The sequence below is a fragment of the Solanum stenotomum genome, chromosome 2 (assembly GCF_019186545.1).
Source record: "Solanum stenotomum isolate F172 chromosome 2, ASM1918654v1, whole genome shotgun sequence".
NCBI lineage: Eukaryota > Viridiplantae > Streptophyta > Magnoliopsida > Solanales > Solanaceae > Solanum > Solanum stenotomum.
In genome coordinates this window covers 34,332,488-34,404,576 of record NC_064283.1, presented here as the reverse complement: position 1 = coordinate 34,404,576, position 72,089 = coordinate 34,332,488, and the positions used below count along the sequence as shown (strand labels likewise).

General features: G+C 33.0%; 3 protein-coding genes, 1 long non-coding RNA gene and 2 pseudogenes across 4 annotated transcripts; 1 reads left to right on the top strand and 5 right to left on the bottom strand.

Annotated features, from left to right (window-relative positions):
- Nucleotides 1-2,026: 2,026 nt before the first annotated feature.
- Nucleotides 2,027-3,081, bottom strand: LOC125855927 (uncharacterized). The gene is made up of 2 exons (XM_049535572.1): nt 2,847-3,081; nt 2,027-2,523 (listed from the first exon to the last, which is right to left on the bottom strand). Exons 1-2 carry the CDS (start codon nt 3,079-3,081, stop codon nt 2,027-2,029), a joined length of 732 nt encoding a protein of 243 aa, XP_049391529.1.
- An 8,971-nt stretch (nt 3,082-12,052) lies between these two features.
- LOC125854251 (uncharacterized) lies at nt 12,053-12,616 on the top strand. Its single transcript, XM_049533746.1, has one exon. It carries the CDS (start codon nt 12,053-12,055, stop codon nt 12,614-12,616), a length of 564 nt encoding a protein of 187 aa, XP_049389703.1.
- Nucleotides 12,617-13,710: 1,094 nt separating this feature from the next.
- Nucleotides 13,711-18,047, bottom strand: LOC125855505 (uncharacterized; annotated as a pseudogene).
- A 23,219-nt stretch (nt 18,048-41,266) lies between these two features.
- LOC125855190 (F-box protein SKIP14-like) lies at nt 41,267-44,962 on the bottom strand. Its single transcript, XM_049534875.1, has 2 exons — nt 43,342-44,962; nt 41,267-42,063 (listed from the first exon to the last, which is right to left on the bottom strand). Exons 1-2 carry the CDS (start codon nt 44,281-44,283, stop codon nt 41,563-41,565), a joined length of 1,443 nt encoding a protein of 480 aa, XP_049390832.1. The 5' UTR covers nt 44,284-44,962; the 3' UTR covers nt 41,267-41,562.
- A 3,059-nt stretch (nt 44,963-48,021) lies between these two features.
- LOC125855926 (putative glycerol-3-phosphate transporter 1) lies at nt 48,022-49,551 on the bottom strand (annotated as a pseudogene).
- A 5,424-nt stretch (nt 49,552-54,975) lies between these two features.
- Nucleotides 54,976-57,646, bottom strand: LOC125855302 (uncharacterized). The gene is made up of 3 exons (XR_007445473.1): nt 57,249-57,646; nt 57,116-57,165; nt 54,976-56,197 (listed from the first exon to the last, which is right to left on the bottom strand). It is a non-coding gene; the product is annotated as an uncharacterized LOC125855302 (long non-coding RNA).
- Nucleotides 57,647-72,089: the final 14,443 nt, after the last annotated feature.

Genomic DNA, 72,089 nt, shown 5'->3' with positions numbered 1-72,089 from the left:
CATAAAATATATGTTTTATGGTGTTTATGAATGTGTGCATAAATTTTTTCTTTCTTTTTGTTTATTTTATCTAAACGGTTCTCGATAGATCTAATGTCCTTTGTAATAACTTGTATTTTTTGTTTAAGTTTCACCACATTGACATTGGATGTCATTTCCATAAAATGTGTTTGATTGTAGAGAACCTACAAAATAACGAAAGTCAAGATATATATATTCTTGTACATTAGCTAAATTATTAGTAACACATCTCTCTCGTTATTTAAGTTTGTTGTTAACTTACATTACTTCAATACTTTTTTTCATCTATATCAACGACATTATATCAAATAATGCACAACAACTAATAAGTCACTCATTCAAATTAGGGTTCAAAATAGAAAGATATCAATTAACTAGAGTGAATTATTTTTTTTATTCAACTTATATTTGTGGAACCTGTAGCAGATCTAACTAAAGGGAATATTTGCAAAGTTTTTGGTACCTTGTTAACCAATTTGGCATCTTTAGCACTTCCAAAGTCTTTTCTTGTTTTTAGTGTTGTTGTTATCTCATGAAAAATCTTCTTCTCATTAGCTAAACAGGTACAATTCCGTGTCTTGTCTTGCAATACAAAATCTTAATCTGTAATTAACAAAATTAATGATCAGTAAAAACATAACAATTAATATTTTAATGGAAGTGTTATATCCTTTGTGTTTGTGAACTTACCAACAACGATTGGGAGTTTGATGGATTTGGCTCCTCTCTGGTGAGTTTTTAAATAATTAACATGGCAATTATGTATTTTATTAGTTAATCAGTCACATAAGTACTTAGACCCTCTTCTCCTCTCCCTTCCAAACTAATCCAATCAATGATAACTGTTAATAAAAAATGATTCTCTACTCGTACATATAATTAATTATTATAAGAGAAAATCATAGTCTAATTCCTTTGGATCATCTACTTTAAAAAATGTACACAATATATAGGTAGTGCATACTTTATATTAATATATACATATACTATATACAAATATACACACACACACATATATATATTCATGTGTATCTACGTACCCTATACACATAACATACAAATGTATTCACAACATATACTTACGGATGGAGGTTCATTCTGTTTTGCTTCACTTCTGGACTCATATGAATATGCCAAGGGTAGTGAACTTGTTATTTTTTTAGCTAATTTGTCTCTGTCCAGCTGCATATAACAGGGAAGAGGGGCCACACCAAAGTGGGAAAAAAAAACTTGTAATTAAAAAACAATAATACAGTTTTAATACACATTACAATGAACAATTTATAAAATAAATATAATATAAATTTTATTCATGAATAATATATTTATCACAACATTAATACACTTATAATACATTGTGTCAATTTCTTAAAAAATAATAAATATCATAAAATTCCAAAACAATTTCTTTATTAATATTAGTCTTTGCATATAAATAGAGTATATTATAAAAAAAAAGTTAAAAGAATAAATTAGCAAAAATATTTTTTTTATTTATGATTCTTTAAGGGACATGTAGAAAAAAAATCAACAATTAATAGGAAATTGAAGGAGTGGTATGTTTTTAAAGAGTAATTTGTGATTTGCATCTCTAATGTATACATTTCTTTTGTGACTGAAGCCTTATTTTATTTTATTTTTCTTTGTCGATTTGCACCTTAATCTCCTTAATTTTTTTAGAAAACTATAAAAAACCAATTTTTTTCAATAATTTGCACAGAACAAACTAGGAAATTAAATATAAAAATACAAACAAAATCATTTGAAAATACCATCAGAAATATCTACACGGATTTTTCTTTTACAACTTTTCTCCATTCAAAAAGTCAAACTTTCTGGAGAGAACTATATTCACACATCTATGGATCATAGGCGAATCCATGATTTCAAGAAAACGGGTTATAATAACAATAACTAAGCGAGCAATACATAAAAATTACATTACCACAAAAAATATCATTAGTTTACAATTGTACTCGACGAGATTTCATATTTTGAAAACGATCTATAGTAGCATATCATTACTTACATTTTCAAATATCTTCCGCTCTATCTTACAAACTAAACAACCATTCAAAAATTCTTCACCAATGCTATTACGTAGATCATTTTTTATGAGCTTCATTGAGGAGAATGCTATTTCCACACTTGCCGTAGCAACAGGCAAAATCAAAGCCAACTTTACAAGCAAATAAACAAGAGACCAAGTTTGATCCAATTTTGTTTGTGCCATCATCGTAGCAAGATCTTTAATCCCCTTCAAGTTGAGAAACTTGCTATCACACTCTCGAGCATAGACAATGAAACTATCAAGCTGATAACTGAGATCTCGAAGTTCATTATCACCAAACTCACTTTTATAATATTCGGCCAACTTCATTATTTTGCTCTTACTAAAATTAGCAAATGAATCAAGTGGATTCAAACTAGCCATACCAAGGAGTAAGTCACTAGTCACAACATCAAAACGATTATTGAGCTCCTGAAGTTGCAAATCAATAACTGCATAAAACATACACTTCCACACGAAAGTGATGTAAATATGAAACTTCGGACTTCTTACGCTTCGATATTGGATAGTCTTCAGTCATTTCGGGAACCAAAATATCATGTTTACCACAAAATGAAGAAACCTCATCCATCCACTCCCTCTCTCATTGTTTGTAATCTTCTCTTTGAAAGATTAAGCAATCCCATAGCATTGACAATATCTTGATCTTTCTTTTTTAAAGCTTTGTTCAATTCATTTGTAAGAAGCAACATCTTGAACATCAAATGCAACACAAAGATAAATTCAAATTCTTGAATTTTATCTAAAAAGTTACCTGCTGCAAGTTTATCAAGATCATGTGGAGAATCTTCTTTCATATCTTTAAGCACATTAGCAATTGAAGAAAATATAATCATGAAATTTTTCAAAGTCTTGAAATGGAATCCCCAACGAGTATCACCCGGTCGTTGGAGGCCATGTTCTTGATTTAATCCTTGTTCGGTAAGAATTTCTCCAAATTTAAGCAATTTTTCCAACTTCCCAACTTGGTGTTGTCGAAGTAAGTCCATGCGTTTAAAAGATGTCCCAATAGTATTCAAAACACTAGTGACAACTTAAAAGAAATATTTCACATCCGGATTTGTCACGCCCTGAGCCTACACCCTGGGCGGAACCGACACTCGTAGACCATTGTTGGCCCCAAGCGAACCCTTGGCCTGGCTTTCTTAACTCAGCGGAAACCTAACTCAACAGAATAATTTAATGCAATGAAAGGTCATAAAACAATCCAACTGATAAAGACTGGCCAAAAGGCAATTCGTATCTCAAAATAGAATATTTATATATATACATAGATGAGAGACTCAATACTAACTGACTGACTGTCTATGAAGCCTCTATAACACTGAGATGGATGTTGGGACAGTCCCCGCAACATTCTAATAAAGCAAAACTAGGAACACAAAATTACAGAGTCTTCTGGAAAGCAAGGAGGCTCACCACTGACTCTGGAGTGCTCAACTGGATCAACGGCGTGCTGGATGCTGATCTGGTGTACCTGTATCTGCATCGTCATAAGATGCAGGCCAACTAACATCAGTACATTGAATGTATGAGTATGCGAGTTGGAAAGCTAAACAACAACTTAAGCTTGAAAAGAGTACAAAGAAACTCTTACCTTAGCTTTGTTCGACTCATGAATAACTGAACTCAAATGTAAAGCAATAAGACACATGCAATACATAAAGCTTGTAAAACATTATAAACAACTTAGTTCATTAAGGACAAAGCAATAACAAACTCAACTTTACTTATATAAAAGTAATATAACTTTAATGGGAGATTCTTTAACCGACAACCACCATTATGAACCTTAGTAATGATACAACGTTTTACCTCACGTTGCCCAAGGACCATCCTATACCTTGCCTTGATATAGGACCTTACTTAACTTAGTGAATCCACTAGCTTAATCTTACGTGATCATCTAAAAAGAATGACCCGTTAATTCCCATGTTTGGCTACATGGTTCTTATGGAGAGTTGAGTTAATATGAACTCACGTCCCCAATTTGGTGCTCAATACTACTCCCAAAATACTTTAGATCATAAGTGTTTTAAACATATCTTTCTTTAGTTTGAGATAATTGCTCAAAAGCTAGCCCAAAGGCTCACTTGGAATCGATGTTCCCTTTTCTTGAAAACTAGCCCAAAGGATCTTTTGGAATCATAGTTCCTTTCTTACTCAAATGTGAAAAACATTTATAAAATTCTTTGGGAATACTTAGTTCCCTAATACTTTTGAGAAATGAACTCAACTCTATACTCTTTACTTAACTTGAAACTCTATACTGTTTACTCAACTTGAAACTTGAGCCTTAAAATGAAGTTAAAAAGTTCAACAAAGACTCTTGAAAAACTTTGAAGACTTGCTTTGACTAGCTTCTTAACTTCTAGACTTGACTCTAACTTCACTTGACTTTGATCCGAACTTTCCTCGAATTAGATTACGGATTCAAGGGTAATGATCTCATGTTTATGGATGAGTTCTTGACGTTTAGACATACCTTAGAGTGTTGAAAACAACTATAAAACATAGGTACATTACCAAGGAACATGCATTAAAAAATGGGGAAAGAATGGGAAAAATTGGCGTCCTTGGCGCTCTGAGAGGCGTGGGGCGCCAGCCTTCAAAATTCAGAGGGGCCTACTGGGCGCTCTGCATGGCGCGCCGCCCCAAGGAGGGAACTTCAAAGTTCCTGTTGGGGGGCGCTGGCTGGCGCGACGCCCCAGCCTTTTTCTCCGAAAAATCTGACTTTTCTCCTTTGTTTTTCCAACTCTAAACCTTCTTAACTTCAAAGGTTCCAGCCCCAAACACTTAGAATCATTAAAGCCCTCAATATACAATCGATTCAACTCAAAATTCCATCCGGAAACATGTACCAAATAAACAAGAAACTTCAACAACACAACCACAAGAATTCCACAACACAACCACAACCAATCTTTTCTCGGAATTAAACGAGTTTGGCGTGTGGGGGAATAAACTAACCCAACACTATGATCTCACATACCTTATTAGGGATCACCACCGTCGAAAACCACGACGATCTTTGACGAATCTGGCTTCTTCTTCTCTTTCTCCTCTTCTTTCTCTCTTCACTCACAAACCCTCACTCTCACTTTTTAAAAGGAAAAACTGATTTAAAATCAGTCTAAAACCTTAATATAACCAAAAGAATTGGTTAGGAAAAAAACCAAAATACCCTTACAAATTCGGGTGAACTTTCCTGAGCCAACAACCTAACTTCCAAAGGGCATAACTCACTCATACGAACTCGGAATCGAGCAAACTTGGCGGTGTTGGAAAGATCATTCCAAGAGCTTTGTAAACATAACTGGAAATACACCTAACTCATCCTGACCTAGGAGTTATGACTGTTTGAAGTTGACCAAAAACTCATTTTTTCCCATACTTTACCAAATTTCCAGATTTTGAATTCTTTCCAAAAATGACTATTTCAAATTTCCAGCTTCTTCATTGTTATTTCAACTTACACGATGTTACAGGATGTTTTTTAGAAAGAGCCACAAGTGTCAATTGCAATTGGTGAGTAAAATAATGAATATAATATGCAGACGGAGCATCTTGCAAAATCAAAGACTTTAGGCCAATTTTTTCTCCTTGCATATTAATAGCTCCATCGATCATAACCTTGTTCACGGAGTCTTGATAGGCATAACGAGTGATCCAAAAGTAAAGAGTAAATTATTTTTTGCAATGATCTTTCCGATATATCACCCACATGAACAATACCCAAAAAGCTTTCTATCAACTCTCCGTTTTTGTTAACATATCGTAAAACTAGTGCCATTTGCTCTTTATGTGAAATGTCCTTTGACTCATCAACTAGTATTCCAAAATAATCACCATCCAAGTCTTTGATGATAGCTTTAATTGTTTCTTTAGTACAAGCATCCACAATCTTTTGAATTGTTGAACAAATCATCATATCATTTTTTGGAGCATGTTGTAATATCACCTTTTCCACATCCGAACGATTAACCCCATGAAATTTCAAAAGTTCAAGAAAAAAACCTTTGTAATCGGAATCTTCACTCTCATCATGACCACAAAATGGCAATCCATTTCTTAGGAGAAACCTTACCACATCGATTGAGGCATTTATAACGAATTCGATAATCACTTTTTGTTTTTTCACTTTGCTTATGAAGAGAAGATTGAATTGATTGACGTTGATTCACAAAATCAAGCATCGTATTCAAACATTTTTTATGAATACTATTCACCTCACCAACATGCAATCGAAGTCTTTTCGGACCATGGTTCCAATTATTAAAACCATCTTGTGTAAATGATTTTCCCGCATTATCACGACTTTCAAATTCATTCTTGAAGAGATAACAACACAAACAAAATATAGCATCATCATCTATGATATATTCCAACCAAGCAGAATTTGGAGCATTAAACCACTCAGGATTAAATTGCCGATTCCTAGTCCCAAATGTTATTTTAGGATATATACGAAATTTTTATTGATAAGGCCCCATCAAAATATAATGTCTCCTCACAACATCTCGAATATTAGAATCATATTCAAAGATGGGTTTTCTTTCTCCGGGATCCCGTTTGAGAGATCCAACCCCAAGAATACAATCAACATTTGAAGAAGAAGGTGTAATTGTCTCTCTTTGAGCTTTTGGAGCTACATGTGAACTAACAGATGGACCGCTACTAGAACGTGGTTGTTTAATAAAAAATTTATCTATTTAGATATTCAAGGATAAATGTTCCTACAAATTCAAATAACTATTCAACTTAGTCACAAATTTAACTAGCAAAGTTAAAATAAAATAAGAGAATCGCATATCTTTCACAATTAAAAATAAGGGAATCACACCAATGCAAGTTCAAATAAAATAGAGGAATCACAATTCTTGCAAATCTAACTAAAATAGAGGAATCACACTCCTTTCACATTTAACAATAAGAAAATCATACATTCATAATAAAAAGAGGACTTATGCCTCTTTTGCATTCAAAATCACATATTCATAGAAAGAAGAGGAATCACACCCCTTTCACATTTCAAAATATAAGGGAATCACACCCCTTTCACATTAAAAAAAGGAAAAATCACTTACCTGTATACTTTTTTTAAAATATTTACTATATTTGTCAACATTATTTTTTTAACCATATATGACAATTTGGCTGAATTAAATTAAATTCACTTCGTCCTTTCCATCTTTCGCTCCCAATTTTCTCTCGCCGCTGCGATTTTCTCTCGTTGGTGCGATTTTCTCTCGCCACTTCTTACTCACAATTTTCTTCACAAATACGGCTATACTACCTTCAGAGATGTGTATTCAGTGATCAGTTTTGAGACGAATCAAGTCGAGCAAAGAGTTGAATTTGAAGTTTTTTGAAGTTTGAAAGGTTAGAAGCTTTAAATTTGATTGCATGTCTTAGTTACTTGTTTAATTCATGCTTAATTTTGTATCTCGGCTATACTAACCTTCAGCGATGTGTATTCAGTGATCAATTTCGAGATGAATCAAGTTCGGGCAGAGAGTTGAGTTTGAATTTTTTTGAAGTTTGAAAGGTTAGAAGGTTTAAATTCGATTGCATGTCACTAGTTACTTTCTTAATTCAAGATTAATTCTCTTTCTCGGCTATATTAACCTTCAACGATGTGTATTCCGTGATCAATTTCGAGATGAATCAAGTTCGAGCAAAGAGTTGAGTTTGAAAAGTTTTGAAGTTTGAAAGGTTAGAAGGTCTAAATTCGATTGCATGTCATTAGTTACTTGCTTAATTCAAGCTTAATTCACTCTTCTAATTCAACTTTAATACACTTTTAATACAAGTTTAATTCATTTTTGCAGTTTGTTGGTTGATTTGTTATGATTTGATGACTTGTTTAAATTCTTTCTTAATTCACACTTCTAATTGATTTTCTTGGTTAATTCATAATAGATTCAAGTTTAATTCAATCAATAGAACACTCTCTCGTCGTTTCCTTAGTTATTTGTTTCAATTTTTTTCTTAATTCACTCTTCTAAATCAACTTTAATACATTGTAATACCCTTTTAGGACAAGTTTAATTCATTTTTGCAGTTTGTTGGTTGATTTGTTATGATTTGATGACTTGTTTAAATTCTTTCTTAATTCACTCTTCTGATTGATTTTCTTGGTTAATTCATAATAGATTCAAGTTTAATTCAATCTATAGAACACTCTCTCGTCGTTTTCTTAGTTATTTGTTTCAATTTTTTTTCTTAATTCACTCTTCTAATTCAACTTTAATACATTGTAATACACTTTTAATACAAGTTTAATTCATTTTTGCAGTTTGTTGGTTGATTTGTTATGATTTGATTATTTGTTTAAATTCTTTCTTAATTCACTCTTTTGATTGATTTTCTTGGTTAATTCATAATAGATTCAAGTTTAATTCAATCTATAGAACACTCTCTCGTTGTTTCCTTAGTTATTTGTTTCAATTTTTTTCTTAATTCACTCTTCTAATTCAACTTTAACACACTGTAATACACTTTTAATACAAGTTTAATTCATTTTTGCAATTTGTTGGTTGATTTGTTATGATTTGACGACTTGTTTAAATTCTTTCTTAATTCACTCTTCTGAATGATTTTCTTGGTTAATTCATAATAGATTCAAGTTTAATTCAATCAATAGAACACTCTCTCGTCGTTTCCTTAGTTATTTGTTTCAATTTTTTTCTTAATTCACTCTTCTAATTCAACTTTAATACATTGTAATACACTTTTAATACAAGTTTAATTCATTTTTGTAATTTGTTGGTTGATTTATTATGATTTGATGACTTGTTTAAATTATTTCTTAATTCACTCTTCTAATTGATTTTCTTGGTTAATTCATAATAGATTCAAGTTTAATTCAATCAATAGAACACTCTCTCGTCGTTTCCTTAGTTATTTGTTTCAATTTTTTTCTTAATTCACTCTTCTAATTCAACTTTAATACATTGTAATACACTTTTAATACAAGTTTAATTCATTTTTGCAGTTTGTTGGTTGATTTGTTATGATTTGATGACTTGTTCAAATTCTTTCTTAATTCACTCTTCTAATTGATTTTCTTGGTTAATTCATAATAGATTCAAGTTTAATTTAATCTATAGAATACTGTCTCGTCGTTTCCTTAGTTATTTGTTTCAATTTTTTTCTTAATTCAACTTTAATACATTGTAATACACTTTTAATACAAGTTTAATTCATTTTTGCAGTTTGTTGATTGATTTGTTATGATTTGACGACTTGTTTAAATTCTTTCTTAATTCACTCTTCTGATTGATTTTCTTGGTTAATTCATAATAGATTCAAGTTTAATTCAATCAATAGAACACTCTCTCGTCGTTTCCTTAGTTATTTGTTTCAAATTTTTTCTTAATTCACTCTTCTAATTCAACTTTAATACATTGTAATACACTTTTAACACAAGTTTAATTCATTTTTGCAATTTGTTGGTTGATTTGTTATGATTTAATGACTTGTTTAAATTCTTTCTTAATTCACTCTTCTAATTGATTTTCTTGGTTAATTCATAATAGATTGAAGTTTAATTCAATCAATAGAACACTCTCTCGTCGTTTCCTTAGTTATTTGTTTCAATTTTTTTCTTAATTCACTCTTCTAATTCAACTTTAATACATTGTAATACACTTTTAATACAAGTTTAATTCATTTTTGCAGTTTGTTGGTTAATTTGTTATGATTTGACGACTTGTTTAAATTCTTTCTTAATTCACTCTTCTGATTGATTTTCTTGGTTAACTCATAATAGATTCAAGTTTAATTCAATCAATAGAACACTCTCTCGTCGTTTCCTTAGTTATTTGTTTAAATTATTTCTTTAATCACTCTTCTAATTCAACTTTAATACAGTGTAATACACTTTTAATACAAGTTTAATCCCTTGTCCTTCCCTTGTGCACACTATTCCTTTGCCATTTTGGTACTTTTGCTTGCACTACAATTTGGATATCACCAGGCACTGGCAGGGGTGTTGTTGAGTCTGGCATTTCTAGTCATCTGTTCTATGTGGTATGAGTTTGGCTTCTGGCACTTTAACTGTTAACTTATTTTTGTGCTTGCCTTCTGGCACTTTAGCTTTTAGTCCAGATTCTTATGTTTTGCAAAGACCCAACTAGTGAGGACTCTTATGGGTGTGGATATCTGGTATGTACTCCCTCGGTTCTGGATCTTTTCACACCCCAATAAAAATGCTCATCTATCTTTTGTTTTCTTGTTGCTCATTTTTTTGGCTTCCATTTTCTTTTTGCTTATCACACCAGTTTGAATTTTGTGTGTTGGAAGGATGTATATACTCCCCATAGACTTTTATATAATAGTATTAATATCTCCCAGAAACATTGACATTGTACATTTGCTGAACTGAACAATAATTGAATTAGATACAGTTGTAAAGGCTAACCTGAGAATTCATTACATAAGCAATGAAAAATAGACTAATCTGCACACTTTTTAACAATGTGCAGAAAAAAAATATGACTAATCTAGCTGTGCTGCTTTACTTCAATGGACGATAGGATCCTAGCAACAAATATATTAATTACTTGGCAGATGGTGTGTTGATAAATACGGAATCAAACTTTGCCACCCTCGTTTCTATAATTGCTACTCAAGTGTCAATAGACACATCAACAAGTAAAGTTGAAATTAGATATAAAATTGATGAAAGGTCTCCTCCAATTCAAATTCATAATGATATGGGGGTAAAAGTATATGTTGAAACCAAAAAGGAATATCGAGATATGGCAAGATGCCCTTTGTGTGTCACAACAACTGAACCAGTCAACTTGGAGACTAATTCTACACTCATTCCACTATTATGTTCAGACACTTCAGAAGATATGAGGGTTATACACAATTCATACTTCTCTAATACATTTAATGGTATTAGTGAAGCAATAGGGTTAATTGGCTTTGGATCATGTGAGGAAGTTGATGAGCTAGAAGAATTAGCACCAGGCATCATTGTTAATCCCAATCACTCTTTATTTGAGAAATATCAAGTGTATAAGAATAAATATGTCCTCACCAGTGCACTGAAAAGACATTCCATTCTTAAGCATTTTCAATTCAAGACAACAAGATCAAGCTCAATCAGGTAAGACCTAAATTCAAGTCACTTTAAATTATTGATTGTATATTAATTTTTTTTCAACAGCTATTCGATACAGTGCTTAGGAGAAAACTGTAGTTGGAGTTTACGAGCTTCAAGCTTGAACAAATCTCAAATGTTCTAGATTAGAGAATCTGTAAGTGAACACACATGTTTGTTGCTACATAATTCATTATCGAAAAGGCAAGCAACTAAGAGTGTTGTTGGGAGTATTATTGTCGGTAAATGTGCTGAACCAGATGTTATTTACACACCAAAAGATATACAACGTGACATGTTAGCTGAATATGGTGTGCGACTCACATATATGCAAGAATGGAGAGCTAAAGAAGCAGCTCTTGAATTAGTCTGGGGTGATCCAATTCAATCATATGCAAAGTTGCCAAGCTACTTTCGCATACTAGAGGCAACTTACCCTGGTTCCCATATAAGATTGCACAAATCAAAGGATGATCGTTTTCTATATGCGTTTGTAGCTTTGTTCATCTCGATAAAGGGATGGGAATATTGTAGACCAATTGTAGTTGTTGATGGAACTTTCTTAAAAGGAGCATACAAAGGGACACTACTAACCACTAATACCTTAGATGCAGCAGGTGAGACTTTCGAATATGATACTAGTCTTTTCTATATTGAATTTTTGAACTATGAATTAAAAATGAATTATAATTGCAGTAAAAATGTATTAAAATTGTATTAAACAAATTGTACATGGTGCAGGGAGTATACTGCCACTTGCTTATGCCATTGTTGATTCAGAGAATGATGCATCTTAGAGGTGGTTTTTTGAGCAATTCAGAGACGCATTCGGTCAAAGATTAGAGATGTGTATCGTTTTCGATAGGCATGCAAGCATTATTAAGGCAGCTTCAAGAGTCTATGATGAAGTACCTTATTTTGAGTGTATGTGGCACTTACTGCAAAACATAATGAAAAACTTCAGAAAAAGTCAGCAAAGGGTAACTGAGTTGTTCTACTCTATGGCAAAAACATACACCATGACAGAATTTAATCAATGTATGACAATAGTTGAGAAAATAGATAAGAGGATCAAAGATTACTTACTGAACATTGGATACAACAAATGGTCGCGTGTGCATGCTGAAGTAAACAAAACTTGGATGACGACGTCAAATATAGCAGAATCAGCCAATTCAAGAACAAGACATGCCAAAATTCTTATAGTCTTACACCTCTTGAAATTCATGAGACAGCTTGTCCAGAAATGGAATAACAATAATAGATCAAAGGCGACATTTTCAGGTTTTCACCTTGGGAAAAAGTATGAAAATATATTGCGGCGCAATAAAACTACATCAGAGAAATTAAGGGTATGCTTGATCTGTAAATTATTTTTGCTAATATTTTTTCTTCTGATTCATATCTAACATCTCTCTTGATTATATTTTTTTCTTTCCATAGGTTGTAGAGACAAATAAATATGTGTATACGCTACTTGATGGTATTACACAATTCACAGTTTGTCTTCACCAACATACATGCACATCTGGGAGATTTCAATTGGATGAGTTGTCATGTCCACATGCTTTGGCTGTTTTAACAATAAAGCACACTGGTTATGAGAAATATTGCTCTTATTACTATACAAGAAAAAATTTATTGCTGACATATCAGTTTCAAATGGATCCCCTGCCAGATGAAAGCACATGGAACACACCAACACATGTTCTTGAAGAGGTTGTACTTCCACCTCATGGAAAGAGACCACCGGGAAGACCAAAAAATAAAAGACATACACAACTGAGAGATGATGGATTCAAGAAGGCGAAAATTACATGCAGCAACTGTGGACAACAAGATCACAACAGGAAGACTTGCAAAAATGTTAGGCCTTATGATCAAGAATAAGAATAAGAAATAAAATTTGTTTTACCATGATTTTCTTGGTTAATTCATAATAGATTCAAGTTTAATTCAATCTATAAAACACTCTCTCGTCGTTTCCTTACTTATTTGTTTAAATTTTTTTCTTAATTCACTCTTCTAATTCAACTTTAATACATTGTAATACACTTTTAATACAAGTTTATATGGTTGATTTCCTTAGTTCCGCAATCTCGTGTTATTCAGTTTAGTGGAATGCTTTCTTAGTTGTACAATCTCATGTTATTCAGTTTAGTCAAATATTTCCATGTTTATAGTTAGATGTGATATGAAATAGTTGAAATGATATTCGATAAAATGCAACTTAGTAATTGCTTAAAATTCCCATTGAATATTTAGTTGGAACTGCATCTCTTATTTTAACTATTGATTACCTCAATGCTTAGTTTCCTTATTGTTGTTAAATCTTTATTGAAACACCCAAATACGAATTGGTACAATCTACACCTAATTACGAGATCCGCAAATACCCAAATACGAAAAATAGAAATATCTTTCGTGCAAGCAAGTACCATTGTATGCCAGCACATATTTGTTCAATAAAAGCTAAGCAATCAGAAAGTGAAGAATAGACCAATATAGTTTTTCATAGCCATACTAACTACAAACTGTTTTTACACCATATAGTTTACACAGTCATACTAACTAATATAACTATATTTCTTTATCTTTCCGGTCTTTCGTCTTCACTTTGAAGGTCACTCACTTGCTTCCTTCTTGCATATTCCCATAATATAGCTCCAAATCTCTTTCGGAGAATGTCTGCCTTTACTTGTTGATTTAGAATATGTTGGCCATTACTTACAAACTCCGCAAATGCAGCAACGAAAACTCCACAGTCCCTAAAAAATTTAATATAAAATTATTATCAAAATATCTACTTAATACAAAAAAGAATACCTATTTGATAATACTTACATCGAGTCATCTTGTTGTCTGGGAACACCTTTAGTTATGAAATGAAACTCAATTTTCTCGAACTCATCTATCCCACTGTATTTCGGTGTTGCCTTCAATTCAGGACGCTTATCATAGAACTTGACCACGCTCAAGTAATATGGTAAAACAATTAAAAGCATCTCAACAATATTTTTAACCTCAAAATTCACCCCATCCCTTGCCGGAAATGAATCATATACCTCCAAAGACCTTTGCACAATATCAAACACGACAAGAATCCAATGACAACCCTCTTTAATGTTTAGTGGAAAAAGAATATAATCCACTTTATCCCACGAAGTACTTGCCAACAAACGACATCCACATATATACCGGGAAATATCATCAGAATCTTTTACTTTATAGTTCTTCTTATTCTCATGAGCATCACAAAGTTGAAAGAAAGAAGTAGTAATTTTCGTCTTGAACACACAATCAGTAGTCGTAAATCGAACATTACTGTTGACTTCATATTTTCCTTTCTTTCTTAGATAATAGAAAATGACATCAATATGCTGCAAAAAATTAGAATTGAAATGTAAAAAAGAAATAGTCTCAAGAAACAAACATTCAATTAACCTCAAGAAACTCAGTAGGTGATATTGCAACACACAAGATTCACAAAATTCTCACAAGATTCAATTAGTCTCCAAGAAGTTGTCAGTTAGTCAGTGTTAACCACTTATATACAAAATGTTGGGAAAGATAAACACGTAGATAGTAAGACATTATCTTACACAAGGAGACTACAGTTGGTGTAATGTGTTCTAACCTCTATCCAAGCATTCTGGTCACAAATATTTCTCTTAATTACCTAAAGAAGTGTTGAAAAACAAGGACAGGTCGGAACAATAGGGAATTCATAGTGATTCAATTTGCTCACTATATAATACAGAATCTGAAACACATCAGCAGCTATTCAATCTAATGTGATTTGGCATAAATTATTGAACTAGCTATCCATCAATAGGAGCAGCTAGCACAGGATACACTGAATAGCTGGAGTGGGCTACAATGCATGCTACAAGTAAAGCAATAGAAACTTAAGTGTATAAAATGATACGAGCAGTAGCAATAATCTACTTCATATGGCAAGAGAGAAATTACAGAATTTTTCAACCCAAGGAAAGGAAAACAAAGGTGTTCACTAGACAAATCATTCAGGAAATTCAACAGCAGAGGTAGTATGACTCCTAGAATGGCAAGCGTTATGAATAACAAATATTGACGTCCAATTAAACTTTATACAACTAACCTCATCACACCATTCTTGTCCAGAATGTGCCAATTTGAAAAACCAGTGTCTTTCTGCTACATTACAACTACCTAATTCAAATGTTGGACTGATAACATTAAGAGCATCTGTATAAGGTGTCTTTCCCCTATCAAAACATAAAAAAATTAAAACATAAATACTCGGAAACAGGACAGCAACAAATAAAAAAGAGGTAACTAAGGAAACTAAAGAAGAGTGAATTAAGAAACTTGTATCTATTGTGAATTAGAGGTAACGAGAGAGTTCTATAGATTGAATTAAACCTGTATCTATTATGAATTATGTAAGTTATTCAATAGTAACAAATTAACCAACAAACTTCAAAATGAATTACCTCTTCTTTGTACCCATATAAAGCCACTTAATGAATGAATCGATCAAATTCGATTCATTATCTCCACCAGTTGCATATGAAAAAGGATGTTTTGTCTCAAAAAACTGACGTGTTACACATAAAGTTCCTCCAGATTCGAAATGTTGTGTGTAGGGAGATGCTATTAACTTTCCTGGATTTTTCTTTTTGCCACGTTTCTTCGGTGTCACTTTTTTTTTGTTTTGATCAACAGGGGCTCTTTTCTTTAGATAAGATTCTTCAGTCCTATTGATCTAAGAAAGATCTTCATCAAGAAAAATAAAATCATCAAGAGTATGCAAAGGTTTTTGACAATCATTTGTTGCATCTGCATACAATAGACATATTGATTAATTTACAGTCAACAGATGCAACACTTATTTATGTTGGCTTTGTTGACTACATTACCACAAGGTTGCGCCCCAACTGTATTCACATCAGCAACCTCTTGGACTGTAAGCAAAGTAAATATTTTAATAATGTTATTAAAATAAAATGAAAGAAGTTTATTTGAAGTGAAGAAAATTAATACCATTTATATCAGCAACAACCTCTGACAAAACTTTTTCAATAGCAATTCCTGCAACATCTTCCTCTGTACATAACAAAAACATTTAAAATAAGAGAGTTGAATTAACATATATGAAATATGTAATATATTTGTATAAAACCCTTCATTACCTATTTTACTTGACACTCTTTCAAAATTTTCAACGTCAGCAAATCTAACTGAAGTTTTAAGCACTTGAGATTCTTCATTTTGATTTGATCTCATAACATGAGCATCGTGCCCTCTTGATTCATTTACAGATGCATTAACATAGGGAGAGAATGTTATATATGTAATTAACACATATTATAAGAAAAGCGTATTAAAAGTATATTATGACTATAACAGAAATGTATTGAAAATATAAAGAAACCTCCATTGAAATATAATCCACCCGAAAACATCTCGCCAGCCTGCTTCTTAGATGGTTCCCTGACTTCTCTGATAACAGAGCTGTAACCGCCACTCTTAGCAAACAACAAAGAAATATCCTCCAATAATTGTTTGTTAGAATTCACCACAAATTCTTTGATTTGATTAAATCCTAAATCAATCTTCTCTTCAAGTGCTTTGTTATTTTCATTCACCTAGTAGATATTAAACCATAACACAAAAATTAAAATATAAAAGTTCTGGAAAAAAATAGCCTAAAGTCAAGTTTGTATATACCTTTACAAGTTCTTTTCTCAATTCAATAACTTCATTAGTCAACATGTCTAGACCATGACTTGATCCTTTAGGCTCCAATTTCAAAATTTCAGCATTGTAATCACGAGGTTCAGGAAGCCTGAATTTAGATACTTCATCTTCACTAGCCACTATGTTCTCAAACTGAAAAACCAAATAAACAAAATAAAAATAGATATAGTAACTTGAGTTGAATTAAACAATGCCATAAAATGTATTAACTTTGTACAAATACCATATTTTTTGTAGGCATGAAGAGACATTTCTCAATATATTTTTTCCATGGACTTTCGGCAATTGTCTTCCAATTCAAGATTCTTGGAATTGAGTCAGCAACCCGAATAGTTATATCTTCATCAACTTTTGAACAACACTCAAATATCCAAATTTGAAGAGCAAGAGGCAAGCCACCCAATCTATAGTATTTATGGGTTGACTTAAGCTCATGTCTCACAGAATCAGACAACTTTTTGTAGACATCTAAACCCCACGGATATGAATTGAATTGTCCACTTTCCACAAGGTAAAAATCTCTATTACTAATTTGGTATTCGTTGTCCTCATATGAAAATAAAAAATCATTAATGAAGAAGAGAACAGCCAATGAAACAGCTGAGTCATCATCTAGGAATTTTTTTAGCTAGAAACAACGCACATAGATGACTCTTTGCAACAGTGATTTTTTTCGGAAAATAACTACTCAACAAACTACATTTAGAATCAGGAACATTGATAGAAGTGCCATCACTAACACAATTTAAGCCGGTAACTATTCCAAATTCTCTAAGATCAAAAAACAACTTTTTGTTATTTATTTCAATAGCAAACACATCATCCAGTGTGTGTTTTAACTCTCTATTTATAAGGCAATGAATAACTTGTAGTTGTGTGCTTGCTTTTGGAAGGTCAAGAAAGTAACCAAAACATGTATTCCTGAACAACTCAAGTTGTTTATCAAATAAAGATAGTTTGATTTGGTCAATGACACTATGATTAGTGTAAGATGACCACCTACTCGAAATATACACAACATCCGGATGTTTCCAGAATTTACGATCCTGCATATGTATTAAACATGAATTAAAAATGTGTTACTACATACTAAAGTTGAATTAAAGATGAATTTCACATACTATGTATCAAAGCAAGGTAGTAATCGGTTGAATTAAAGATGAATTACACCGATGACCACTTCTGGTTCCAAAATCCAGACCCAGAACTTATCAACTTCAACACAAGCAGCCTAAACAATGATCTAGTTGTCATACACTTAAAGCTCTATTTTATATCAAAAAAACCAACTTCCAAAGCAATTTAAACCTACATTTCCACTTTATCCATTGGAACAAAACATTCGAGTGTGGGAGAAAAGATCAGATAGAACATGAAACAATGTTACACTCCAAAATATATGATGTGTCCTCTCATTTACACATCATTTCCATTTGTTTTCCAAATTAACACGAACAAGTGCTACCAGCTATTTCACAAGCTCCCACTAATTCTAGACAAAACAATGGACAAAAAGGAGATATTTTGCAATTAAGTAAAACATAAATGTCATATTCAAAGTGACTGCTAGCTTCCTGCTATAACACTGCTCTTCATTGGAAGAGTATTGAAATAGTCATGTACATGATTCCCACACACCCCACCTCCTTCAAATATATGATGAAGCATTTGGTCATATTACTTCCTGCCACTTTTTAAGAAGAACATTATGAGCCCGATATATAACCTCCTAATATATTCAAGACACTAGGACACTCAATCCCAAACTAGTTAGGGTTAGCACTCAGAATCCTATTTATCCCTCCCCTTTATTTAGGTGACCCTATTAATCAAACAAATGCAAAACCTGCTCTATTCACTTCCTGCCATTTCTTCAGATGACAATCCCTTAAACCTGAGATATAAAGCTACTAATAGATTCAAGACAGCAGGACTCAATCTCAAACTAGCAAGCACTGCAACACTATGCATCCTAACTTGATATCTCACATTCATATTTGACTGTTTAAAAAAAATTGTATTACTACATACTAAAGTTGAATTAAAGGTGAATTCCACATACTAGATCTCAAAATAAAGGCAGTAATCAGTATACAATCATTCCTAAAACAACAACTAACTAGGAAAAATACTATCACATACCGGATATCTACTCTCTGGTAGAATGACATTTTTGGGCAATCGATTTCGTGTTTTTGCATCCTTCACTGGCTTCTTCTTCTCCGGTCCATTTTTATTTTTCAATTTTTTTGACTGAAATTGAGGAGGTAAATCCTCAAAATCGTCATCACAGTCCACGATTTTCTTCGACGTAGATGCTAAATCAACGCATCTTTTTTTTTATTTCTTCACATTGTTCACCTCTTTAACTCATTTTTTACCTTTGTTCTGCTTCTTGTTCTACTCCTTGTTCTACTCACCCTTGTTTTGCTCACCCGATTCTTGTGAGATTCCCAAACTAAAATTGGGACAGTCATTAACTTCATCAGTAGGAGATGAAACTTGACCCCATATTCGACTCCTTCTATAAACTTTCTGATTCGAAGTACCAACATCACTAAGTATCTGCGGACTTCTTCTAGGCGATTTTGGTGCTCCTCCTTCTTCTTCCATTAGAATTTTGTGCTGAAAGATGGGGAAGAAAGAACAACAAAACCCTAAAATTTTCGGACAGAAGAGTAGAAAGAAAAGAGAGAGAGGATATGAGCGAATGGGCAACACTTTTCTTGCTTTAGTTTAAAAATTACATGAAAAGGAACAAAATTGTTTTTAAATTGTTTTAAGTAACTATTGCTAAAAGTTGACAAAAATGGTAATAAATTAAAAGTATACTTAAAAACGGTAATTATTAAATAAAAGACCTTTACTTATGTAATTTTCCCTTAAAAAAATAAGGGAATCACACCCCTTTCACATTAAAAAAAAAAAGAATCACACCCTTCAAAATTTATAATATAATATGAAACACATTCCTTACAAGTTACATCCGCAAAATATGTAAGTTTGAGCTATTCAATTCTTTAGTTATTGATGATTTCCTATTATAAGTAATGACAAGATTTTTTTTATATGAAACCCTAAAATTAAAGTGATATATATATATATATATATATATTATTTTAATCTTGTTAGTTTGTTTATTAAAAAGAGAAATCATAAACTAAAATTACCTTAAACTTTGACAATGATGATTTCTCTAAATTCTTGACTTGAAGTTGGAGACTTGAAGCTTCTTCTTTGTGTGGAAAATAGAAAACAAATTTGAAGAGAGAAGAAAAATATTGTTGGAACTTGGAACTTGAAAAGTGGGTGAGAAGGAAACTTTTGAAGTCTTTGACTTTTAGAACTTTCAGAATTTAGCTTCTTCTTTTTTTTAAATGAAAAACGTGTTTTTAGTTAATAAAAATAAATTGAAGCGAATTGGGTTTGCCTGAGTCGAACCTGCGACCTCTGTGTTGAAATCTTGCAGTTGTACCAGTGAACCATCCTGCCATCTTGAGAATGGGTTCCACAAGTTTTAATTTAATATATGATTTAATAATTGTAGAAGTAATATATCGAGTTTAGTCGGATGACCACGAGTTCCGGTGACCCAAAATTTATACATAAATCCGCCCCTGCTATGGAGTATAAATAGATAAGTATTTCACTTACATTGTCAGATTGGATGTGTATTTAAATTCAATTAGTCAAGTGAAGGAGTATTTTTAAGGTTGTCAATAGTTCATGAAACTAATAATTCATGTCGACTTTAAGAGTGTTTTCAATACTTACGGTGATTTTATTTATTTATGTTGTTGTAAACAAACAATTTTGGTAGCTTTCTCGTTACATATATAGATGAATATTAGTCTAAAATAACATGATGATGACAACAAAATAGTGGGGGGCGTTGTTTACTATGGTTGCAAATACATGAAAAAGATCACTAACCTTTCAGTTTCTCCCTATGCATGATTGATTCAAGTGAAGTTTGAGCTTTGTTTTTTAAATATGAAATATGCTATTGTTGCGCAAAGAAGGCAGAAAAAATACCCACCCAATTTTCTTGTGGATAGAATAATTTTTTTAGAGAAATATTAATTATGTTTTCTTATTTTGCCCTTCAAAAGTTATTGAAAAAAGGATTGACTTTTTATATTTTTTTTAAGGAATTAAGGTGCAAATCGCTAAAAAGGATAGAATAATGTATAAATTACAAAAGAGTGTACATGTTACGAGCAAAATTAATTACTCTCCCTGTTCAATAATAGTCGCCCACTATTGACTTGACATAGAGATTAAACAGTAAATGATGGGGGTAACATTACCAAATAACCCTTACTAAATATAAATCATCTAAACATTGAAAAATAAATAGTAGCATAGGTAAAATAGACATAACATGAAAAATTAATCATTAATTTTATAATGTTGATAAATATTGTTGGACATCCCAAAATAATATAATGAATAAGTAAAGATGGACGGGAAGTATTTTAAAAATAACGAAAGAGCGTATATGATATTGGACATGTCAAAATAATATAATAAATAAGTAAAGATGGACGGAAAGTATTTTTAAAATAACGAAAGAGCGTATATGACGGGAGCAACAAGCTAAAATTGAAACTCATTGTTACCTTTCTCTTTTGTAACTTGTCAAAAATCTTATCTCGAGCTTGATTTTCCTTGCGTATCAAATTTATTGCTCTTTCAACTTCACTGTTTTTGCTTGATGCCATCTCAAACCACACATCAAATATCTAATTCTTGATAACCATGAGTTGTTCTTTCTTCAACATATATTGTATAACTAGAGAGCACGGGCCAATATTTTACAATTTAAAGCCCAACATTTTATAGTAGTAGATGCATAAAGATACACAACAATAACCATACAATTACATTGATGCAAAGTACTAAGATAGAGAACTATAAACATTTATAACTATTTTGATGCAAATGTATGTTGAATAAGTATTTAAATTTTGCATAAAAAACACCATTCTTTTTTCTTTCTACTTTTATCTAAATTACTACACTTGACTTGAGTTTTCAATAAATCAAAATTAATTTCAAGATAATGACAACGAATGTAGGAGATTAAAACAATTTTTGATCTAAATCATAGACCAACAAAATCGAGAACTGCAATAAGGACATAATAGTATTGTGGATATCCAACATACAACTATTATGTTTTATAAAAAGGGGACATAAATGAAATAGACAACGATACATGTTGCTAATGTTGAGCAATTTTACATCATGGGTTCTTCAAAGATGGATGATCTTCATAAAAAAATTAATGTTCACTGTGAGGAGCTTAATTCAATCAGTTCATCTAGAGTGAACAATTGTAATCAAAATAAAAAGAAGGACTACCATTTCTATTGTCCGAATGGTAGAAGCAACAAAAAACACGATCCTTGTCAACTTTAGAATGCCCTTGGCTGGAAAATAAGCATACCCTCTGCTCAATTCTAGTGTAGATCAGTACCTTGTAGTTGCCTTGTTGTTATTCTTGGACGTATTGTAGGGGATGAGGAACTCAAGGCATAGGTTGGCATGACGATTTGGTCTATTTCACACATTTAGCTAAGAATAAGAAGAAAGAATTTTGAAATTTGAAAATAAAAATAAAAATCAAGTCATTAAAGAGAAGAGAGGAATTTGATTTCCGATGAAATCTGAAAAGATGGTTGGCAAAGGGTACCTTGTTTGGGATGGGGTTGTCAAGCTTACCCCAGGAACAAAAGAGCAACATCTATCTCATGCTCAAAAAATAAATTGAAGAGCTTGGGATTGAGTAACGCCTCTGGATGATATGAAAATGCAATAAGGAATCCCCGTCTGCTTGTCTACAAGCGTAGTTGTAATAGACATATATAATACACCAAAAATGTAACAAATGTTTTGAGTCTTCATTTAGATCATAAGCATATCCTATTTTCATAATGGTAGGGAGTTTCAGTTGGAGTCCGAATCTTTGTAGCCAATCTTTCGTATTTCAAGAAATCATGGCATAGAAATAGGTTGAGGTACCTGAGAAAAACATATAAATATCAGTCAATCTAGGAAGTTGGAGATGCATGTATTCAAAGCTTCAAACATTATACATATATAATAAAAGAGACAAATGCAGAAAAAAATAATCAAAAATCAGTAAGTAAGGTAAATGCAAGTACAGATACTTACCAGTGTACATCTGCAATTTTGTGACTCCTAGATATACACAGTGTTATCATTCTCACTGCATTTACTAAGTAATCTCCCTCCCCACAAAGGAATTTTAATGAGAGAGTTTATACAATGCACACATGCAAGAAAGGTGTGTAATAAAAATAATGATATGAAAAAATATAATGACCATCTACAGTGCGATTGTTGACATTATAAAATCTATAATTGTGTCTTCATGTAAATTTTCCTTCACAAGGGAAAAAAAGAGTGAATTAGTAATCAAATATACATGAATGCTCTGATGTTTTTCAATCATGCCTAAAAAAATTTGAACTTCTTATTAGCTTCTCTCATCTCTCATCATAGCATCTATAATCCGATTTCATATTCTTTTACTCATAATTTTTGCTTGGTATATGCATACGTAACAATCAATATAATAGTAATAAGTCAAAGCCATTGAGGGTGTTCTCCAGATTGTGGCTTTTACTCTTAATTTTGTCAACTTCTTCATAAAATTTTCACATAGTAAATGAAGATATATAAGAAATTAATTCGTACAATGACATAGAATAAAAGGAATTCATCAAGAAATGAGAGTAAGAACGTGTTCTAACTTAAGAAGAGAATGAAGAGGAAAAAGAGTTGAACAGAAGTCTAGCAGGAGAAAATTTGTCTATGATATTTGTGCATGATCTATACCTTAATACAATCGAATATCCCTGTTAGCAGGGGCGGCTCTACAGCTTTGCAAAAAAACAATTGCCTTACGCCCCAAAATTTGAGGGGCCTCATTTTAAAAGAAAATAATAGGTTATAAGTATTTTTTTAAAAAAATATAAAGTATTATTTGTAGAAAATAAAAACGTTTTATAAAAGAGCAAAGAAGTAATAGACGTTTGACAAATTATGAATGCTATGCCTCAAGAAAGATTAAATAATTGTCTATAATAAACTTCATAAAAAATATATATTCAAATTTAAGGTCTCCATTCAAATTTGGCTTTAAACCACCGATTTATTAGAGTCGCCCCTGCCTGTTAGTCACTTGAAGGTAGCCGACCTCGAAATTAATTAGTTGTGGACAAATTTCATGACCTCCAGCAATATAGCCTCTATGAGTAACGTGATTCTGCACTATGGGCTATACAAGTCAATTAATATTGATTATTGTGATATTACAACTCATCAATAAAAAAACTCTCAGAAGCTAAGATTAATCAGTTTCATTAACTCGTTAACCTTCTGAAATAATTTCTTAATTTTTCTTGAAGCAGCAGGGAAAAAGTAGTAAAGCACTTGAACAAGTGTTCAAATTCAAATAGATGGTGGATAGCTATTTTGTGTGTTTACATCCCACTTTATTCAAATAGGGCGAAATGTCGCGGTGACTCAATAAATAAACAATTGAATCAATTTTAAAAGAATTTTAAGAATAAACGAATTTTAAAAGATTCACCACCTAATTTTAGGAAAAATTAGAAAATCAATTAAATGATCTGCGAAACCAAAAGATTCTAGGTAAGGGTTCAAGTTATTTCGTAGGGAAGGTGTTAGGCATCCTTCGAAATCCACAATTATGGGTCCCGACAGAATTCATGTTTTCAAATTGAGGAGGAGATAACATAATATATAATTATAAAAAACATGCAATGTACACAAGTAATAAAGTAAACAAGTAATATGAGAAACGACCTAGTTTTCAACAATATACATAACAATATATAATAATGAATATAGTTTTCAAACTTTATTCGAATGGCTTCAATGGGAAGCGACTCCGGGGTACCTATAAAGACACTTAGTAAAAGTGTAAGTAATAAATAAATGAAATAACTAACAACTTAAAATAAACATCCGTCTTATATACATGAGAGACCTTGGAAATCGACGATAATTTCTTCATCGGCCATTTTGAACAAACAAAATATATGAACTTAAACTAAATTTTCGTCTTTTACAATATAAAGGTCTCCAAAACCGACAGAGAGATTTTCTCATTAACCAATTTTAACATACAACATATATAAACTTAAACTAAATTTCCATCTTTTACAATATGGAGGCCTCCAAAACCGACAGAGAATTTTTTTCATTGACCAATTTTAACATGTAATGTATGTAAACCACTTGAGCAATACAACCAAAATAAAATAAACCAAATTTAAGAATACAATATCCAACAAACTATTAATAAAATTTTGGTTAAATTAGTAAAGCACAAACAGTGGCCAAATAATCAAGTGAGCAACACGAAATAATAACAAAAATAAATAGTACTATAAACTACCAACAATAGCTAAAACAAGGAAATAACAAAATTACTTTTCCAATTATAACACTTCTTCAGTCATAACATAAATATACCCCAAAGTCATAAAATAATAAAAGAAAAATACTAACAATCATAGACTATCCTAAATATCAAAATAATAAAACAACTATCAACTCATGATACAAATTTTCAACTAAAAGCTAAAATTAAATAAAATAATGAACAACCAATAAAGCCAAAATAATGTATGACTAGTTTTAAGAATAAACAATAATAAAAATAAAGAAAAGGCAATCCAAAAATTAAAAAAAAAAACACTAATAACAATAGCTTACCAAAATCACTAAAAATAGTATAAAGAGACGGTAAAAAAATATATATATATAGCACCAAACAGAACATCTAATAAAGAATATAAATCCAAAAAAATGCAAATAAAATATAGATATAATTCAACATAACAATACAACAACAATAAACAAGTAATATCTAAAATCAATTCAAATCCACACAAAAAATATATCAACTAAGCATTTGAGAATACCTCACCGGAGTTAGGAGTCTGGAGTTCGCTGCTTGTCGGAATTTGCCGAAAACATCAACCGTTGCCTTCGTGGTGGTCACTGTTGGTTGTTGTTGGTTCTTCGCCGGATTTGGAGTTAAAGTGGTGTCAAAATCGTGGATCCGATCGTGGTGTCGTACATGGATGGAGAAGAGGTAGTAACAATGGTGTTTAGTTCCATGGATGGAGAAGAGGTAGTAACAATGGTGTTTAGTTCCATCAACTTGATCCGCCATAGCCAACTCGTGGGAGCTTTTTGCTCGTTGGTTCGTCCTACAAGCTCAATAATCGATGTTTGCCGGAGCTACTAGTTTGAAGGAGTTGTTTGTCAAAGAAGGCCTACAATTATTTTCCAAACCAAACAATACTTAGGATTTCGCCTCGAAAAACATTCAGGCCAAGTTCTAGATCAACAGTGCAATGCAATTGAATTTCGATTTAAAAGTTCATCACACAATGCACATGAAACCATGAGGTTGGTTTTATTCTTATCTTGAATGCCTGCAAGAGAATTTCAAACATCACAAAAGTACAAATGAGAGGTATCAAAAGAGTCTATAGTTTACCACAAAGTCAGTCCTCTTCATCATATCATATATTTTTACATGCTCTTAACTGCATTGGTCTCTTTTGAGCTGAAGACCTAACTCTTATAATATGTACACAATTTTATTTTATTTTTTAAAGAATGAATATCGAACTCGAGAAGGGCTGCCTATGTATTTCATCAAGATGAGAATCAGGTGTGCGTAGTTCATGCCAATATACCTTTGAAAACATGCACATACTATTTTACATTATTCTTTTTTGAAATTTGAAAGAATAAATATCGAACCCAAGAAGGGTTGCCTACGTATCTCATCGAAATGAGAATCAGGTGTGTGTAGTTCATGCAGATATGTCCTTGAAAACATGCACAAACTATTTGATTATTTTTTTTTTGAATTTAAAAGAATGAATACCGAATCCAAGAAGAACTGCCTATGTATCTCATCGAGATGAGAATCAGGTTCGCGTAGTTCGTGCAAATATGTCCTTGAAAATATGCAAAAAAAAAAATTTAAAATTTTATTTTCAAAATTTTTGAAGAATGAATACCGAACCCGAAAAGGATTGCATATGCATCTCACCGAGATGAGAATCAGATTCACATAGTTCGTGAAGATATGACATAAAATAATTTCAAAATTTAGACAAACTCGGAGTGATTCATTGTATCCTCTTAATTGTCGATCTTTGTGTTTTCTGTTATTGAATGTGATTTCTCATTTTCTTACAATAACCACTTGTTGTATTTTTTTTTTAATGTCTCTTGGAACTGTGTCTACTCCCAATTATCCACGAAAATCAGACATTGTTATGACCATTCACGACTGTCGTCGGGGATGGTTCTCCTACAAAAATATGATAAATGTGTGAAAGCAGGGTTAACATGCAAAAATAATTTTAAAAAATGAATGAGTGCGACCTCATACTCAAAGACTCCCCTTTTATCTTTTTGACTTGACATTAATGTCTTGTGAAATACAAAGACTCGAATTTCGTGAATCCTCTTGTCCCTAGAAACTTCATATGAATAATGACTTTCAAATTTTTACATAAATCAATCTCCCGCAGAAGAAAAACTCAAAAGATAAAAATGTTAGTTCATGTTCATAATGGATAATGAAAAATATCACACAAAGAATTAATTAAACACATAATCATTGCTTTAATTGAAGACAAACTCAATTGTATCACATAACATACAGATAGTTATTGCGCGTCCTATACAAATATGTGATCATTTTGTGTCAAGGGTAGGCCTATCGATTTGAAGGATGTATAACGTCATTTGACAACATTTCATTGTCCCCCAAAATACTTAGTACAAATTTTATGAATAAATCAAATAACATTACAAAATAAGGAAAAAACTAAAAAATGATACGAATAATCAATCCCGCGTAGGAGTACTATCTTAAACTAAGTCTTTGTGGAAGGTAATTCCTCTTGAACTTTTTGTTATCTCTGAATACCAACACCTTTGGATGAAATAATAACTTGATCCTTCTTCGACTCGAACAAACTCTTAAGTTTCCTACCCCAAAAGACATTGTTTTACCAAATGACGTATACATCCTTCAAATTTAAATACATACACATGATTGTCTTTTATTGACCAATGGGTCAAATAGACACAATATGGGCTTCTAATGGGCCCAACACGCCTTGGGTGTTGAGTTGATTTAGTTCAAAATACGCTAAATTTGAAATTTGATTTCGCTCTACGCTAGGTGACTAAGAGTGATTTTTAAAAGACCAGAAACTCAAGTGGACAACTTAGGCTGAAACTCATGACAACCATTGGACGCATGACATACCAATAAATTGTCGATCAATCCGAAAAAGGGTAAAGTATAAAAAGTCTGGCTGCGATTATGCGAAAACCGTTCTTAATATACTATACATACGAATTGAAAAATGACATAAATGCAATGATAGTATACATACGATTAAATAAATAATGAATAAATCACAAGTGCAATATACAAATAGTCAACAAAATATACAACATGTAAGATATAACACAATAAAAGTATAACCTCCTCAATTTGAAAAATGAATTCATTATGGTCAGAACTTCTATATTCCCAGCAGAGTCGTCATTCTATTTATACCCCACTTTAATCAAATAAGGACAAACGGCGCGGTGACTCAATAAATGAACAATTGAATCAATTTTAAAAGAATTTTAAGAATAAACGAATTTTAAAAAAGTCATCACCTAATTTTAGAAAAAACTAGAAAATCAATTAAATGATCTGTGAAACCAAGAGATTCTAGGTAAGGGTTCAAGTTATTTAGAATGGAAAGTGTTAGAATCCTTCGAAATCAACAATCGTGGATTCCGACTGAATTCATTTTTCAAATTGAGAAGGAGACAACATAATATACAACTATAATAAATATGCAATGTACACAAGCAATAAAGTAAACAAATAATATGAGAAACGATCTAATATTTGTCTATCACTAACAATATACATAACAATATTTATAATAATGAATATAGTTTTCAAACTTTATTCGAATGACTTCAATGGGAAGCGACTCCGGAGTACCTATAAAGACACATAATAAAAGTGTTAATTAGTAATAAATAAATACGAGTAAAAATAAATGAAATAACTAACAACTTAAAATAAACATTCGTCTTATATAAATGGGAGACCTTGGAAATCGACGATAATTTCTTCATCGGCCATTTTGAACAAACAAAATATATGAACTTAAATTAAATTTCCGTCTTTTACAATATAAAGGTCTCCAAAATCGACAGAGAGATTTTCTCATTAACCAATTTTAACATACAACATATATAAACTTAAACTAAATTTTCATCTTTTACAATATGAAGGCCTCCAAAATCGACAGAGAGATTTTTTCATTGATCAATTTTAACATGTAATGTATGTAAATCACTTGAGCAATACAACCAAAACAAAATAAACCAAATTTAAGAATACAATATCCAACAAACTATTAATAAATTTTTGGTTAAATTAGTAAAGCACAAACAGTAGCCAAATAATCAAGTGAGCAACACGAAATAATAACAAAAATAAATAGTACTATAAACTACCAACAATAGCTTAAACAAAGAAATAACAAAATTACTTTTCCAATTATAACACTTCTTCAGTCATAACATAAATATACCCCAAAGTCATAAAATAATAAAAGAAAAATACTAACAATCATAGACTAGACTAAATATCAAAATAATAAAACAACTATCAACTCATGATACAAATTTTCAACTAAAAGCTAAAATTAAATAAAATAATGAACAACCAATAAAGCCAAAATAATGTATGACCAGTTTTAAGAATAAACAATAATAAAAATAAGGAAAAGGCAATCCAAAAATTAAAAAAAAAAACACTAATAACAATAGCTTACCAAAATCACTAAAAATAGTATAAAGATACGGTATAAAAAATGAAATATAGCACCAAGCAGAACATCTAATAAAGAATATAAATCAAAAAATGCAAATAAAATATAGATATAATTCAACATAACACTACAACAACAATAAACAAGTAATATCAAAAATCAATTCAAATCCAGACAAAAAATATATCAACCAAGCATTTGAGAATACGTCACCGGAGTTAGGAGTTTGGAGTTCGCTGCTTGCCGGAATCTGCCGAAAACATCAATTGTTGCCTTCGTGGTGGTCACTGTTGGTTGTTGTTGGTTCTTCGCCGGATTTGGAGTTAAAGTGATGTCAAAATCGTGGATCCGGTCGTGGTGTCGTACATGGATGGAGAAGAGGTGGTAACAATGGTTTTTAGTTCCATCGACTTGGTCCGCCATAGCCAGCTCATGGGAGCTTTTTGCTCGTTGGTTTGTCCTACAAGCTCAATAATCGATGTTTGCCGGAGCTACTAGTTTGAAGGAGTAGGGGAAGGGAAAGGGAAGGCATTCGCCGGTTTCCGGTTGTTTGCGATGGGGTTTTTTGGTTGCATTTGCTGGAAAACGGAGGGGGTTTTGGGTTGGATTCGCCGGAAAAAGGGGAAGGGAGTTTGGGACTTAGCGGTGGTTTTGGTGGTGATTTTGGCTGAAAGGTGATGGCGTTTGGGTGGGTTGGAGAGCTCCTGGTTGCAGCAGAGAAAACAGAAGGGGTTTTGTAGTTCTTGTTGAGTCGTTGGAAACGATGAAGGGTGAAATGGGTGGTTTGGATGAAGGAAAATGGAGCGGTTTCTGGCTATTTTCAGGTGGATTTTTGGTAGAGTGAGGTTGGATCTGGTAGGGTTTGAGGTGGTGGAGGCTAAGGGAGGAAAATGGGAGAAAAAAAAAATAAAATAAAATTAGAATTTTGCCATTTAGAAAATTTTTACCTCCTAAAAGGTAATTTATTCTCATTGACCTAATGAATAAATCATTGTTTATATAGAAAAATAAAAAATTACCTATAGTACAGTATCATTTTTTTAAAATCGTGCGTCAAAATCACCAGCCTTTAAAAATATATGTGTATGAAATTCTATCCATATTCGAATGAATTTCTAGACTGTACAAAATAAAATAAAAAATATAATAAACGTAACTAATGACATGTAAAAAATGCAATTTTAAAATTAACTGATAAAAAAATCCTAATTTTTGATAAATAAGGATAGTTATCGATAAATTTATTTTAAAATTATAAAAAAATTATTTTGAACTATTAAATAAATAAAACTTAAAAGTTACAAATTTTTAAAAATGTTAGGCTAACATTGAGTGTCAGTGTTCCTACTTGTGTGTTGATACTTCAACACCCTGCAGTCAAAAGTGACATATTGTGTTAAGGATATTTGGATCAATTTGGTGCATGCAAAACATATAACTTCTTAACAAGTAACTTCAACACATATAAGATGCACTTTTGTCTTCTCTTTACAAATTTCAGGAAATAGCTTCATGACATGGATAAACATAAAAGATTAACGAAAAACCAATTGTATGAGCCCAGATCTTTCAGATCATAACGAATTTGTGACACCTATTTCTCTATCACTCCTTTGTGACACCATTGTAAGACGATATGTGTATTCCTAAAAAACTTCAAGAAATGATAATTAACACATAAAGATGGTATGAAAATGAGAGAACTTTACCCAATATGATCAAACCAAAATTATTTGGATAATCTCAACGCCACCAGATTCCTAAACCAACATACGGTACCAATTCAAATATGCACTCTTCATCCTTTCTTTTATTATGTACGCAACAAATATCAGCTATGAAATCTGTTTTTAGAAATCTACGACCAACAGGTTCCTATTATCATTAGAAAAAGAAAATCGATATTAGCAAAATCATAAAAGTGACCGCAACATCTGTCACATATGTAACTGATCATTTACTAATAGATTAAGATCAATATTTTGTTCATAAACAAGATATCATACAAGTAATGAGGACTTCGTTTAGATGATTTTGGTCAAATCAAAATAGATATTTTTTAGGTGTGAGCATTGGAATTCATTTTCTTCTTTGGGCTTTCTCGCTGTCAACTCATGTTCGCGATTTAGAATTTGCAAGTCCAATCAAGAGTCTATTATTACTTCATCAATGTTGAATCTTAGTCCATGTGTCTACGAAAGATATGTTGAGTTGTTAATAATAACATGGGTAGAAGGAGTTGGAAAATCATAACAATTAGAGTTCTCTCCAATTTATGGTATCTTAAACTCAGATGCATCTAATCTTTTGTTAATGTCCAAGCTCTTACAATGAGAAATAAAGGAGGATAAAAGAAGAGTTCAGTCTGAGCAATGATAAAAGCCATTGAAACGAGAACACACCAAGAACTTTGCACAAAAGATTACTTGAAAAGTCAGTAGAAGTGAGAAATCGATTAAAAATTCTGAAAGATTCACATGTAAATATAGAGTATATTATACATTCAGATTGAGTTACTCCGAGTTTTGCCAGATTCAAAATCCTTCCTTAATATTCTTTAGATATCGCAGAAATGTGTTGCATCAATTTTTATCTCTATATTTCTCCAAATCAGTGAAATAAACAAAAAATGGAGAAAGAACTCACCAATAATAAGGAAAATCAAATCATAGGAATGACGAAGAGGATTCAACATAGGAATTAACAAAACAACAAAAATTGAAAGCAATATCCAAAAAACATAACAGGATGACAATCCAAAAAGGAAAAAGTGAAAGGTTACGACTTACGGCCGTCCGGTAGATCATCCGCAACAAAGTTTAACCAAAACTCTTTACAAAATGGAGCAAAAAAGTGGAGTGAAAGAGGGAAAAGAGGACAGAAAGTTGTAGAGGAGAAATAAAGAAAGTTCAAGAAAACCCATTCAAGTGCTTCAGTCAATCGGCGTACACGTTTGCAGGGACAAAGCACACACGTGTTAAAAAAATAGCCAATAAAATAGAGACACATCTATAGTACCATTTAGATAACTTTCAGTACATCACATTAAAGTTGTGTTCGTCCTAGCCGTTATTGGCTTATAAAATAGGTTAATGTAATATATATTCTTGGGCCTCACGCCAAAAAGTTAACTTTATTTTCATTTTTCTAATTTCCTTAGGATTAGAGCTGTCAAAATGCACTAGCCAACTCAATCCAGCCCTAACGGGCTAGAGATTTAAATGGGTTGGGATGGGATGACCCTTTTTAATTAAAGGGCCTCTAAAATAGCAATCCAACCCAACCCTAAGCGGGCCACGGGTTGGGATGGTTGATCCTTCAACCAAAAAATGGACAACATTGCCCTCTTAAAAAGAGTACAAACGTTGATATCTGATGAACACGACATCAATACATACAAAAATTTATTCATGAATTACACATACTTCAGTGAATATTTACAAAACAAAAACATAATAGTCAAGATACAACATTCATAAGATTCATCTGAGAAAAAAATATTACATGATCATTATTCTCATAAACAAGACAATAAAGGAGAAGTAAAAACTTAGGCATAAAAATAAAAGTAGAAGAGGTCAAAGTGAAATGACCCAAAAGGTTCTTAAAAATGTGCTTCGGAAGTTACCGGAAACTTGTTTAGCTATATCAAAAAAAAAATCCGTTTCATTTTTTGAAAATCCGACTTCATATTCTTGTTTAGGGGGTCAAATTGAGTGAGAAATGGGTCTAACCCAAATTTTAGAGCAACCGTATCAAAATCCGAAATTTCCAAGTGAAGCCTTTTTCGAGGGTCTACTTTGGAGGGTCATATCTCCTATCACACAAATAATTGGGTGGCCCATAACATATCCATGGAAAGCCCTTTGAGTTATCTACCTAACGCACTTCGTTTCACCTCATTCGGAGTTCGGACGAAGAAGTTATGCCCATTTTCGTAAAATCTGTCCGGCAGGAAATGCAATTTCCAGTGAGCGTTTTTACTGTTCACCCGCCTCATTTTTTTTTCTAAGTGTTGGACCATTTTTCCAAAGGGCATATGTTATTTCCTATATACCATTAGTTCAATTCCCATCTCTAAAACATTTCCCAAAACACCTCTCCCATACTTAGACACATTTTCTCTCAAGTTCTCTCAAGAACCCTAATCCAAAACCTTCCTCAAGATTGAAGAGACTCTTGCTCCAAGTTCCAAGCTTCCATTGAAGACACTCTCAAGACCTTCATAAGAACTCAAGGTATGTGGTGTTGAACTCATGGGTCCTTCCACCCATAGTGCCTAGACTCTATTCTACTCACTAATTCATGGTTTAAGTTAAGATTCATAAATTAGTCTTGTTCTTTGTAATAATTTCCTGCACATTGAATTTTAAACATGAAAAGTGATTGTTTTGAGCATGTTGTGACTCTAGAACTTGAATCTAAATTTGGAATGGATGTGGAGATTTTCATGTGGTATTGTGGGTGTTAAAAGGTGTTGTTGTAGGTTGTTCACTGGTTTGGCTGCATAATTACTACCCTATTTTCCATGCTCTTTGATTCCATTACATGCCTTCAAGGTGTTTGACAAAATGTCCAACTATGGAGAATTGATGAATCGATGCTTTAAAGCTTGAGTTATGAGATGTATGGCAATCCAGAGATGTGTTGATGACAAACTAAGCTTGTGTATATGTTCATTCCATACGTGAGATTGCATTAGAGCCTAATGGGAATTTCCTATATAAAGTGTTGCATGACCATGCCCGGTCCGGGGGAAAAGAACCGGACAACCATGTGAGAGGTTTATATCTCACCACCTAGGATGCTTGGGGTGTGACCAACATCAACCATGTGAGAGGTTTATATCTCACCACCTAGGATGCTTGGGGTGTGACCAACATCAACCATGTGAGAGGTTTATATCTCACCACCTAGGATGCTTGGGGTGTGACCAACATCAACCATGTGAGGGGTTTATACCTTGCCACCAGGGTGTCCGGGTGTGAACGGCATCCCCCATCCTAAGTTGGGGTTATAGATTGGTTGGATCATGCATACACATATGATATCTACTATTAGTATAGATTTACTTAAACATGTTTTGACTTCACTTTGATCATGCATCCTCATATTGTTATTCATAATGCCTATGAAACTATTTCTTGTATTTCGATTGTGTCCTTGTCTATTGTTGTGTTGCACCCCGCATACTTAGTACATTCCAAGTACTAACGCATATTTTGCCTACATGATGTCACCATGTAGGGACCGGAGCTACTCTTGATCCTTCTCTCCATTCACGTGGCTAGTACGGTGCTTATCCGAGTTTGTTGGTGAGTCCTCAATGATTCGAGGGCTATGTTATGTTTCCTACTCCTATGTTTTGAGACTTTAGCTTGCAATTGTATTTTGACTATGAGGGGAGCCGGTAGTATGTCATGGCCCCCGTCCTATCTATGTATGTAGAGGTGTGCGTTGGACAAGTATTTTGTAAATGAGCTTGACTCTTGTTCTATGATGTCATTTTGAAATGGTTTGCCCTTAGTCCCTATTTCCCGTTAATTAATGTTGATTGTACTTCCGCGACCGATGAAGTGTGATGACAAGTTTGAGAGGCTTGTTTGGGGTTCCTTCGGGTTCCTCATTCGCCATGTCACGTCTAGGCCCTAGGCTTGGGTCGTGACACAAAGATTCATGGTTATAATGGAGTATTAATAAGCTTGGGCTAATAAAAAAAATTTAGTGGACTAATGGCCCTAAAATGTAAAAGATACGTAAAGAAGTTAGACTTGATTTTATATTGATATTTTAAAAATATTTATTGACAAAATCTTAACAAATAAAACACTACTTAAAATATATATAATAAATATTTTTAAAATTCACAGCCCACGAGCTGGCCTCTGAGGCTTGCGGGTTGGGCCTACGAGGCTAGCGGGCCAAATGAGGTTGGGCTAAAAAGCCTCGTTCCTAAATGGGCTGAAAAAACTTAGCCCAACCCCATCTAATTCAAGGACTGGATTGGACTGGTCTAGCGGGCCAAGCCCATTTTGACAACTCTACTTGGGATGGACACTTTTAGTCTTAGGGCTCCTTTGACAAAGTTATCCCAAATTATAGTTTTAGTTTGGGATTAATTTACTTACCTCAAAGGTGGAATAAAATAACACCCAACTCCTGAAATCAGTTATATCTTCGATCAAACAAAGTATAAACTTAATTTCAAATTTACTTCTAGGATATTACACTATATCTTATAAACCAAACAACCTTATTTTTTTCAAAATATTATTTTTATCTCTACTAAATATGGATTCAAAATAAAGGAAAAAATCCCTTACATGGAAAAAACTTATATAGTACTCATTTAACTATGGCAATACAAATATTTATCTTTTACTCTTACGCCTCATTTGTTTGCACTTAATGAAGATCTTAAGAGTGTGTTGTTATGAAGGAATGTTTTCCAACTTTGTCATGTTTGGTGGCTTAAATGTTTTAAAAAATATTATTTTCTAAATCAATTTATTTTCCTCAAATTTATGGAAATCGACTTACTTCCAAAAATTAAAGAAAATATTTTTCAAAACTCTTTTTCAACCTCACACCTCAACTTTTCACCCTAACCAAGGTTCGGGTACCGATTTCCAATATTAATTTGAGATCCGACTCCAGATTTGACTCAACTCTCAACCTCGATTTGAGACCCAACTCCCAAGTCCCTATTCGATTCGGGGTCGAATCTCAATTTGGGGTCAGGATTTCGGTCAAGGTTCTAGGTCAGATCCTGAATCGGATGTTGGGTTCGATCCCGAGTCTGGGGCCAGAGTTGGGTTTTGGTTCAAGAGTTGAGGTCTAGTCTCAACTCAGGTGTTGAATTTGGGTCACGGGTTGAATCCCAGTTCGAAAGTCGGATCCCAGATCAGGTCGGTTGCAAAATAGATTTAGAATAGAAGTAGTCTACCTTGTATCCTAACCTTAATCATATTCCAGCTCTAATGTATCTCCTTAAATTTGCAGTTGTCCTCTCGAACTCTACTTGTGGTCGTATGTAATTGTATAAATAACATACATATTGTACATAATTATTATCAAGAAATAATATCCCCCATTCTCTCTAGTTGTGTGCATCTACATGGTATCAGAGTATTAAAACACACAAACATGTGTTGCATTAAACTTGCTAAAGAACCAATGACTTCCTCTTTACTGTCAGTTTCTATGTCCCTCTCAGCTTCTTCATTGCACTATCTTATGATTGTGTGTCCTATCAAACTTAAACCTACTAATTACCTTATCTTTATATGGTGTAATGATATTTCTCAAATAGCAATTGTAATACTTTTTTTCTTCATTGTTGGTTATTAATACCTTTCTCAAGTAAAAATCATAATATTTTTTTTCTATATATATAGGTTATTTACTAAAATTTATTTGTAAAATAATTGAAAGTTTTACTTTTGCTTATTTTCTTAGTAATAAAATTATAAAATTGAATATATATGGGATTACGCCCAATAGATCCATAACACTTACGCCCCGTATAGTCATTTATACGCCCCATAGGTAATTTATCACTTTAGTTTCTAATATATTCTTGCTATTAGTTATAGTCATTTTCCAATGTATTTTTTCAAAGCAAAACTATCATCTATGAATTATTTAAATGTGTGTCAAGTCAATATTCGACAACTGAAAATATACTAAGGAGTCATCATTTCTGTTTGGTGTTTTTTCTCTTTTTCTTAGTTAGAGATTAAACTGGATAGTCAGCTAATCAGCTTCATAATTTGAACTTTGACTTGGGCGTTGTGGACTCTGAGTTATTGAGTTGTCCATTGGGAAAACATATTATGTTGTTTCCTTTTGTACTTCTTTTTATAAGGTAAAATAAAATACTTCCACGAATATTCCTCAAATTTTGAAGTCTAAAATTGTTTTGGAATTTGATATTGTAGCTTACACAAATTGATAAATAAATTCAATTATATAATCTTTGCATTTTTTGGCTCCATGTTCACTTTTATTTTATTTTTAATTAGTTGAACCATTGCAAATAGAACAAAGATTCTGCCACTGAGTTAGAAAAATAGTTATCTTATTAGTTTTATTTTACACTTCATTGTTGGGATTTTGAAGGCATGATAAACAATTCATCTTTGTATCTAAACAATTAGTCCCAATTTGTGTTAACAATTTATTTTATCATTTGATTGTTCTGGGGGATTTTGAAGCAAAGAAGACCTCAAATTGCTTTCTTTCGGCCACATTGTTGTCGTTTTGAAAATCTAGATTAAAGAAAATTAAGAATATACGCTACATGCCTGGCACCTTAAAAGGTATATCACAAACCTAACTCAACTCTACTGCTAATTACTACCCTCTCTACATTCATTATTTTAACAAATCTACTTTAATTAACAAGCAACCCATCATTAATGTCTCTACAAGGGTGTCACCGGACTATACAATGATAATTGTGAATAACTAAATGATGGTCAACAACAGAGTCAACATGTATTTTGTCAAGCACGGCATTGTAACAGTATCTATGAAGTTTCAAATGGCTACCAACGACATAGTAGTCATATGCTAGCCAATTTCGAAGAACAAAGTGACTGTGACATAGTATTTGGTTGCGTTGCTATTTTTGCATTATTGCATATATAAATTGTGTGTATCCACGGACGGTTGTGCAATCATCAATGTGTACATACCAACAGCTCAAACAAAATGCTTCAATACTTTTGACAATGTATGTGTGTGTGTATTAACAATTTAACGACATGATATTACTAACCAATAAATAAGTTTCCAAAACTTTCAAATTTTCATTCAAACATATAATTTTATACAAAATATAAATAGATAAATATTGGGTCCGTGAGTGTGATACACCCATCATCTAGTACAACAAATAATAGTAACTGAATTAAACAAAGAAGGCGAAATGGTCTGATGGACCCTTATACTTGTATCAGTTTGTATTCTGAACTCTTCTACTTACCCCTTTGTCATTTAGACCCTTAAACTCAATTAAAATGAGACTTATAAGCCCCTCTGACTATTGATCAGGCTTATGTGGCAACTTGATTAATGAGCTGGAATAAATACGTGATTCCACGCGCAAAAGGAGCGTAGAGACATAAGAATTTAAATTAAAAATAATTAAAAGAAAAAAAAATTTAGAATAAAAAGAGAAAACAAAATTAAAAATAAATGTTTCACTTCTTTCTTCTTCCCCCACCCATCCACGTTTCTTTTTTCCTCTTCAACCATCACTTTGTTCTTCCCCACCTAGACCTCCATTTTTCTCTTTCTCCCTTTCCTCGCTCCTTTACAATTTCTTTTTCTCTTTTTCCTTTTTCTCTTTTTTCTTTTTCGTTTTCTCTTCCCCCAAATTAAAAATGAAATTGTGCAAAAAAATTGAACATAATCAGCAAAGGAAAATTCAGAAAATTGATGGGATAAACATAGTTGTCGAAAGAAATATGTCTAATGAGAATCTTGACCTCTTTTGTTGTCAACATTGTTCTTGATTTGTCGTTTTTTTTCATTTTTCTAGGGTAAAGTGTCAAATATGGTAGTTTTGAATGGTGAAAAGTAATTGTTGAATATTTTTATGAAATTAGATGAAGACTTCCTATTCTTCCCCATCTTCAATCTTTCACAGCAATCGTCTCCTTCTAATCCCTTAAACTTGTCTTTTTCAACTGGTTTCGATAACCCAAGAAAATCTCAGGCGAATTTTGGGTGGATTTCGACGTGTTTCACGGTAGAGGTTGGTGTGAAATTGTATTTGTAAGCAATTTGGGGTGTGAAAATAGTAGTCGGCGTTGGATTACGAAAATTTTGGCCAGATCTGGTTGTGCGGTGGCCAGATTTGGTTGTGGGGGGCTTAGGTTGTTGTTACTGTGGAGGTTGGAGGAGGAAAGAAAATTAGTGATGGTGTGTGGCGGAGATGAAGACGGGTGAGGGAGAAAGTATATGTGATTTCGCCGGCAAAAATGGCGACAACGCCGGCGATGGCTTTCTTTTGGTCGTGAAATAGTGAAAATAGGGAGAATTAGAAATGCCAATAATAAATTAAAATGTTATTATTTTACATTTGATTAAATAATTTTGGTTAATAATTTTTAAAAATAGTTATGAAATAATTATGATGTGGCATTAATATATCTGACGTGGATATGACCCTCCGGAGGTCGGTATTTCTAGGTCGGTATTCACAGTTTTTTTAGTAGTGAAAGTCTCATTTTAATTGAGTTTAAGGGTCCAGGTGACAAAGGGGTAAGTAGAAGGGTTCAGAATACAAACTGATACAAGTATAAGGGTCCACCAGACCATTTCGCCAACAAAGAATAATAGCTAATTAAACAAGTATACTGGTAGGATCATCAGTCATTGCATTGCATATTATCATGTTGCATTGCTTTGCACTTTCCTTATTTTCTTTTTCACTTGAAATTATTTTATCCGGGATGTTTTGGTTAGCTACCTTCTCCCTTTTTCCAGAGTTAGTGAATCCAAAGTATATTGACTTAGTATATACGTAAGATTTATTTTATACTTTTTATGATATAGTTATTTAATTTTTACTTGATTGACCTATAGTGTCTATTGAGTATGTGTGTTATCATACTCATACACCCATATTAAATCTTTTGATGCATACCCTAGCACTAGCGAGCACTATTGATTCTCTGTCTGAGGTGAGGTGGTGTCCTTCGGAGGCCTCGGTGAGCTCTTTGTCTTTAAGGATGGACATTCAATTCTTTGAATCAACTCTTTCAAACTCTGGTTCATTTTGAGTTTTGATTTTTTAATAGTGTGTGTCGAATACCAATCGAACTACTTCAATTCGGTTGGATTCGATTCATTCTAGTTTCGTTTTTCAATATACCATATAAATACATCATTATTGATGCTGAAAAAAGATAAATATTTTCTACCATATATAACATGACGACTAAAGTTTACAAAGAAAGTGTTTTGCTCTTTCAGAGAATATTTAGGTTGTGCAAAAAGAAGAAAAAAAAATCATCTATTTTGACGGACGCATTACGAATCGTTTTTACCAAGTGATATGGGTTGCAAAACACTTCCGCTAAAGAGAAAATCCATAAATCTCCTAGATTAACATTTCAATTAAATGTTTCATAACTATTCAAGGTAATATTTCATTTGAGATGCAATTACCGCGTCATTTTTACCAAAATTATAAGACAATTTTTACATTGAAATGAATGATAACAAAAAGGCCGTGTCAGTGCATCGCACTGGTCAAGAACTAATACAGAAGTTCGTTTTCATGCTCAAATCACTCCATGTGCTAAATTTAATGAACGTTCATTAAGAAAAATTAACGTTCCAACACATCGCCAGAACATGTTTCTTTAAAGCACAACTCTTTACTTTCATTCAAAGCACTAAACATTCAAGTGAAATTTGAACAATGAGTAGAGTACTTTATTTTGCTGACAGCAGTTAAACAAACAAAACAAATTCAACTGTTTTCGGCAAGTCTGGCACAAACTGATAACTGTCAATTGGCTGCTTAAATTTTTTTATCCAATTAAACAAGTAGATAGCACATAGATTTACTCCTCGGCAGTCACACTTCGATCTCCTTCACAGGAACCAGCCCCTCACTCCCTCCCTCCCTCCCTCCTGCTCATCTTGGCACTTCAAAGGCTGCACTTCTGCTCATCTTTGCACTCCAAAGGCTGCTTAGAGCAATCAGAACAAAGCAATTCCAAACAAAAAGTCTCCACATATTCAGTGTTATTTATACATCTCCCACATTCACTACACCGTAAGATGCAAAGTGAGCAGGCCCTACATTCTTTAGTAGCTTCATCTTTCACTTGGCAACCCTCTGCAGGACAATCATAGACCAACCTTACTTTTTTACATATAGGGCAAAGTTGAACATCAATAGCCCGACTGTCATCAACCAAACGATAAATATTCCTTCGAGAAAAGAAATGGGGTTTGTAAACATTTTGCCTCATCTGGCTATCTGCACCTAGAAGAAACTCCAGCTCTTCAAAATGTTCATGCATCACTCCATAAAGACCGCCAATCCACAGGTTCTTTATACCCATTTTACCTCTTTGACAGTTAAAAGACTTCAACATATTTACAATGCCTTCAATACTGAGTCTTGTACATGCAGGAACAAATAACTGCATGAAATAAAAATAAGATTAATAAGCACAACATTGTACATTAACGCCCACACTACAAGTAGCAAAAGGGACCTTGTACCGAAGAAACTATTAGGGATCGTTTGGTAGAGCGTATTAGAAAATATAATGCAAGCATAAATTCTGTGTATTAGTAATACTTTGTTAGGTACACTTGTTCATGCTATGTATAACTACAATCTATTGTGTATTACCAATACCATGGGTTTCTAGGTATTAGTAATGCAAGGGATTTTAATGCATGCATTAGCATGGTTAAAGACTCCATTGCCCCTCAAAACCTTTTACACCTTTTCCACTATAAAAGTGAAGGGTATCTTTGTAAATAAATGTTTGTATGCAATGCATGCTATTTTTGATACACAAAACCAAACAATGCATAAGAAATAATCTATGTATAATTAATGCAAGCATTACTAATACACTCTATTTAGCATTATTCTTATACACTCTACCAAATGACCCCTTAATAGCAAAAGGGTATTGATCCTGCACTAAACAGTCTGTCTAGCAAGAGTACTTAGCACCATCACACGAGAACAAAAATGAGGAAATGACAGAACCAAACAGAGCATGCAACCTGTGAGCAACCAACATGAAAATCGAGGGCATCAATCTAACAGACTTATGTTTCCATCCACAATTCAAACTTCTGTAAGTAAAAGCTAAAAACCGTAAAACATGGCTTTAGTCTCCTCAGTTAGGTAATGCAAAGAATACAATGACCATCAGAAGTTCAGATTCTGCTTACAATTTAAAACAAGGGAATGATGGTGATAGAATCATAGAACTACATCCAGATTGATATCGGAGTCATTAGACAAAATATGTATGAATCATGTTCTAAATCACATAACTTCCATGAATAAGAGTGCATTTAGGAAGTTCAAGTTAGTCCAAAAGATATTCAAGCTGCACTGTGACAGACATCAGTAAGCAATTTATGTCATTCGTTTTTTTTTTTCATAACCGAGAAATCCATCAGTGACCCGCCCCCTTTGGACCAATCAGACCAACATTTCAGTCTTTCACATAATATTCAGGAATAAATGGCTAAAATGCAACATGTATTTACTCCAGAAACAAAGCAGGTCATTAGAATGTTTTTAAGTGCATCATGTTAACATCATCAAGCATACAACAACCATGCCATCATAATTAGAACCACAAACACCACAAATATATTAAGAAACATAGCCTAAAATGAACATGAACAACAAAGTTACCAAGATAAAAAAATGAAGATGAACAACTAACCTTTGTCAAATGTGGATTAGAGTCAAGTACCCGCCTCAAACCGTCATCTGTGATGCGGGTGCACTCTAACAAACTCAAGCATTGTAAGTTACCTTGAGCCCTGCTAGTCAATTGCAAGAGGATATCATCACTGATCTCAGTCAATGGATTTTCAATGTGAATGCTTTTCCATAATAAAGGATCATTTTTTACAGTAAGCCGCAAGGACCTGCAAACACTTTCTACCGTCAAAAGATCCTTCACTCCAAGGTAACCAAGAGCAAAAGATAAAGCCTCATGAGGGGCTCCTTCATCTTCACCAGAGCAAGACATCGCCCCAGACCCTGTTTCCATGGTCTGGGGAAGAAAACTGACTGAACCTACATTATTGAAGCCTGCAGTGTCCCCCACATTACAAGCTGAGCCAAGACCAACATGGGCCAAGGCGTCCCTCATATCTCTCTCCCCAATAAGCCAATTCACTGGATCACCTCTATTCAGTTTGTCATCAGACCGAACGTGATTAATAGGGAATGATTGGAACCTCATAGAATCGTTCCAAATAAAATCAAAACCGGCAAATAAACCATAGTCCTCATTACTTGGACCGGCATGGTTTCTCCTACATCCTCCATAATCAACTTCCAAATCCTCAAGCCAACCTGTAATGGCTGTGATAGTGGTGCTTATATCCATCCCAAATGGATCAGCAGGGAGAAGATCAATGATATCCTCCGATACCGACTCCGAATAATCACACTTGTCTACTCTTTTCCCCCCATAACCATATTCAAACCCGTCATGCGGTTCTCGACAAACACGCCACGACCAAGGAAAATTCTCCACATTATTCTCCGGAACACCCTCGACTAAACACCCATTCACAATTCTCATGGGTGATACCAAATTATCCTCAGATATATGTGCCGGAAATATGGGCCGATGTGAAAAATTTAACGCCATTTATGGTTTAGATCAACTCTAACAACAGCTAAAAAGGAATACTCTAAACACCTAAAAGTAGGATTTTTTTTTTCTTTTTCTTCTTTTTGGTTTTTTCTTTTTTCTCTCTTTTTTGGTGACGCGAAGCTTATTAGATTCAACAAGGAAACCCTCAATTTCGGATGGTAAACTAAAAGACAACGCACCTAAAATCTCACAGAGCTTCTTGTAACAAAAAATCTGAATAATAGAATAGAATCAATCAGCGAAACAACACCTGACTTCTTTTTTATTTTTCAAAATTTTTACTATACAAATCAAATAATAAGGAATCAATGAATATTTGACAGAATAGGAAAACTTAACAAGCTAGGGTTTTGCAAAAGAATGTGTAAAGAGAATAAATCGAAAAAAGTGATAGACAAAAGAACCTGATTCAGCGTAAAAATACAAACCCTAATTTGCTCAGCGAAGAACACAATCGACAGACAGAAAGGCTGAAATCGTCGATTAGAGCAGATGAAAAATCGGGAAATTGAAATTCCTCCGAAATCAAATCAGATTCAAAATAAGTAACAAGGATAAAGAAGAAATCTGCCGATCGAGCTCAAAGAGAGCGAAATAGGAAAATACAAAGAAATATAGGGATAGAAAATTTGAGGGTAGCTGTTTGGGGGGTAGGGGTGGGGGATTTGAGAGTAAGGGTAAGTTTTAGGAGAAATTGTGTATTGAAATGAGAGAGTCAAAAATTATACCGACACGTGTCCGGTGACTATCTCTTACTTGTATTACGCTAAAAGTCGTGGCGGGAATGGATTTCCCTCCTTTACGACTCTATTTTCTCGCTTCAACACATTTTTACATTTTTCTTCTCCATTCAATTAATATTTGTATTTTTCTATCTCATAAAAACTTCCTACCAATGCTTTCATTTCATCAATATTTAATTGTTTTACATAATTATAATAGCATGGTGTTTGATTGGATGTATTAAAAAAATAATAGCCCCTATATATGTAATCTTTGGTTGAACGTATTTAATAATTTATCTGAATATTATTTTATGTGAAAAATAATTTATTTATTTTTATAATATTGAATATAATTGACTAAATACAAAATATAATATGAAAATCTTTTATAATATTATAAAAGTATTCTTAAAATAGAGATGAATCAGACAATGATTTTGAAGTGGATATCAATGAAAAGAGAATAACTATTGATCTTCCTGAAGAGCATAGGAATTTCAAGACTTCAAGAAGACATTTCAATAGGTCAAACAAGCGAACTAAAAGCACAATTACTGAATAGGTTTATACTGACAAAAAAAAGCCATATATATAGGATATGATAAGAATAAATGTTGGTAGTAAGGATAGCTTATTAAGTAAGCTAAGCGAAGATGAACCTTACTATCCAAGTGATGAAGGTCCTAGCTTTTAATTAGAGTAACAAATAGGTTGAGGTAATGGTAAGGAGGTTGATCAAGTTATGAATAAATCTATTAGAAAGAAGACCAAAAACAAAGTTGTGTTTGATCCAACTTTTAAGAAGATTGTTACAAAAACAGATTTGGTGTTTGCAAGTGTATGAGAATTTAGGAAAGCAATAACCAATATGTGTTATCTCTTGTATTAAAAACAGAAACAGAAACACAAAAGATGAAATAGAAAGACAGAAAACAAACAATCTCAATCCACAGAACTCACTGTGTATCTTTAAGAAATTTCATTCCCTCAAGTACCTAAGGTTATAGATTAATTATTCCCAAGATAAAACGGATTAACTATTAAAGAAGTAGTACTGGTACCTCAAACTTAAATAATTTCAGCGAATTCAATAATCAGCAACGAGAGTACACACAGAGACTCAATCGAACGACAATTATATTTGTAAAATGTATGCAGAAGAGAGAAAAATTTCGGTGTTCGAAAATGAGAGAAGTCTCTCTATTTATAGTCAACAACAAGTGTGAACGCACCTGTTAAGACAAGATATGTCTGTTCAAAACGTTTGTGTCTTTTGGGAAAAGAAATGTCTGTTCGAAAGAAAAATGTCCCTTCTGAGCGACTATACTATTACGAGAAATCAATTTCGTTAATTAATTAATTAACGTTCTAAATTAATTTTAAGAAAAAGGAAATTAATTGATGAGATTGATTAAAAAAATTGCCTAAAAAATTATCAATCAATCAAATTATTTGCCAAAGCCAAAGCCGAAGTCAAAGCCGAGCGACGACGACGACTATAGACTCAGTCGATCGATAATTTTATTTGTAAGAAAATGTATGTAGAAGAGAGAAAATTTTTCGGTGTTCGAAAATGAGAGAAGTCTCTCAATTTATAGTCAACAGCAAGTGTGAACGCACCTGTTAAGACAATACATGTCTGTTCAGAACGTTTGTGTCTTTTGGAAAAAGAAGTTTTTATCCGAAAGAAAAATATCCCTTTTGAGTGACTTTACCGTTACACGAAATCAATTCTGTTAATTAATTAATTAATGTTCTAAATTAATTTTAAGAAAAATGAAATTAATTGATGAGATTGATTAAAAAAATTGCCTAAAAATTATCAATCAATTACATCATTTGCCAAAGCCGAGCGACAATGACGGCGCGAGGGGGCACTTTCTACTTAACCCTTTAACAACTAAAGGAAGTGTTTCCTAATATAAAGACAAACTTTTTCCTTTGTTCTTCCAATATGGGATAAATGACTTTTCATTTTCCCTCCAAATTGGTTCCCCCATATTTCTCAGTTTCTCATTCATTCGTATTTCACATTCACACCTTGCTTAAACTCAATAAACCCCCATATGAATGGGGAATGACTATTGTGAAAACATAAGCATGAAAAACTTGTGTGTCTCGTACGTAAGGATTATTTGCATCTGGATAAGTAGGTTTCCCTTTGAACTTTCCGTAGTGAATATATATCAAACATACTCGGTCAATCGGTAGATTTGATATCTTTGAACTGTTGAGCTTTGGTGTATATATAAACAACATAAGTCACTCAATCAACCATTGAAATATTTTTGGTTCTCATTGTTTTGTTCATTTCAACCGTGAACACGTCTTGGTTAATAAGTGCTTAGAGAAGTGGCCTTACCAGATTCTCCTTGAAGCGGCTTACACTTCACACTTACATAGGTGATTTCTATATGTGTTATTCCGTAAATACAATATTTGATATACCCTGTATCAAACTTAGAAACCATTAAAAAGTCCTAATGTATTTATCTTAGTTACTGAGCATTGTCTCATCATGAGAATAGATCATAAAATAATTTTTGACAATGTTGAACTGTCATCTATGACTGTGTTTGATCTCTTTAAACCTAGATCTTGGGATCTCCAGTCTTCTAGGTAGAGTTACCTCCATAAGGACTTGTCCTCGGCCATAGTCCCATTCCCGTCGATGCTCTCTCAACTCACTCTCTAGTTAGGCCTTTTATAAGTGGATCCGACACATTATCCTTTGACTTCACATAGTCAATTGTGATCATTCCACTAGAGAGTAGTTGTCTAACAGAGTTGTTTTTTGGGTTCTTGTCTTTTTGTTTCTTTTGTTTTTATTAATATTTCGTTGATGATTTGATTTTTTAAAAAATGAAATATGGTATTAAAGACTTGATCTTGATACATTAATGTTGATAGACAAGAACCTTTGTTTTTGTAGTCAATTACTAGTTGTTTAAGAATATGTTTGCCTTCTAATTTTTTAATCTCACCTCTTTGTCAAATACTTTGTAACTTATTGATTCCCATATTGCTGTAGTAGTATATAGAAGGAATTATGTAGCTTAAAATTTATGTACAACCGTCATAACTCGCATTAGTAGTTTGTTATATTGTGGTATGTATGATGAACGTTATAGAAGAGATTTATTGTATGCGCACAACTAATGTTTATGAAATATTAATGTTATATGGTCATTGGGCCAAGTGGGAGAATGTAAGAATAATTCTTACTCATGGCCTAAGTTTACTTGTGGCCCAAGTTTATTTGTGACCCAAGTTATATCATAAATAATATTTAATGAAGAATAGATCTCATTCGTACATCGATTACTTAATGGACGTATTGGATTAAGTCATAACCTCTATAAATTGGTCCTCCCTCCACCCATTATGATTACCACATGTTTTCTACATTAATTTCATTGCTAGCGGCTGTGGTAACATAAGGTTAGGGCAAGGAGGTGGATCCAATTTACGACTAAAACTTTCCCTTTTCTTTGTGATGATATCTGCATCAAGGTATATGTCGCTAACGATCTCTATGTAAGATTATCGTGTTCAAGATCCTGATGTGCATTAAAATATTTAATCTTACATCAAACTGATCAGATATATAACGTGCGAGGATTCCACCTACTACCCCTTTGACATCAAACAACGTTGATAAGTTACGAGATTCCTCATTGGACAAGTATCGTCACAAAAGGATCAAGATACACTTGCATAATAGAGTAAGAAAACAACAACACACCATATCTAACATGAAAAACATAGAACAGTTAGCATGCTTGTGTGGCTAATGTAGTAGTAGAGAAATGTGTAAGACACCAAAAAAATGCAAAAAGCAAATGGTGCAAATCCTGGAATCCTCCATGCTTCTCTAAAACCCTCAGTTGATTCCTCTTCTCTTCTTCTCTGTTTGATCTCGAGAGAGGTTTATTCAATTACTCGTCTTCTTTTCCTGGAGATAACAGTTCATCGTTATTACCTAAAATAGATTTCGGATGAACGGGTAATAATACGAATACTATCATGCTACTAAAAGTAATAAGGATACTAGAAACAATCATTGGCCGATCCCATTTGTTGTATTTCAATAATATTGATGCAACGAAGTAAGTACCCGGTAAGGTTCCCAATAGAAGTATGAGCATTCTAAATACCCATTATAAGCCACCTTTTCTTTGCAAAATCAATTCTCGGTCATTTCAACCACTGAAGGGCATCCATCAACCATTTGGATAGTCAGATAGTAATAGGAACTATGGACGTTTGCCCAATATCCAAGTCTAAAAAGAGTTGTGAATAAACCTATTTGTTCCCAATGTAAAAAAATATCGAATCCATTTTATAGCCTATATGCCCTGAGATATACATTTTGATGGCAGACAAAAATAGGAAAGCCACATCAAGATTACCATTTCCATCAGGGCTATTAAATGGAAACCAACCATCTCTAAATGATACTATTACCTTGCCACGGTAAATTAGGACCAATCCCACGGAATTGGGGATCAAGTGCTTGTGGTTTTTCAATTAGCATGGTAACCAAAATCTAGAAGAAGTGGATACATTAATCAATTACCATAAGAATTTTCTGTATCAAATATGTAACTGTTAGCTTGGAAGAGAGGTTTTATGTGAAGGTCCAAATATGGTTTTGGCATATAGAAGTGCACACCACTCGACATAGGATAAATAAAATACCACTAAAGAATATAAAGGCAGGCATTTTTATTAGCTAGAGAGACACCTCGTCAAATAGATACTATAGCATGACATTCCCTCTATCGAGCCTGCACGATATAAGGATCTTCGATCCTTTCCGATAGTAATGTTTAAAAATGCACAAATTAAGTTCTAGTGTGATGAGGAGGCAATCATGTAAGCATATTCTCACAAAAAGAAATATGGTAAGTGCAGTAAGTGAGAGAGCTTCTCAGCAACTTAACTAAATTTCACCGCGAGCTGACAATGAAGAGATCATCATGAAAAGTAAAATCTGGTACTTGATGTAATTATATTTATTTGCTGAATGGTAGCTCTTTTGCTCCACTATCTACAACCTCAAAAAAATAGCTTATTGTAAGACACTGGCAGGTTTCAAATATTGGTGCCATTGAGCATGCAATCCTGCTGGCCAAGCACAAGTCATATGTCTTCATTTAAAACATGTATACAATTTTACAGAGAAGAGGGAAAAATGTTAGAACATATTTTTCATTTTGATTACCTCTTTATTATATTTATAAATGGAAAGTTCTTTGCAGCATTATCCTTACTGAAGAAGCAGAAATTTAGTAACATCTTTTACAGAATGTGAAATTTTATTTGTTATTTTTGGCAAAATTGTATTTCATATGATCATGCTCAAAATTATGTGGTTCATACGGATTCCTTGCAGACCAGATGCAGGAGTCAAGAACTTTACCAAGCTGAAATAAAAATAAAAGTTAAATTATAAGTATGTAGACCTTCATATACATACATAATTTTCATGGTCTAATTCATCTCTATTTTAAGAATACTTTTATAATATTATAAAATATTTTCATATTATGTCTATTAAAATAAATCTGTTTGTATAGACATGAATATTGGTGAAAAGTGATATGTTATGGTTGTGTTGTAAAACAAACATTTGGGTCATATTGCCCTTATTGGACCGATGAGACTATGGTCATGGGTAATTCTATAACAAATTGAGTGTTATGGAAATGTCCTTCTTAAAAGGACATCTGGCAAGGTGCTGACTCTAAAACTGTGTTTGTATTTGACAAAGTTATAAAAAGTAAAGAACAAAATATATTATTTGTAGAAAAAGGTTACCTCACGGAAGGTCTTTTCAACCAAATATTTCTATTTGTACTTATTTGCTTGAATCAAATTGTTTGTGACATGAACATTTGGAACATGTCAATTACAAAACCTTGCAAAAACTAATCAACTTAGAAGTTTTGCCTAACTTCTAGTGCAATAAATCATAATGTCAAGTATGTGTTGTTGAAAGGAATTTAAATCCCTTAGAATTGATTTACACTGACATTTGTGATATGAAGTCAACACCATCTCGTGGTGGAAAAAGTGTTTCATAAATTTTATTGACAATTGCACTAGATACTGTTATGTCTATTTACTGAATAATAAATAGAAACATATAGACAATATAAAACTAAAGTTGAAAATCAGTTGGATAAAAAGATTGTCATGATTAGAAGTGGTAGATGTGGAGAATATAAATCTTCTTTTGTAGAAATATATTTGAAAATGGATTAATCCATCAAATTACTGCACATACTCACCTCAATCTAATGAATTTGTTGACAGAAAAAATCAAACTTTAAAGGAAATGTTGAATGTCCTACTTATAAGTTCAGGTTTACCACAAAGTTTGTGGGGTTGCTATCATTATAGCAAAAGAGAACAACAAAAAGTTTGTCTGTTCAAAAAGAGAGAAACAAAAAGTTTTGTTTGTTAGTAAAGGGAGTAACAAATAAAAAACTTTGTTTGTTAAGAAAAGGAGCAACAAAAAGTTGTGTTTGTTCAGGCTTTGTTGTATCCTGATAGAGAATTGTTTGTCGTCCCTTAAAGTATATACAAACAATAACTCTTGAAAGATAGTGATCTAACAATTTCCAATACAGTCTATTCCATATGAGAAACGAAAATGAGGGAACTATTCCCAAACAGGTCAAAATAGGACCTAAGACTGTGGATTGTATGTTCATTGGATATGCTACAAATAGTAAAGCATGTCAATTTATGATTCATATGTCTGAACCGTCGGATAGTTAAGTGAAGGGTCTAAACGACCTTGGAACAAAACAAAGGAGAATGTACTTGATAAAAAGATTCAGAGGCGTAGTAAATGTCAATGGACAAATTACTTCCTTCGAGTTTGATTTTGTAACATTTTTTCTTGAAAATGAGTCTCATAAATTCGAAGATGCCCTATGTGGACTCATTCTTTTTGGAAAGAGGATGTCAATAGTAAGATAGATTCAATCTTGAGCAACCGTACTTGAGAGATGGTTGATCATCCTCCAGGAAATAAATCTTTGGGTTCAAAGTGGATCTACAAAAGGAAAAGAAAATTGATGAAACTATTGACAAATACAAAGCAAAACTTGTTGTCATATGCTTTAGACAATAAGAAAACCTTGATTATTTTGACACATAATAGCCACTAACTAGGATTACATCAATTTAGATGTTAATTGCACTAGTTGCGATATATGACCTTCAAATTCATCAAAATGGATGTGAAAATATTTTTTAAAAAATAAAAAATTGGAGGAAGAAATTTACATGAAACAACCCGAGGGCTTTGTGGTTCCTGGTAAAGAAAAGAAAGTTTGTAAACTTGTTAAGTCACTTTGTGGACTAAAACACAAGCGCCTAAATAATGACATGCGAAGTTTGACCAAACTATGTTGGCAAATGAATTCAAGATTAATGAATGTGATAAATGTTTTTACATTAAAGACACTTCAAATCACAAGTTCATTGTTTGTTTTTATGTTGATGACATGTTGATCATCAAAAGAGACATTTTTGACATAAATGCTACTAAGCATATGCTAGAAAGTAACTTCGATATGAAAGACATTGAAGTTACTGATGTGATTGAAAAAATACTTGATAAGTTCAAGCATTTGGATTTCAATATTGTCAAGACTCCAATAAATTTGAGATTTGTACTTCAAAAGAATGAAGGCAAAAGTGACTCACAATTGGATTGTGCTAGAGTATTGAGAAGTATGATATGTATCATGAAGTGTACGCGATCAGATATAGCATGTGCTATTAGTAAACTGAGTCGGTTCACGAGTAATCTCAATCAAACTCTTTGGATGACAATGAAAAGAGTTTTGGAGTATTTAAATCATACTTAAAAAATTATTGCTTTGCATTATAACTAATATTCAACATTATTGGAAGAATATAGTGATGCAAATTGAATCACCAGGTCAAATGAAGTAAAACATGGGTCACTAAATGTATACAGTGATAATTTAGTGTTTCGTCACTAAATAAGATTGTATTAACTACAAGAATATTTTTTGTCCCTAAATGCATAGTATTTATGACGAACTTTTTCGTCATAAAAATTATAAAATTTTGTAGGTAATAGTATATTTTCATCACTAAAGAGGTTATTAAAGCCGACGAAATTAATTTGTCACTAAATATTAAAGTTTAATTTGTGACGACGTCATTTGTCTCTAATTTTATATGTATTTCATAGTTGAAAAAAGTATTAGTTCGTCACTAAAAACAATCTTTTATTTACAAATTCTTTTTTGTCACTAAATATATAAATTAGAGACAATTTTATATTTTTATAATTTTGTAGTTGAAAACGATCATATCGTCATTAAACATATGCTTTTACCGACAAAACAAAATTGTCCCTAAAAATGTCATAATTAGCGACAATGAAAATTGTCATAAAAAACAAAGTTAATTTGTAGGTAATAAATAGGCAACTTTGGGACAAAGATCATTCTTGTCTCTAAATGTCATACTTTTATGATGAAAATATAATTATCTTAAAAAATATAATGTAATCATCACCAAAGTTATATTTTTTAGAATAAAATATTTTGTCACTCATCTCAAGCATCTAATTGCATTTATTCGTAACGATACTATTTACAATTGTAGTTAACTAGGTCTCCATTAGTTGAAAAATTTATAAGAAATTTACAATTATTAAATAATACTAAATACCTTAAAGTATTTTATTTTATAGTGAGCAATTATATAAAGTAAAAACAACAATATACTAAAGGAGCAAGATAACTAAAAAAAGTTACACTTTCATATAATAATTAAGAACAATACAAATGACATTAATGAGATGATATAAATAATATTAGGTAAAATTTATCCAACTTAAAAGTCTAAGAGAGATATACTAAACATTAACAAAACTAAGACAATAAATTAGAGGTTGCTTCTCAAAATACCATTGTAGATGCATTACTTGGGCAGCTAATCTTGACTTCCTCAACCTGTGTAATAGAAAAAAATATAAGATTTGATTACATACATCATCATATTATGAATTCATCATATATTATTAAAAGTGGGAAGCTATCATATATTATTAAAAGTGGGAAGCTATAAGGAGGAAACTAATAATGAAAAGGATGAGGAGCACATTGAGAAACAAAATGCAAGTGGGAACAATATTGAAGCAGAATCAAGTAACTCTTCATCAGAGTATATAAGTGACAGCACAAAAAAAAGAAGATGAGAAATCTACTGTGACTGCTAGAATCGGCAAAAAGAAGAAGAAAAATAAGAAAGAGAAAAATTGCCTAAAAAGAAAGGCGAGGTCACTTTCAAACCTCCTATGCCAATAGAAACTGCCAACAAAAACTCCAAAAGGAAAAATCCTGAGAGAGCTACTCCAGCAGAAGAAACGAGCATAAACCAACATATTGAATATGAACAAAGACGTAATAACAGGTTGAAGGATGACACTGTAGACTATGCACAACAAGACAATGCCATTCTGAATGAGGCCAACTCTAAGGATGTTGATCAACAAGCCAGCAAGATAAATGAAGATCAAGAACATTATGATGATGTAGAGGAGAGAACATTCTATCTGACCAGGAAGTTTCTAAAATCTTGCCTACAGAGATCAAAAACCAAAAAGGTATCCAATTATATGTTGAGCTGAATGAAGATATACTATAACATATGAAGATGAGAAAAACATACAATCTGATGAGGAAACCACTGGACAAAGTCATAGGAAAAATAGGCTTATCACATCAGATGTAGACGAAGAAAATGTACATGCACAATCTTACCTTAGGAAGTAATTAACCGATATGGTATTTCTCCCAATAGTGGTAGAAGCAAATTGAGAAAAAAGTGCCAGAAACAAAGAGGAAAAAAAGCCCCTGCCTATACTGACCAAACAACTAATATGATGAGGAACCGCATGGGAAAAAGAGAGGATAACGTCAACATTCATTTAAGTGTCTCCAAAAATGTTTGTGCTGAAGCTAAAATCCAAGAAGGAGGGCCACTGATAGATGAGTTGACAGAAGATATGATTTTACTTCTCAAGGTGAACAACATATACTACAATCAGAAAAAAACAGTGGCGTGGTACTTACCAAATCAAAGTTGAACAATGAGGAAGAAAATGCACAAACTTACAGTAAGAAAGCATTTGATAACAATAATAACCAGACTCTTCTCCGGATGATTTCATGCTACACATGGTGAAAAACAGAAGCTGCAATCAGATGATGACGCTGCTGAACAGAGTCACAGTCACATGGAGCTCACCGACTCTAACTTGAACAATGAAGAAGACTGTACTCAACCTCATCTCAAAGATACGTTTGATTACGACGGTACATCTACTATCAAAAGAGGCAGAAGTAGACAACAAAGACTTGGAAAGAAACTGAGAGATAAGACATTTCCTTCCTCCAAAGGGAGACACTCCAAACAACCAACTTCCTCTAGTGACATGCAATAACATAGCTAATATAATTTCACAAGTGAGATCTTCTTTTAGTTTTATTTTGTGGAAGTAAATAATAGAGCAACGATATGCGCAGGCTCCACATTTTTAGATAGAGATCACACAACAAATAGGTATACTATGGAGTATTCTTTTCGTTACTGAAGCTATATCAGTAATACTAATCAAAAATACTAATTGAAGAATTCTGTTGTTTGGCACCTACCTTCATTAGGCACAAATTTCCAACCAAGTTCATGCCAAACAAGTTAATTATTAGAAGTTAGCATTTTGTAATTTTTACTCTTACTTCATTTGTGCCCCAAGTTATGCAATATAGAACTTTAGGATAATGAATTAAACAGAACACATTGGAGGTATAACGTGAACTTTATCATTGTCGACTAGGTGAAATCAGTAGAAAAATGACAAGCAAATCAGCCAAGCACACCCTTTCTATATCCAGAAATATTATGCTCGTCAGTTTCTGAATATAGGAATTTCTTACTTATATGTTGTGAGATGTAATTAAAAGTAGAGCTCAAGCACACCATATATTCCTTGTTAATGTCCTGTTATTACCAAAAACATACTCAAGTCCTTAATGTCTCTCCACTGATTCACTCTTGATGTTTGGTTATGTGAGTCTTCAAGACCATCCATCATTTCAGGGTTCTTGATGTATTCGTTTCATCTGCAATTGTGAAAGATATTAAATGTTTGCTGATAAATCACAACAAATTTAGATAATTATTTGTTAAGAGTATTCCAACTACGCTTAGCCTTTTCCCTTAAACATATTTCCTGATCAAAATCCAACAAGAAGAGTAAGCATATGAGCACCAGATATTCAATATACTGGAGGGGGAACAATTGAAAAAGACAAGAGCTAAGTTGTTTTTTTTTTGAAACTTGAGACAAGAGCTAAGTTGTTGTTTCTGAATATATCTCTATTTCTTGTAATACTTATCCAATAAACCTTTATTTCTAGAGTTGACATGATAAACTTTCTTGATTTTAATGAGAAGTATTCTCGAGTAATTGAAACACATTGCAGTAACACACCTTGAGCCAATGTTCGAATACCAGGCGCTACGGCGCTGAAGTAACCCACACCATACTCCCAGGAAAAGCTCGAACAGTTTTTTGAAGGTAGTATATGATTACATGACATTAGAGAGAAGTATGCTTTGACCAAAAAAAGGGGGAAAACTCGAGAAATTGTTTACAATTTTACTGCTTGTTATATAATTATGTCCTTTCCCGTAGTATTTGGACCAGAGACAGGTGTAGCATGTCGCTACTAGATTAAGATAAATCCAATGCTTTCCATACATAACATAAGCTTATATGTAAAATTTACGTAATTACAATAAATAGTATATATGAACTCATAACTTCAAAAATATATGGGTTCAATGATAAGAGTTTTAAGATTGAACCCATAAAACATAAATTCTGAATCCGCCTCTTAATTGAATCACATACAAGAATAATACAAACAATATTATTTTCACAAACACATAAAGATAAAGCATATAAAAAAAATGTATCATGTAGTACCCTTAAAATACCTCTCCAGGAAATTTAAAGTAAAACATACAATATTTACCTTTACAAGATTTTGTTTGCATACTTCATCAGCGGGGTCTTTAACCTCATCTGTTTTACAAAATAGAAATAAGAAACTAAAAATAAATAAATTAGTAGCAGGCAATAGTAGATTCACTACCACATATCTTTACCTTTGCACAAACTTCCTTTTATTTTTAGTCAATCTTATTTGTGCCTGCATCTGATACCTATGAAATAAACCTTTCATTGATAGCACATATCGAACACTCCCAATAATTTTGAGAAGAATCCGTAGTTTTAGGGTAGATCTGATCCTTTTTACCGAATGTCTCCTAATATTGTTTTTCTAAAAGCTCTTTTGTGTCTTTCATTTCCATAGTTCTTCTTGCTTATACAAGCATCTTCACTGGTTTGCACGGAAAATGCATGAAGTTTTGCAGAGAGAAAAAGAACCTGATGGATTGTTAAAGATACAGAGGTGGGAAGAGAGACTACGGTAACACTCCATCTTATGCAAGGATAGAGGAGGGGTTTTTGACTTTTGAGAGAGGGAACAGAGGATTTGGGGGAAATTATTTGATATTTATGTTTTTAATATATATGTGTGTAGGGGTGTTCATGGTTTGGATAAAAACCGATCCAAACCGAAAAATCAAACCAAACCGATAAAATAAAACTGATTTTATTTGGGTTTGGTTTGGTTTGGTTTTAGATTTTTGAAAATCGATAGTATTTGGTTTGGTTATGGTTTTATTAAAAAAAAGCCGAAGAAATAATCGAACCAAATCGATGAATTATATACATATATTTTATTAATATACATACTTAATATATTATTTTTATAAACAATTTTAAAGATCTTATACATATTTTCATTAAAATTTCTTTATAATTTACTTATTGAAAGCAAAAATGCCCAAGAAGAAACATTTATCTTATTGATTTAATGTATATGAGTGTCTATGACAATTCTTTGTGGGACTGAAAATGTTATTGTCTCTTCCTTCTAGGCCAATATAGTGAATTTTAAATCTTTATTGATAGTAAATTTAGTGATCAAAAGTTCAGTAATTTAAGTCATTCTAACTATTTTTCGTTTTGAATGGATTGTTGTCACTTTTTTCACATTTTAAATGAATTGTTTCTTTTATTTTTGTATATGGTTAATAACCGAATAGCCAAACCAAACCAAACCGAAACCGATAATCACCAAATCGATAAATGTATATTATATTTGGTTTGGTTTGGTTTTGATAATTTAAAACCGATTAAGTTGGTTTGGTTTTGATTTTGACCAATAACCGATCCAAACCAACCCGTGAACACCCCTATGTGTGTGTAAGTGTGTGTGATACGGATATAATTTGAAGAGTCATTCAAATTTATATTTAGTATAATTTTTTTAGATATTTAAGTTCTTAATTATTGTTTCACATAATACTTTTTACGTAAATTTCAAATATTATATGTTACTCCCTCGATCTCAGTTAGGGGACACTAAAAGAATTCACAGAGTCAACAAAAGAATTTCTTTTATATCTTTTATAATCACATATATATAAAAGAGAACCTAGGCCCGCCTACGTGACGTCACCACAAATTATGATTTCCTTTCAATTTATTTATTTCCAAAATTAGTTTTTTCTTTCATGAAAAGTTGTGACTTTTATGAAAAATGATGACTTTTATGAAAAAATGTGACTTTTACGAAGAGTTGTAACTTTTATGAAGAGTTGCGATTTTTATGAAAAGTTGTGACTTTTATGACAAATTGTGACTTTTCCAAAGAGTTGTGACCTTTCCAATAAGACGCAATAAACACTTATTCACACTACCCTTTGTTGTCTATATGTAGAGGAATTTTCTCTCATTTTAAACAACGAAAATTCTGAACTTCTTCTTCTTCTTCTGCACAATTAAATATTCGTGTACTTTGCTCCTGTTGAGTGACTCACTGACACCAATACACTGGTGAATAGAATCGTTCTATCCTGAAAGGATTTATTCCTGTAAATAAGGTTATTATTATTATTAGTATAATAATAATAATAATAATAGTATTTTTTAATTATATAAAACAAAACAATTTCAACGAAATGTTTTTAAAAAATTATGTAGAAAGAAGATGGAATACCAAAAATATGAATACTAAATATATTTACATAATAACGAAATGTCTCTTTTTAATCAACACTAAATTAAATAAATGATGAGACATACATTTTAATTAACGAGAACACATAAAAGAAGGAAAGGATTGAACTGGGACCTACTAAAAAGCTACAAATTAGTAAATGGGCCGAATGGATAAAGAAATAAAAAAAAATGATGTTGCTAAAATTTGATCCCAAGACCATGCACATGAAATACCAGGCTTTAACCAATAAGCCAAATAGCTAAGTACGAGGGAAAAAACACAGTTGAAGCTCACATTTTGATAGTCTGTTGTGTGCTTATTCTATTCTTAGATAGAAATACAAGCGTAGCGAAAAAAGTATATTTTATATTTAGGTATGAATTATTTTTTGTAGCAAATAGTTAAATTCTACAGCTACAAATTTAAATTCGTCACTATTTAAACATTGCATGTTTTGTGACAAATTTTCTTGTCACTAAATCACAAGTTGATTAGAGACAGTAAAATGATCGTCATTAATTATTTATATTATTAGCGACGAAAATTAAAGTCACATTTAAATATGAAATTTTGTGGTTAAAACTTGTAACATTTTACTACAAACTCTAATTTGTCACTATTGCAACAATTTATTTTTTTTTGTGACAATCTTTTCGTGCTCAAAATTGTAACTAACTTTAAAACAAATAACAGTTTTTCACAAATTGAATACATTATGAGCGATAAAATAATATGTCATTAATAACTTAAAATTCGTCACTAATGATACTTAGTAAATGGCGCCAAAATATTTTTTGGAGGAAAATTTTAGTGGACAAAACTTTGCCACAAAATTATATGTTTCATCACTAAAATGTATTGTTCATGAATTCAGCTGATAAATTTGATTTTTGTCACAAAATGTGAATAATCAGTAACAAATTTTGTATCGTCCCTAATAATTTTATAGCTAAATATCACATGCATTTGTTGTAGTGACAGGCTCATTATAGTTTAAACTCTTAAGAATAATATAAGAAACAAGATAGTTATACACACTAATTAAAACTAAAAAAAATATAAGTTGCCCAAGATTACAAAAAGATTAAATACTACAAATGTTTATATATATATATATATATATATATGCAATTATAATCTTTAATTTTGTATTTATATAGGTGATTTGGTTCATTTTTTTTTATTACTACTTACTTAAATCACGATTAAACTAAATATTATTGGATTTCAAAATTAAAATCCAAATCAAACTAATAAAATGATATTTTTTATTAGATTTTAATTTAAGTTTGATAATTTACAATTTTTCGTGAACATCCTTAGAAGTGGGTGAAGAAAACCTGATGCGAATTAACCACTTTTTAACTATACCATGAAAAATAGAACTTTTAACCTTGTAAATTCTTTGTAAATGATTTTCTTTTTATTTCTTTTTAAAGCAATAGTGAATCTGTCACTTCATAGAGTTTTCACACAATTAAGAAGCTCAATTATTTTAAAAAATGATATCATCAATAAATGATCAAACTATTTTCATGAATTTAAGTCACAATCTTTAATAGAGAAGAGTTCATTTTATTAAAATACCCTAAGAGAGAAGAGAAAATACATCATAAAATGACTACAAATTAAAGGACAACAATCTACCCATAAAAAGACTTACATATCGAAACAAATGGACTTACCCGACAAATCAAAATTAAATAAAACAAAATTTGATAAACTCTTCTCCAATGACTCAATGACCTAGCCTTCACATCATCTTTTAGCAACAACAACCTTCTTCACTTTTTGAATTAGAGACCTATCTATTTTATGAGAATTTTTAGAGGAATCATAAAAAAAATTGTTTGCCATTTGGGGAATAAGCAAGAATGACAACATGTTCTCGTGTTACAAATGAATGTTTATGTGATTTCTTGACAAGATTTGCCATTTTCATTTTGAAAGTTTTTTCTGTCATCATTGTTTCAGTATCTTGTTGGCGTATAATCATATTGTTTGTTGTTACAAAACTTAAGGGAAACAAAGGTGGTTTGAGTGCATAAGCTTGAGAAACATTAAGAAGAAAGTCGCGTAATTTATAGGCGATAAATGAATTGCATATTATGTAACTTTTTAAAGAGATTTACAATCTTTAAAATACATCTTGACTCCAATTTCGACGGTACATGAGTTACATTTTTTCCATTCAAGTGTGTCAAAAGATTTACAATCCTTAAAATATATTTTGACTCCAATTTTGACGGTACATGAGTTACATTTTTTTCCATTTAAGTATCTCAAGAGATTTACAATCCGTAAAATACATTTTGACTCCAATTTTGACGGTACATGAGTTACATTTTTTCTATTCAAGTGTTTCAATAAATCTACAATCCTTAAAATACATTTTGACTTCAATTTTGACGGTACATGAGTTACATTTTTTTCCATTCAAGCGTTTCTAGGAATTTACAATCCTTAAAATATATTTTGACTCCAATTTGGACGGTACCTGACTTACATTTTTTTTTTTCAATTCAAGTGTTTTAAGAAATTTACAATCCTTAAAATTGACTCCAATTTTACGGTACATGAGTGACTTTTTTTTTCCATTCAAGTGTTTTAAGAGATTTACAATCCATAAAATATATTCTGACTCCAATTTTGACGGTACATGAGTTACATATTTTTCCATTCAAGTGTTTCAAGAAATTTAGAGCCCGTTTGGATTGACTTTAAAAAAAATAGTTTTTTAAATAAAACAAAGTCAAACTTAAATGACTTTTAAGTCAAAAAATAAAAAGTAAGGGGAGACCTACATTTATCTTTTTAAACCTATTTTAAGTCATTTTAAATTTATTTTAAATTATTTTTAACCTTGCCAAACATTTCCTAAATTTTAAGTCATTTTTGACTTATTTTAAGTTATTTTTTTAATATTTGTTAAACATTTCCAAAAGTCAAAAACTGACTTAAAAATATAATTGACAAATTTTTAAGCTAGTCCAAACACCCTCTTGCCATCCTTAAAATACATTTTTTTTTATTATAGATGTATTGAATAAACTATTTGTTTCTTATATATGAATGTACAAGTTTGAGTTATTAATTATAAAATTCATATTAATTGTTATCTAATTGTATAAAGAACGAAATGCTAATTGTTTGTAAAAAATTACGGAGGTTACAACTGTCATAATATGAATGTATTCAGAATTTGATAAAATAACTAACATAGGTTTATAACCACCCTAAAAACCCACTGTCTTAAAAAAAACACTGCAAATCGATCTCAATATATGTAACCGTAGGACTTATGAAAGCCACTGCTTCACTGATTTGTGAGTGTTAGAAAACTATATATTTAAAGTGGGGCTTGGCAGATAAACACAATTTATATTTAAAATGCGGTTTCACTATTTTCAATTTTCTCATATTAAACCTATCAACAATAAAGTAAAGTGAAAAAGTCAAGGTGTCACGTCCCGAGGCTATCTCCTAGACGTAATACGGGACCTAGGATCACAAGTGACCCCAAGCTAACCCTGAGTCTGGCATATATAGAGCATATATGAAATAATTGAGTAAAACATGTACTATGCGGAAGGTAAAAACAGTGGATATCTGAAAATGGGGAAAACCCAACTAGTCTGAATATATGCAAAATAATAGGAGTTTAGTGATAACTGAAACAACCACTTAGCAACTCAAGCTGAATCTACTATTACGTCTGAATAGCCTCTAACTGAGTTGAGTTATTGGGACATGCTCCCAGCTAACTCTAACAAAACTGAAAACTGAAGTAAAGACTAAGATTGAAAGCATGTCTATTGTCCTCGAAGTATGAGGACTCACAACTGAAGAGTCGAACCGAGGATCGATCTAAGCGTGATCTGGATGCCAAGTGCCTGAATCTACATCATAAACCGATGTAGCGCAAAGTATGTGTAACACTCCGGAAATTTTTTGAACTAAGACTCGAACCCTTCTTTGTTGTGAGTAGGATTTTACCAAGGAATATAAAATTTCTTAAGTGTTAAGGTCAGTGCACTATATATAGCACCTTGAGTTCTAAAAAGAATTAAAGAGAATTCATTCAAGTCATTCTTTAGTTCTTTTACGTTTTGGGTCAACTTCAAATGACCATAACTTTCAGTACAAGATGAGTTAGGAGATCCATAAGATATCAAATGAAATGTCTTGGAATCCTCTTTCCAACACCACTGAGTTTGCTACTTTTCGAGCTTGTATGAGGGAGATATGCCCATTTGAAGTCGGGCTATCCAATTAAGGAAAGTTACCCGAAAATATGAGAGGTATTTTGATCCTTTCGTTACCCAATCGGATTTAAACGTTTCTAGTAAGGCTTTAGGAGTTTAAATTGATTGGAATCAGTTTTAGTTATTCCTAAAATACGCTTAGGGTTTTTAGAGGAGTTCAAGAAGAGAAAAGAAGAGAAAAGAGGAGAAAAGAGGAAAGGTTCAAGGCGTTCGTCAAGATTCCTGCGATTCTTTGAGGGATTTCGCCAAGGATTTTATCCTAAGAGGCATGTAAGCTTCCATAGTGTTGAGTTTGTTCACCCGCACGCCAATCATGAGTTTTTTTTTTATTTATGAATTTCACCCATGAGATTGAATATATTGATAATCTTGTTGAGTTCTTGAAGTTTTGTGCTTCATTTTTTATAATGAAGTTCTTGAGGTGAGAGTTGTGAATAAGTGTTGTTCCTGGTGGGTTTTTGGTGTAGAATTCGCTATAATTAGGTTGAGTTTAAGGATCAAAAAGAGTTTGAAGTAAATTATTCAAGTTTAGACGAGGTAGGGCTAGAAAAAAATTGAAGAAAAGTTCGTCGGATTCGTTGCTCTTAGCAAAATCTTAGCAAAATATCGAAGAAAAGTTCGTCGGATTCGTTGCTCTTAGCAAAATCTACCCCTCATAAAAGCAAAGTCAGTTCTTTATTGATGAGTTTCTCTTAGCAAAATCTTGAGGAAGTCATGAGACTCCATAGGGGCTTGAGAGAAGCATGGGAGTGAGTTAAGTGTTGAGTTCAAGAAAATTCACTTATATTTATGTGAATCGTGCATTTGAGCTAAAATCGAGTTGTACTCTCTTAATGGGCTGGCGCCTGCGGGGCTGGGGCGGCGCGCCCCTCTTGCGCCTGAGGGGCTGGTGCCCTGTGCCTGCAGTGCGCCCCAGACCAGCCTCAGTCAACTGAGGGCTGGCGCGTTGCACCAATGCTGCACCAGGGACGTCAGGTCCTTTCCGCCTCCATCCTTCGTTCTGTATTTGATCTTTCAAAACATGTCTTCTCTCTCTTAGTGATTTTTACTATCCAACCTTCATCCAATCATCAAGAAATCCTATATATCAAGTCATGATCCTTGACCTCATAATTCAAGTTCAAGGAAGAGTTAAAAGTAGAGTTCAACAAAGTCTTTGAGTTAAATTGTGAATCCTTCGAGATTTACTATCGATTTGAGTAAAGTTTAAGAAAGTCTATTTGAGTCTTTTCGAGAAGTCTTCTACAATAACTTTTAAATTTTTTCAAGACTCGAGTAAGTGAGTATGAGAAGGAGGAGAATGTATTCATGAGTCTACATTATCATTGAGATCCCTGAGTCAAGTCGTTCATGCCCATAATACCGCGTGAACTCCATCACTTGATTTTCTTTGAGAGGAGTAGTATCTTCAAGTTCTAAGTCTTGAGTATTGAGTTCCTAATCATTTTGGCATTTTATTCCTAATCATGGGACTACTACATGTTACCCATGAAGGTCCTTGAGTTGAGTAGTTCATGCCTATAATTCCGCATGAACCCTATGAGTCGAGCCTTCTTGAGATGAGAAGTATCATTTAGTCCTTGAGTTTAGTAGTTCATGCCCATAATTCCGCATGAACCCTTCGAGTTGAGCATTCTTGAGATGAGTAGTATTATTGACTTCTTGAGTTCTGGAGTTGTTGAGCTCTAAGTATTGAGTTCTATGCATGATTATGGAAAACCTTGAATTGAGTCGTTCACGTCCATAATTCGGCATGAACCATGTTTTAAGAAGTCTTTTTACAAATTGTTTTAAAACTTGTTTTAAAGACTTGAGCACTAGGTTGAGGAAGAGTAAAGCTGAGTTCATTTTCTTTAAAATGATATATGGGAACTAAGTATTCCCAAGAGTAAATATTAAATATTTTTACATTAAAGATGAGAGGAAACTAAGATTTCCAAAAGAGTTTTGAGCAGTTTGAGTCCCATCGCTTTTAAGAGAAATATTTTTGAGTAAAAATTTCAAAACAAAGAAAGATTTATGTTTTTAAAATGAGCTAGTTATATTTTGGGAGTAGTATTGAACATCGAAATGGGGGAGAGTTCAGACAACTCACAGCCCCTATAAACCATGTAGCCAAGGTGGGTAGAAAGGGTCATACTTTTTAGATGATTCCTTATTGCTTTTTAGCATAGGCTAGTAGATCCACTTAGTTAGTAGGTCCTATACCCCGGTAAAGTATAGGATAGTTCTGGTAGCTTGGGCTAGATGCTGTATCATCACATAGCTCATAGTAATGGTTTTCGGTTAGAGAATCTCCCACACGAGTTACTTTGTATTTTTATATACAATCAGAGTTATTATTGTATTTTCATACACTTGATTTATTATTGTATTTTTGGAATACAACTGAGTTATTGTCTATTGTTTTAAAAGCTTTCCAAATATTGCATCTTTTATTGTTGCTGAGTATCTTGAGTTTGAGTTGAGTATCTTGAGTCAGAGTTGAGTATCTTATTATTGAGTTGAGACCTATTTCTCTGAGTTGAGTTGAGTTGAGAAGAGGTAAGTATGTTTCTTTTTCATTAGTTCAAGCTTATGTTTATGCTTTAGAATTCCCCTTACATGCTCGTGCATTCAATGTATTGACGCCATTTGGCCTACATCATTTTATGATGCAGATACAAGTATTCAGGGTCATCAACAGAAGCTTTGTTGATGCCATTTGCAGTTCCAGTCAACTTTGGCGAGCCTTCTTATATTTCGGAGGATTTCACCTTTACTTTACAGTTATTAGTTTTGAGATGTCGTGGGTCTTGTCTCGATATCTTTCTGTAATAGTAGAGGCTTCATAGATAGACAAAGTTGAGGAGTTTATGTATTTACTTTTATTTTGAGTATTGCATAGACTTTTATAAAGGTTGAGTGCTTGAATTTATTGAATTTATTTCAGTTTTAAGCTTTTGTATGCTTGAGTTAGTCTTTTGTTTGTAGCTCGCCAGGATGAGGGTTTGATGCTTATCGTGAACAACGACACTAATCTACGGTATGAGTGTCTACGATCGTCGATAATATAGTAACCCAACCGAGGGTTGGGGTCGTGTCCCAAGGGAGTGGTTTTGAGAATTAATAACCAATTAGAATTTCATTCAAGTTAATCGTAGTTAAAGACATTTGCGATAAAAGACATTGTAAATTAAAGGGGGTGACACAAAAGTGTCAAATATCAAAAGAGGTTTTGTAACAAGTACTAAAATAGCAAAATAAACAAGAAAATCAAGTATGGGGAAAAGTTCTTGGGATGTGACTACAATACAAGTTGAGATAAATTGTTGGGTACATGCTTTCGATAGGAAATTTGCAAAAGAATACTCACTAGGCTAAGCTTTAAATGGAAATAAGTTCCCTCTTAGGAAACTTACCCCGTTTCAAATGCGTTCCTATCGGACACCCATTTGCCGCATGAAGACCAGCCTACGCCTTACCCCACTCACTCTCTCGAGCTAAGTGTTAGGATATAGGACTAGCGCTCACCCTCTCAGGCTGGAACCTCATGTCGACCCACTCCTTAGGCCATCAGTCTAGTGGTTTTGGTTTCGTGACCTCCATCTCGGGAAAGCCGAAAACACATGGGTGGCTTTGTATTTGCAACTACAAACCCTTTAGATTAAACCACAAACACTAGGTGAAATCACCATTAAAATACATCTAACCTATCAGCAAGCAAGACCCAACAAGAATATCAACCCATATTTGCTAAATCACACCCCAAGAATGGGGTTTTTTAGCCACGCATCAAGAAATAAGAAATTATACCTAACATTATAATGAAATCAACTGGGTATAAGAAATTAAACCTTGAATTAAGCAAAGGTAGATGAATAGAGAATACCCACTTCCAACTTGAGGAAGAAGAACTTCTTTCTTCAAGTCTCCACAAAAATCCTCTCCAAACTTGAGAGAAAAATATTAGCTAGAATATGTTCTAAAGTGAAAAAAATAATAATAATTGATCCACACTCAATATCTCTAAATAGTATTTATAGTTTTCACAGATTGTGCTGCGGAGGATTGTTCGGCGACATTAGTCGAGATCACCGATGAACTCGGCGATCCGCCCTTTGGTCAGCTCATCGCCTTCAATGTCTTGCCTTTATCATCCTCGCATTCTAGATCATTGGGAGGTACAGTACTGCTTCCGGAACTGATCGGCGACTCGCCAACTGCTCCTTTCCTCGCCTTTTGATCCACTTCCTTCAAGGCTTCGCGTATTGGAACGAAGGGCGGTTCATGTCGTTTCGGTGACTCGCCAAGTTAAACTCGGCGATCCGCAAGATTCCATTTCTTGTTCTTTTCAGCCCTATTTGCTCCGTTTTGCGCCTAAGTGTCCATGCTTCCACTAAAAACTTCAAATACCTGAAACTTCAGCATTTTAATCAGGTATTGAGATAAAATAAGCATTCAAGGACACTATTTCCATTAAAATAAAGCCCTAAATGAGTCCAATTTGCGGACTCATCAACACCCCCAACTTAAACTTTTGCTTGTCCTCAAACAAACTCAAGTTCAGCCGTTCAAAAAGAGTGCCTCAAACAGTGCTACACAAGACTAAATCATGAATGCACACAACAATACTCAATTTACTTATGCAAGGATCAATTGTGTACTCAAAGATTCAAATTGTGACACACCACCACCAAAGATTCTCATGCTCGCAATACTTGCTACTTGTGCAAGTTCAAGATCAACAAAATATCTAAATGCCCTCGCACAAAGAATAATTCCATATTCAGACACATATATGAGTCAATTTAAGATCAAGAATCAGATACAACGCTCACACTTAAAAAGAGGAACACAATGCATGTTTTCATCCATAGGTTTGCCTTTATTTGCCAATTGACTTTCGATCCAACTAATTCAAGATCAAAAAGGTCTTTCTAAGGCTTGTAATGGGGTTGAGTGCAAAGATATGGTCATTTAGGCTTAGTGACTTTTTCCTCGTGAGATGCAGTATTCTCAAAGCATTCCCTTCTTTTCCTTTATCACTTCTTTTTCTAGTGCTTCTAAGTCATCCTTTTATTTACTCCCCATGAATTGCTTGGAACCCCAATATCCTTTGTACTTTATTCCACAATTTTTTTTATGGAGGGCTCCATTGTTCTGCAACATGGGTAAATGGGGACTTCTTATAACACTTCTTGACTTCTCCTTTTTCTTTTCACCACACCCCTAACTTAGGCTTTTTGTCCTAAGTGGGCTATTCACTAAACTGCAAATCAAGAGGATTATAGGTAGTGGATCAAGTAAGGTCTAGGGTTTATCAGGGTTCTTCCAAAGAAAGGTAAGGCTCAAAGGGTGTTCAAGAGAGTTTCACACACTCACAGGTAGGCCACAAAAAGAAGTATATGTCAAATTGGCTCACACTTTTTAAAATTGCCTAAGATCATCTCAAGAAAACACCTTTCTACATCAATTAAACTAACAATGAAAATTCTAGGTTTATTCATGCAAGGTTCAAATCAAGCTAATCACACAAGACATCGATACTTCAGTCAAACAAGACTAGACACGTTCGCTAGTGTGTAACGGTCATCACAAGAGAATCAATTCGATAAATGGCTAGTCACAACGAGATGCAAAGAGTGCACATATTGTCTATGTAACTTCATTTTCTCTTGTCGTAGCCATGCATTCATAGTTGTTCAATTGAGAGCACTATTCAAGTCATCGGTATTGATCGAAATCGAGACTTAATTTTTGCAAAAGAACAGCCACTTTCAACACAAGAGGTGGCGAAATTTTTTTGAAAGGGTCAAAATTATTTTGCAAGTAAAACAACAGGAGCCATGACTCAAACATCCACAGAAAAGCAGTAATCTAAAACACAACTTAAAGCAAACAACCCAAATATATACAGAAACAAAAGCATCCATAGTAAGCAAATGAAGGTGAGCTTCACCTCACCACAATAAAAAATATTTGTCCTCAAATATATAACAATAATCCAGAGATCAAATTAAAGAAAGACAGAGATACGACTAGAGAATAATTCTGGTTAGGTAGCCTTTCGAGTTGGAGTCCTTCAACAGATGTCGCGTAAAGCTGAAGGTATGCTGGGGGCGTTTGGTTTATTGCCGAGTGATTCATCAAGCTCTGTACAACTTTTCTTAGGCCATCAGTCTAGTGATTTTTGTTTCGCGACCTCCATCTCAAGCAAACCGAAAACACATGGGTGGTTTTATATTTGCAACTACAAACCCTTTAGATTAAACCACAATCACTAGGTAAAATCACCATTATATTACATCTAACCTATCAGCAAGCAAGACCCAACAAGAATTTCAACCCATATTTGCTAAATCACAACCCAAGAATGGGGTTTTTTAGCCACACATCAAGAAATAAAAAATTATACCTAACATGATAATGAAATCAACTGGGTATAAGAAATTAAACCTTGAATTAAGCAAAGGAAGATGAATAGAGAAGACCCACTTCCAACTTGGGGAAGAAGAACTCCTTTCTTCAAGTCTCTACAAAAATCCTCTCCAAACTTGAGAGAAAAATATCAGCTAGAATATATTCTAAAGTGAAAATAATAATAATAATAATAACTATTCCACAGTCAATATATCTAAATAGTATTTATAGTTTTCACAGATTGTGGTGCGGAGGATTGTTCGGCAACATTAGTTGAGATCGCCGATGAACTCGGTGATCCACCCTTTGGTCAGCTCATCGCCGTCAGTGTCTTGCCTTTAACATCCGCGCATTCTGGATCATTGGGCGGTACAGTACTGCTTCGCGAAACTGATCGGCGACTCGCTGACTGCCCCTTTCCTAACTCTTTGATCCACTTCCTTCAAGTATTCGCGTACTGGAACGTAGGGCGGTTCATGTCGTTTCGGCGACTTGCCAAGTTTAACTCAGCGATCCGTAGGATTCCATTTCTTGTTCTTTTCATCCCTATTTGCTCCGTTTTGCACCTATGTGTCCATGCTTCCACTAAAAACTTCAAATACCTGAAACTTCAACATTTTAATCAGGTATTGATATAAAACAAGAATTCAAGGACACTGTTTCCATTAAAATAAAGCCCTAAATGAGTCCAATTTGTGGACTCATCAAGGTTCACTTGGGGACCAACAATGGTTCTTGAGTGCCAGCCATATCTAGGGTGTAGGCTCTGACTGTGACATGTTCTTTCAATTCCTTAAGCTCAGTTAGAGACATTTTGTAAGGAGGAATCAAAATAGGCTACGTATCTGGAAGGAGATCTATTCCGAAGTCGATTTCCCTTTCGGGAGGAACTCCAAGAAGATCTACAAGGAACACTTCTGGAAACTCGTTTACTACTAGGACTGACATAAGTATTGGGTTTCAGATTTTGAATCCTTAATTCGAACAAGATGATATATATACCCTTTGGAAATCACTTTCCTCACCTTAAGGTAAGAGATAAATTGATCCATAGGTACTAAGCTACTACCCTTCAATTCTAAGACTGACTTGTTTGGAAATTGAAACCAGATGATCCTAAATCTACAATCGACAGAGGCATACATGAATGTAACCAATCCATGCCTAGAATGATATCAAAATCTACTATTTCTAGCTCTACAAGGTCTACTGAGGTGACTTTCTAGAAACTGTGACAAGGCAATTTATGTATAGCCGTCTAGCTATAACTGGGTCACCAATTAGTGTAGAGATTGAGAAGGGTTCTGAGAGAGTTTCTGAACTAATACCGAAGTTTACTACTATATAGGGAGTGATAAAGAACAGTGTAGCCACTGGATCTAACAATGCATAAACATCTAAATGAAAGACTTTTAACGTACAGTTGACCACATCAGGAGAATCTTCTTGGTCCTAGCAAACCTAGAGAGCATACAACCTGTTCTGGCGTTGACCACCACATGTACCAGACGAGGCACCCTACAGAGTAGGAGGACCCGCTGGAGCTACTAAAGTAGTAGATGGAGCCCTGTTACCTCCTTGTCCTTGCCTGGGAGAAGGGGAATCCTTCAACCTATGTCTAGACTGATCTCATCCAAAACTCCCCTCTTTGCCAGTAAGACACTCACCAGATGGTTCTTACGATAATTTGGCAAGTTAGAAAAGCCCAATTACCTAAAACACTCCCATGTGACTTAGAGCTTGATGCCCCACCTTTTTTATCCTTTCAAAACCTGGGGGATAGAGCTCTAGCTGATGAAGGTGTTGGGGCCATAGATCTTTGCTGAAATTGTGAGTGATTTCCACCCCCCGACCTCTGCTGAGAGTATTCATAATTTCCTGTTCTAGCCTTCTTGTTTTCCTTAGCCATTTCCCTAAGCTTGTCTCCCTCAACCTGCTGAGCATGATTCATGAGTCTGGAGATATCCATATCCTCTAAAAACATTGCATTCATGCATTCAGTCTTTACCAAATTGGATACTCCAGACAAGAACTTGCTCATTTGTGCCCTCGAATTAGCAACCATATGTGGAGCATACCTGAAGAGCTGGTGAACTTCAGCCCATATTCCTGAACTGACATTGAATCCTGCTTCAAGTTCATAAACTTCTGGGCCTTAGCCTTCCTCAACTCTCTCGGGAAGAACCTGTCTAGAAAAGCTCCAGTAA

Bases quoted from the DNA above. Each gene is read 5' to 3' on its own strand.
- LOC125855927 (XM_049535572.1), bottom strand. From the start codon at position 3,081: ATGGACTTACTTCGACAACACCAAGTTGGGAAGTTGGAAAAATTGCTT. The intron at 2,524-2,846 runs GTAACTTTTTAG...TGTTTTATGCAG, and splicing joins TCTTGATAAACTTGCAGCAG to TTATTGATTTGCAACTTCAG.
- LOC125854251 (XM_049533746.1), top strand. From the start codon at position 12,053: ATGTGTATCGTTTTCGATAGGCATGCAAGCATTATTAAGGCAGCTTCA.
- LOC125855190 (XM_049534875.1), bottom strand. From the start codon at position 44,283: ATGGCGTTAAATTTTTCACATCGGCCCATATTTCCGGCACATATATCT. The intron at 42,064-43,341 runs GTTAGTTGTTCA...TATTTCATGCAG, and splicing joins CTAATCCACATTTGACAAAG to TTATTTGTTCCTGCATGTAC.